This window comes from Triticum urartu, chromosome 6A, assembly GCF_056163025.1.
Source record: "Triticum urartu cultivar PI428250 chromosome 6A, HENAU_Tu73, whole genome shotgun sequence".
Taxonomy (NCBI): domain Eukaryota; kingdom Viridiplantae; phylum Streptophyta; class Magnoliopsida; order Poales; family Poaceae; genus Triticum; species Triticum urartu.
Window position 1 is genome coordinate 573,869,780 of NC_141878.1, and position 72,089 is coordinate 573,941,868.

Consider the following 72,089-nt stretch of genomic DNA (forward strand, 5'->3'; position numbering starts at 1 on the left):
ATCACACAATGTTGTCGCCTTTGAAGTGGCGGGTCTAGGATTTGACATTATGAGGGTGAACATGGACAACATTCCAATGATTAGAATTTTTTTATTGCACTGCACCAAAATTAATATAGTGAACAAAAACATTGCACTAGTATAAGAATTTCTTTTGTAAATTCGGGGAGGGAGGGCATATGACCGCACCCGCTAGATCGGCTATTGCACATCATTATGATCGGAACCACCAACGTTGGATTAAGCCTTCTATTTAATCTTCTTGCTCACACTTCGACGAAAACCTGCTGAAAAAGAATGTTGAAACTCATACCTTGCCACTCCCGATAGTTTTGTCGGTCTCCACTGTCGATTATGTTGTCGTGACCGTTATCATGTCATAGGGAGACCCTATATCCACTCTTGGTAGTAAAACCCCTAACAGATATAGGGTCTCTACTTTTTTATCGGCTCTATTTATCATATCTGCTAGTGTGTAGTAGGCAGACGCTAACTACCCTAATACTTCACTCTTTTGATGACTTAAAAAAATAGGTCATCCTCTCCTAGCTTAGAAAATAACCCGCTATTTCCATTCAGAGTTTCTAAAACTATCAACCATGGGACAACTAGTTTAGATGCCCCAACGAACGGGAGATGACTCGTGGGATATAAGTGAGAGAAAGTGAAACGTGTTGGAGTCTGCCAACATGGCTAGTACTCCAATAATAAACAAATACTCACATAACGTCTTACATTATGAAACGGCGGGAGTACTTTAATATTTGTATGAGTAATAAATAAATCTAAGCGCATCAAATACACTGCAGAGTAAATAAACCTCTGTGGAATTGGAAAAAAGAAACAATACGTTCTCATCATCATCAAAAAGGTGGAAGGAGATTCACTGGGTGGGAGAGTGACGAAATCCGTAACAACTCCGCCCACAGATTCCACCTCCACGGCACGCAAAAGCCTCCGCCGCCGAAACCCCTCCGCCCCGCGCCGCCAAAGCCGCCTCCACAACCCCCCCTCACCCCAACCCCCACCCCCACCCAGGCGCGGCGGCGGCGGCTCCACCTCCACCTCGACCGCGCGAGAGAGCGGAGGAATCGCCCCTCCTCGCCGGCGCCCTCCTCAGCCCTCGGCTGGCCTGGGCCGAGGCGGAGCGAAGATCCCTCCATCTTCGGCTGGTAAGGGAGCCCTAGCTCTGCCCGGGCCGCCGTCGGGTTTCGCTCCGGTGTGCTTACCATCATTGTTGCCGTGGGCAGTCGAGTCGCATCCGGCCAGATCCGATGGAGGCGGGCTCCTCCTCGCCCGCGGGCCCCGCGCCGGGGCCGCCGCCCTCCATACCCCCCTCCGGCGACCAGGGCGTCTGGGCCGACGTCTCGCCGCTCATCGCCGCCGCCTGCGCTGGTAAGCTCGATGCGCCCAGCCCGCCTCCCTGCTGTATTTTCTAAGACGTTGAAAGTTACAGTACAAGTTATTTTGAAGAGCCGGGAGTATTAGCAGGTCTACGGACCGTGGCTCGGTCGATCTCGTGTTGTGTGTGTGTGCGCGCGCGCGCGCGCGTGCGTGTGTGCGGATGGCTGCTTGATCGAGTTCACAGTGTGTTTCCAGCAATGTGGAATGCGCGCTTGCATTGGACTGACTAGACCTGTACTCATTTTCTCGCGTTACAAGCAGAGTACAATTGGCTCCTCCTTTCCTTTGCAAGCAGAGGGACAATGGGTTCCTCTGTTCCTGACAGAATCGATTACGAAGGCCCCTAGGAGTCGGTCCTGTCTGCGTGAGTTTATGCGGTATCTTATATCATGGATGCGTTGCCGCAAGCATGCAGTTTCATGTACTGGAGCAGGTTTGTATCATGCGTATGGTCGGAAGATAAGAGACATGCCGACACTGTGTTGCTTTCTTGTAATCCCTAGGTGATGTGTGAATTTTGGTTTGTGCCAAGTATGCATCTATTTGGTTCTTCGAACCAATTTGGTGCTTGTTTGATGGATTCGGATCAACCTTAATTGAACCGAAATCTGTTCATCCAAAGCGTTTGAGTTTAACCCATGTCTATCCCAACTAGCCCTTAGGTTGCTGCATACAGTGCCTTCAGAATTTTAATGTGTGACCAAATGTTGCCCTATTTGAGAGGTATATGCATAGCCATATGGATAACATGTTTGGGGGTGTCTACTTTACTTTGTGACGTCACATGACCATGATCCAAATGTTGCCCTACTTTACTTCTGCTTTGGTATGCAAGCAGGATGGCACATAATGACATCATATTTTCACGTCTTCCTTCTGTTAAATGCTGAAAACAGATAAATACCATTACTCATGTTCTCATTTAGTGGTTTCACAAGATTGCCTTGTGCATGGTAATGGGGATTGTTAGAATAAAAAACCTTGCTGGTTGCCTGTTCACTAGTTCTTATTCTTTGGTGCCCCATTGTGGAAGTCAACTGTAGCTGGATGCAGTGAGGGATGCACTGAATTTGGAAAGGGGCAAAGCTTGTGGTGTCTGAGCTTTCATCTACCCTCTTGGATCTCCCCCTGGTTTGGCTTACCTGGGGTTGAGCTAGAGGGTTGGAGGGAGCGATCGCCCACATGCCAGGATTACCTAGAAGGATACACATGAATAATTTTGTGAATCATACCTATTGATCACTCCTTTTATTTATATTGGTGGGAAGGAGTTCAAAGTCTGTTCTCAACAACATGATATGAATTGTTGGTCAGGGAAATTTGTTGTCAGGATAATATTATATTACTAGTGCTGACTGGACAAACTGAAAATTTAGTCTGTTAATGCAATCCTTATTGATAATAGACAGGACATTAGTCATTTTTGAGAGAACATTTATTCTGGACAGACAGGAAGTGAGTAACCTCATTGAGAACAGAGAATTTCACTCATGTTAGGATTTAGGATTATAGGCTTGGGCTTAAGTTTAGGGCTTAGGAGTCGCATTGTTTGCTTGCATCTATCTTAGATCTGTGTTATTGTGCCTATTTTGAGTTGACTTGCGCATAGTGTGCCAATGTGGGGGCAGTTATCTGTTAAATTTTTGCTTGAGCTCGTAATGAATGGTGTCTCTTTATAGACCAGTCTCCCGAACTCCTGATAAGAGAGAATTCCAATAATATGGACCTAAAAGATAGATTAAGATATAATATATAGCTTCCCAACTGGATTATAGAAACGAAATATAACTTATTATGGCTAGTGTTGTGGATTTGTGGACTCTTGGGTTTGATTAGCCCTGTGCGTGACGGCACCGTCACTGGTGTGTGTCTCCCCAAAATAACTCCAAAACAATTTTGATGTGAATGTATCTAGGACTGTCATATTTGAGCAGATGCCTGAAAATCGAGTCGACGCTGATATCTGGTAGTTAATTTATTATATCTATCAACTGTTCTCCTTCTAATTTCTTCATGCTTGTAGATCTCCAAGATGGGGAACTTGTTCATGGGGAGAACTTCAGTTTGTTTGCCGCAATGTCTGCATTGGAAGTAAGGACCTCATTATCTCCCCTGCTCTTTTGCTGTGTTTCAACTCCCATTTTTTCTGTTGCGTACTTCAGAGTGTCAAATGATGTTTTTGTGTTTACTAAATTATTTTACGCAACCAGTGGTTACTAATTAGTTGACATGTACTCCCTCTGTAAAGAAATATAAGAGCGTTTAGAGCACTAGAGTGGTGATCTACACGCTCTTATATTTCTTTATGGAGGGAGTAGACATGGTATTTTTTAAGTCACCAGTAGATGCTTTTAAACTTTTCCCTATTAAGCTTGAACTTGAGTTGCTTTGATACTGAGTTCGGGATATGCAAGTTTGTTGCATGAAACTTGCACTTGAGTTGCTTTGATCTGAATTCTGGACGTACACCTTAGGCTTGGAATTACTCTTGAGTGCTGAGCCTCACTATACAACTGATCACGACTCTGTACAAGCTTTCCAGTTCATAGTGAGAAAGGCAAATACCAGAATTCTGATTATATTATTTCAGGATACTTTGGTATTATAGGCCTGCCGAGTGACTCATTTACCATTTGATTTGTGGGATTTCAATTTAATTATTTAGATTCATTGCTTAATTGGGTTCTCTGCATCTATTGCATCTTGATACAGATAATGGACCCTAAAATGGATTCCGGTATCGAGAGAAGTGGATATTATTCCATCGATGAAGCCATAGAAGATGGCATTGCCCCAGTTCCACTTAGTTTGGACAGAACACTTGACATTCAACGAACTCTTGATGTCATCGACCATCTTTTCTCATGTGAGGTACTTCAGTGCAACCATGTCTAATAAGCAGGTGTTTCATTTGGCTAAACTACTTTATCGGACTGCTTTATTTTTCAGGCAACCTGGCACAAGGGTCACACTCTAGCACAAACCGTCTTCACATGTATCTACCTTATGAAAATGGAGAGAATTTCATCGCATGCTGTCCTAAATAGCTTCTGCAGGATTTTGCGTGCTACTTGTAATTCTGTCATTTCTGTCGTTTCAACTGCCCGAACTCATGAGGTACTTTTGCTGGAAATTTTCTATCGCCATTCCCCACTGATTTCATTTATATGTACTCCGAGTCTTGACATAACGAAGCCGTGCATGTTGGTTTATGCTCGTATTTAATTTCATATACGACGAGTAGGCGCATATTGTTATTGTTGAAATGTGGAGATTCCAGTGCAACAAAAACATCATCTCCCATGTCAGACTACCTCTTTATGAGTGGAATATGTAATGCGTCACTTTTCATCTTTTTGTCTGTATAATCAATGTTTCCAGTGAGATGCGTATGTGCTCTGCTCTTTCATCTATTATACCTAAAAGGTGATTCAAAAATATTTATCATCTTGGTGAACTTCATTAGGACTGAATACAGGCACCTTCATTAGGATGTAAGTCCGGTAGTTGGTTGTTTCAGTGAATTTGGTTTCTGACAACCCAAACAACAAAATTCGGCAAACCTGAATTTGTTTTTCATTAACTGCCAAAAGAAATGAAAAACATACCTTGAGTTAACTGGAAATTTGTCTTGTTTGGTTCGGTGTCCTGTTCCGGTTTTGGCTTTCCTGTGCTATGCCCAACCTAGGGGCTTTTGTTGGTTGAGATCTGTTCACATAACCTATAGGATGGCATGAAAATCGAATTTGAATACAGGTTGGTCTTGTTAATATGAGTCAATTTTATCTAGTTTTTAATCTAAGTACCATACTTCCACTTATTACATAAGATATGATCTTTATCGTATGCTTTTGTAGGAAGAAGACCTCTTTACGATGTCTTTTGGACTGCCTTTGAATGGTGAAGGTGATGATAAGTGCTTGTCAGTTCTGAACTCGGTTGAAGAGACAATATCTCGTCAATTGCGTGCATGTAAATCCCAAGCATTATCCAAGAAAAAAACACTAGAAGGTACTTGTATTGCCGTTGCAGATATCCTTTGATTCAATTAAATGTTCATTATTTTGCGTTGTGTAAAACCTTGTTCCTTGTTTTATCAATTTGCTTATGTCATGGTCCGAAGTCCAAAATTGCAGCCTTTTACAAAACATACAACTAAATATATGTTCCTGCTTTTTAAAATAAAATTACAACTAGCTTTCCTTCGGCTTGGAAATTTGCGGACTGCTGATTAGTTTGCGTCAAGTTGTTTTGTATATGGAGTTTCTAAGTAAGTTGGTGCATCATCTTAAAATATATACCACTTAGTCTTTAGATTACGACACCAAATTATAAAAGAATTTGGACGCTGGACATTTGAAATAAAAGCGAAGTTATTGAATTGCTTATTTGATTTGAACATGCGCTGTAGGCTTTGTGTTATTAACTAAAAAGTTTATTACTGCAGAGTTTGAATCACTGCAGGATAATCCTGAGCTGGAAGAGGGTTACTGCAGAGCCTTGTTGTGCAGATTACGTTTTCGTAAGGTCTTAACCCATGTTTCCTTTCCAATTCTTCACTTCAGTTGTTCAGTCTAATTTCGTCAATGCTGATACTTGATGTGTGTATCATGTTGGTTATCTAAGCTTATGCTCTGTTATTGTGGTAACATGGTGGTTTCAAATTAAGCAATGGGAAGTCAAGTTATAAACTGGTGCTATCTAAATTGGGAAGTTTTTAAGAATTTGCCAGTGCATTCATTGGCACCTCGATTTACCACTCGATGGATTCTGAACGACTGTCATTGAGACAATTGAGTGAGACTGAAATGGCATTGAATTGAGTGGCAATTCTCACTTTTCTCTTAAAATTGTCAGCGAGAGGGGAGGGACATAGAGTTTGTTTCGGCGTTACAGCACTTTACCCACTATATGCATTGATTGTGATTATGATCAACAACAACAACAACAACAAAGCCTTTTTTTATTGCGATTATGATATTGTTGCTAAAACTAAATGTTATGTTGTATATATCACAGGGAAACAAGTGTTTTTTAAGCTCTACGCGCTGAGCGAGCGTTTTGCCTCCGCCTTGACCGTTTCCGACCAAAACGCATGCTTAAGCACAATTAGGCGCTAGGCGTTTTGCCTCCAGCCCAGTGCCTAGGCGCATGTTAAGCATGCGCCTAGGAGCACCTGATTTTTCAGTATATGGAAATGTGCAAATAAGGACCACCATAGCTGATTGCATAAATAAATGCCAAGTTTAGTCCTGGGTGATCATCTTAATGATGCTTAAGAGGGGTTTTCATCAATTTCTAAATGTCATCACATGTCTGTATGGCCGTGTAGCACTTTACCATGTCATCATGTGCATTCATGTGCATGAGCAAACCTCATGCAAGAAGATGATACATAAGAGGTTTTTAATTGGTTTCTGAGTGTCTTCACATTTTTGTTGTTATGTAGCATTTTCACCATGTGGTTATGTGCATGAGGAAACCTCAAGGAAGAGGATTGGATTTGGCTCGCAAGCATGTTACGTCATGCTTGGCTGAGCTTAGTTTGATGCTGAAGTCCCAAGAGTTCCTTAAGTCTCGGTCTGACATTACATCGCAAAAAGGTGATGAAAGCTGCACCACTGCATCAGGTTGCTGCCCTATTGGCTTTGATGTCAGTCTGAATAGCAGACTTCTGAGTCCAGCACCACCGCGTGCTGTTCAAATACTCGCCTGGAGTGATGTAAGTTCACATCGGTGCCATAAATTATGCTTCCATACTAGTGAATAGTTTCTGTATACTCCTTTTCAACTTGATAAGCATTGCGTCAACTTCATTGTTACAGGCAATTAGGTACTTTGAGAAGCTTCTGCATGATCTAGATATCATTTGTGCTCTGTCGCTTGATCCCGTGCTTGAGAATGTTCTTCACTTCATTGCACAGTTCCAAAAATCTGTACCTGATTTGGTTCCTAGAGCATTTCTTCAGGTGGGTCACACTGACATGCTTCAAGGGCCATCTTTATCACTGTTATGCTGTAGATGTTTTGACTCATCTGACATTAGTGTTTTATTTCCCCTGGATTGCAAAAAATGACTAATATCTGTCTGCTATGTTAGATATAGAAAAGGTTTTGTAGATTCTATCATTTATGTATGAGATCTGTTTTTCAATTGTATTTGTATATGTGTATGAACTATTCTTTAACTGATTGCTGTACAAATTTGGTTATGAACCATTGCTTTCTGTGGATGTGGAGTATGTCATACGTTGTAGTTATGCAGTAAGTGCTACTCTTGGATTTTGTTTTCATTTGGTATGATTTGTGAACTTCAACTTTATGATTGTCACGAATCTAAACACTTCCGGTAGTTGAAGTCTGGATATCAGAATCGAACTACTTTTCCTTATTGTTAACAATGTGGTTAGCTTATTTCTGCAAATACCCATCCTTCTTTGTTTCGTTCCTATATCCATAACTGATTTTTAGGAGACTGCTGTTTCATTACTATTTTTCTTTATAAATTGATCCCTCGCGGAAATCCCTTTTGGAGCTCGGCCTCCAAATACAAATTTGAAATTTCATCAAAATTCATGTTTTTATATTTCAAAAAATTCTGAAAAAAAATACAGATATACATGAAGACATAACATACATATGTGTAAATTTTCAGTTCAAAATACATTGAAATGAGGGCTGTGCAAAAAAGACAAATCTGAGGCTATTTAACACATGATACTATTCATCCTCCCAGGTCATGATTTTATCTTTTTTGTACAGGCCACAACTCAAGGTATTTCGTCATGAATTTTTACACACATGTGGGTTACATCCTTACATACATGCTTTTTTTTTCAAAATTTTTTGAACCATAAAAGATTGAATTTGAATTTTTCAAAAATAAAGGCCTCCATGGAGCTCGGCCTCCAAAACGCCTCTCTCGATCCCTCGGTGGTATATAAATAGCTTTGAGGTTTTCTTAGTAGTCCAGTAAAGGATTCATTTATGTTGTAACAGTAAAGGATTCATTTACTGGCTCATTTTCTGTTCCATTAGGCCTTCTCTTGTAGAAATATGATTTGTTTCCCAATCCTAAGTCTTATCCTGGCAAATATGTATTCAGTGAATTATGTTATAGTTTGTTGTTTCCCACTTACATTAACATGCAAAAATCCATTGAAACAGACTTTATTGGTTCAAGATGGCAAACTTTATGGGCGAGACTTGTTTTGCGATGTAATTTCAAGGGCTTTGTCATTACCGGATATTATAGGAGATAAGGAATTCCAGTCGAATGAGTTTGTAGTGCAGCTAGGTCAGGTCAGCCACCAGGATTATTCCTTTTTCAACCTTTACGTCATATATATTACTCATGCAGTCATAAAAATATACTTCCTCTGTCCCATAATATAAGAGCGTTTTTGACACTAGTGTAGTGTCAAAAACGCTCTTATATTATGGGACGGAGGGAGTATATCTGGAGTTCTGTGCATATCATTGATCAAGTGCATTAATGACCTTGTAGTTGGTTATCAACTTGCTTAAAATTCTCTGTACAAACACTGCATGGCAACGGCGCAAGCTTGGGAAGAGCTTGCAGGATTGGAGTACCATTTCCATACAGGTTTGTTACACATACAATTTTCTACTTGCTCCCTTTTGCTGTTTCCCATAAGTTGCACATCATTAATACCTGTCTTCTTGCTTTGTTTTCTAACATGACCCTGGATCAAACACGCTTAGCTAGTGAAACTGACCTTGGATCAAACACACTTAGCTAGTCAAATTGTGAATGCAGTTTCATGCTAACCTGCGGTTCTGTCTCTAAAATTGGTTATTGCTATGTCAGCTATGAATGCCATTATATCTTTCATAATCATGCAGAAAAAAAACTGGATTTCTGAATTAACCTTTCCCTACTGGGTTGAGTGAGTATTCACTTCATCGTGGTACTGAGCACTTGCATGTTTCTGTCACTGTTGGTAACTTGATTCTTGAGTAATGATAGAGGAAATGCCCTACTAGGACTATCATTTTATGACAAGGTGAAAGAAAGGGATCAATCACAAATGGGAAAGCAGTAATTTTGGTAGTGTCAAATGTGCCCTGTTTTTACTTCTACTATTACGCAGCCAACTGTTAAGGGCTTATGATGATTACACATCTATAATAGTTTGAGACCGAGCATTCTATGGTTGTGACAGTTTGACCATTGGTCATCTCTAGATCTTACACTTATATTGTTTTGTACCTATACATATTGCAGTTGGAGCTTGCATTGAAAAGAGAGTTCGGTGAAACTAGGAATGTCTTGGCCGATGAGGTATCTCTGGTTTCAAGTGCTTGCTGTAGTAGTTAGTTGTCATATATTTTGACATTGTTTTGTTGGTGGTGCAGAACATGTGCATGAGAGTATCAAAGCAACTACTTGTTTGGTCTCAAGAACATACATACTGGATTGCTTCTCGGTTTCTCATATTGGGTTTTGAGCTTGACCTCTATTCTCCGAGTGAATACTGTATGGTGTACTGGTATATGCATGTGGTGTTTATAAAGCTGATAGAGAAGATGCAGTTACGAATCCTTGCTAGCAACGAAAACTGTAAGTTATCATGCCTGTTCAGAATTTTTTGTTAGATTATTGTCATTAAATTACAGGTAGATGATGTGCTTCTAGATTTCCAATTTAGCAGGGTTGTCAATATTATAAAAATGACCATGTAGCATTCCGGATGTCTATCAGATATTCAGATATGTCAGCACCTTGATGGTTTGAGTTGCATGTTGTGCATCTTACTGCTTCATGTATCTGCCTCTTAGAATCCATTTGGAAAACAATAGAATTAAGAGAACAAGAAGACTACAGGAAAATAAATTGCAGAATTCAAACGGGAGACTGTTTAAATAAATAAGCACACATTGCCATCCAGAAGCTGAAAAGGAAATTAGACAGAATGAAATATGTAATTACGTCAAATCAAAACTTCCTGTTTTGGGGGTATATTTGGTTATAATATTCATATATTGTTACTGGTAAGTGGTAACACCACTATGGAGAAAATTCATTTGATGCTGTTTCCTACTAAGTTTCTATAAAACACCATGCCATCTTTATCAATATTCTCTTAGTAGATTGGTTTCTAATTTGTCCTTATTGTTATCGGTTCAGCGCGAAGAAAAGGGAAAAAGAAGAAGGATCATTCAAAGGACTCTGTACGAGACACACCATTTCCTCCTTCATGTTTATTGCTTCAGTGCTATGTTCTATTATCAGAAGGACTTTCAATGGTACATATGGCACTAATGCCCCTCCCTCCCCGGCAACGTAGAACAGTCACAGAGCGTAAATTATATATATACCACCGTTCCCTGTTGCAACTAAACAACATTTATCTGTTTGCTAATGCAGTTGCTGGCTGCCCTGAGGAAGGAAAGCAAGTCATTCCAATCACCAAGTATCTTCAATACTGAACAAGAGGTGGTTCAGATAGTTTTGTGAATTCTGATATCCTTATAGACATGGCTTTAGACGAGTCTGACGAATCTTGAACCACTCTTCGCAGAGATTCATGCAGCATTTCGATCTTCTCCAGAAAGCACAAATACCCGAGTGCATTACCTACTACAGTTTCAAGGAAGCGGCTGCCCAGGCATACATGGCAGTCAGTACTCAGCCTTGAAACCCCCCATTCACTAGTCTTTCCCTCTGCTTATTTGAACCTAACCGTTATTTTTTACAGGACGTAATGAAATACAACTTCTTCAAGGAAATCCAGAAGATAATCCCCTCCTTGAAAGGTAGTTTTGCGAGCGAACCAGAAAAGCTTGCAGAGCTCCGCCAGATTGAACAGGTTGCCGAGCACAATAGGATAGCCCTAAACATCATCAACCACGTTGGTGCTAGCGATCCGAAACTGAGGGTTTCGTTTGAGTTTACGCACCACCCCCACTTTGCGGTCGCAGTTGTAAAGAGATCATAGGTTCTTCTCAAGACAGGGTAAAAGATTTTCCAACTCTGTTTTAGTGATGGCACAGCTCGGGTCTGTCATTCTTGATTGTTCATTTGGTTCGGGCAAATCTCTCTTTAGGCTGCACGAACGTGACAATTTTGTAGACAACAGGAAGAATATAGCAAATGCCAGGAAAGGCTCACGCCCCTGGCTTTATTCTGTCTAGCAATTTTTGATATCATTTATTCTGCAAAACACACTGTACAAATGTTCTATAATTCCAGCGAGAAGTTGTTGGCAGATTGAGTTTAGTGGAATTGTTGTGTTATCTAGGAGGGAAGCAGCTTCTCTTATGTTTGTGGTATTTTGGTAACACAACACAAGGCACTTTCGAAAAGGATATATTGAGCAGTGCATCAATGTATCACAAAGATGATATAGATGAAGTGAAGTAAACATATTCTTTTCATTATGCATAGCAATGCATTGGTCGGTTTCCACAAATTCATTTATCTATAAAATCTACACTGCATCGGCTTGTATATATTATCATTTCATCACATTTAAATTGGGATACATGGCATATGGAATTTGGGATATCATGTTGAAATGTCCCCAACAAGTCTAGCGATGTTGTCCATATCACTAGATTTGCTAGTTGCAACAAGTTACGAGCATATCTTGTGGTTGAAACTTTTTTCTTTTTTGGAATAATTAACTGCACTGAATAAAAGTGCATGTAGAATGAAGTTATGTCTTGTTCTTATGAGGAAAGTTATGAGCATAAGTTCAACAGTAGCACCCTCTCCAAACATCAAGGGTGCATACATTTAAGCATAGGCATGTGAATGATGAATTGCAAATATTTCCTTATGATGATAAACCATACATGGCATGATAACACCAATGCAATATATCCATGTTTCTATAGACTGCTACATGCATATATAGTTAGTACTCCACTCTCCAACCGAGATACCTTTGCACCATGGGTATTAAGTAATAAAACAAAATATTGCTTTAATTGACAATATATTCTCTTTTACTTCCAATTCATCACAGAGGCAACTGGTCAACTATAATAATCACTCACAAAGATCAACCTCAACTAATGCACACAAGTCCATCTTGCAGATCTTTAATCCAAACAGTCCAGTGATTGAAATACTACATTGGAGAGCATATATACATCTATATATATCATGCATATCATTAGTAGGCCAAGGTACTTGCAAGGGAACTGCATTATCGGCATAGGAAACTGATTGAGCAGAGCTTCAAAATCCAGCCTGTAGCAACAAATAGGATACACAAGGCTCTTGGCTAGGTTTGCACAGAGACCCGGAGCAATACCGAAGCTATATAGGATCTGCTTGGTTACCTCAATGTCAACATGAGACGGCGATATGAATAGAGCCGCATCATCTGTGTAGAGAGTGACCCGCATAAGTGAAGTTGGCAGCTGAACTGGGGTAAGTGCGCCAACCGAGCAAGCTTTGTTGAACAACTAGTGGAGGGAGCATTGCGATCTTAAAAAGCATCGGGGAGAGAGGGTCGCCTTGCCTGATGCCTCGCCGATGAAAGAATCTCGGGCCCAGTTCCCCATTAGCCATTGTTGGAAATATGCCCTAGAGGCAATAATAAAATGGTTATTATTATATTTCCTTGTTCATGATAATTGTCTATTGTTCATGCTATAATTGTGTTATCCGGAAATCATAATGCATGTGTGAATACATAGACCACAACATGTCCCTAGTGAGCCTCTAGTTGACTAGCTCGTTGATCAACAGATAGTCATGGTTTCCTGACTATGGACATTAGATGTCATTGATAACGGGATCACATCATTAGGAGAATGATGTGATGGACAAGACCCAATCCTAAGCATAGCACAAGATCGTGTAGTTCGTTTGCTAGAGCTTTTCCAATGTCAAGTATCATTTCCTTAGACCATGAGATTGTGCAACTCCCGGATACCGTAGGAGTGCTTTGGGTGTGCCAAACGTCACAACGTAACTGGGTGGCTATAAAGGTGCACTACGGGTATCTCTAAAAGTGTCTGTTGGGTTGGCACGAATCGAGACTGGGATTTGTCACTCCGTATGACGGAGAGGTATCTCTGGGCCCACTCAGTAATGCATCATCATAATGAGCTCAATGTGACCAAGTGTTCGGTCACGGGATCATGCATTACGGTACGAGTAAAGTGACTTGCCAGTAACGAGATTGAACGAGGTATTGGGATACCGACGATCGAATCTCGGGCAAGTAACGTACCGATTGACAAAGGGAATTGTATATGGGATTGATTGAATCCTCGACATCGTGGTTCATCCGATGAGATCATCGAGGAGCATGTGGAAGCCAACATGGGTATCCAGATCCCGCTTGGTTATTGACCGGAGAGTCGTCTCGGTCATGTCTGCGTGTCTCCCAAACCCGTAGGGTCTACACACTTAAGGTTCGGTGACGCTAGGGTTGTAGAGATATTAGTATGCGGTAATCCGAAAGTTGTTCGGAGTCCCAGATAAGATCCCGGACGTCACGAGGAGTTCCGGAATGGTCCGGAGGTAAAGATTTATATATAGGAAGTCCAGTTTCGGCCATCGGGAAAGTTTCGGGGGTAATCGGTATTGTACCGGGACCACCGGAAGGGTCCCGGGGGTCCACCGGGTGGGGCCACCTATCCCGAAGGGCCCCATGGGCTGAAGTGGGAAGGGGAACCAGCCCCTGGTGGGCTGGTGCGCCCCCCTTGGGCCTCCCCTGCGCCTAGGGTTGGAAACCCTAGGGGTGGGGGGAGGGGCGCCCCACTTGGCTTGGGGGGGAAGCCACCCCTTGGCCGCCGCCCCCTTGGAGATTGGATCTCCTAGGGCCGGCGCCCCCCCAGGGCCCCTATATAAAGAGGGGGGAGAGAGGGCAGCCGCACCCTTGCTCCTGGCGCCTCCCTCTCCCTCCATAACACCTCTCCTCCCCGCTTGCGCTTGGCGAAGCCCTGCCGGGATCCCGCTACTTCCACCACCACGCCGTCGTGCTGCTAGATCTCCATCAACCTCTCCTTTCCCCTTGCTGGATCAAGAAGGAGGATACGTCTTCCCCAACCGTACGTGTGTTGAACACGGAGGTGCCGTCCGTTCGGCGCTTGGTCATCGGTGATTTGGATCACGACGAGTACGACTCCATCAACCCCGTTCACTTGAACGCTTCCGCTTGCGATCTACAAGGGTATGTAGATGCACTTCTCTCTCTCGTTGCTAGATGACTCCATATATTGATCTTGGTGAAGCATAGAAATTTTTTATTTTCTGCAACGTTCCCCAACAGTGGCATCATGAGCTAGGTCTATGCGTAGTTTCTATGCACGAGTAGATCACAAGATGTTGTGGGTGTCGATTTTGTCAATTTTCTTGCCGTTACTAGTCTTATCTTGATTCGGCGGCATTGTGGAATGAAGCGGCCCGGACCGACCTTACACGTACGCTTACGTGAGATAGGTTCCACTGACTGACATGCACTAGTTGCATAAGGTGGCTAGCGGGTGCCTGTCTCTCCCACTTTAGTCGGATCGGATTCGATGAAAAGGGTCCTTATGAAGGGTAAATAGAAATTGGCATATCACGTTGTGGTTTTGGCGTAGGTAAGAAACTTTCTTGCTAAGAAACCTATAGCAGCCACGTAAAAATTTGCAACAACAATTAGAGGACGTCTAACTTGTTTTTGCAGCATATGCTGTGTGATGTGATATGGCCAAAAGGATGTGATGAATGATATATGTGATGTACGAGATTGATCATGTTCTTGTAATAGGAATCACGACTTGCATGTAGATGAGTATGACAACCGGCAGGAGCCATAGGAGTTGTCTTAATTTATCTATTACCTGCGTGTCAACATAAACATCATGTAGTTACTTTATTTTATTGCTAAACCGTTAGCCATAGTAGTAGAAATAATAGATGATGAGACAACTTCATGAAGACACGATGATGGAGATCATGGTGTCATGCCGGTGACGAAGATGATCATGGCGCCCCGAAGATGGAGATCAAAGGAGCAATATGATATTGGTCATATCATGTCACTATTTGATTGCATGTGATGTTTATCATGTTTTGCTTCTTATTTGCTTAGTACGACGGTGGTAAATAAGATGATCCCTCACAATAATTTCAAGAAAGTGTTTCCCCTAACTGTGCGCCGTTGTGAAAGTTCATTGTCTCGAAGCACCACGTGATGATCGGGTGTGATAGATTCTAACGTTCACATACAACGGGTGTAAGCTAGATTTACACATGCAAAACACTTAGGTTGACTTGACGAGCCTAGCATGTACATACATGGCCTCGGAACACAAGAGACCGAAAGGTCGAACATGAGTCGTATGGAAGATACGATCAACATGGAGATGTTCACCGATGATGACTAGTCCGTCTCACGTGATGATCGGACACGGTCTAGTTGAGTCGAATCATGTATCACTTAGATGACTAGAGGGATGTCTAATCTGAGTGGGAGTTCATTAAATAATTTGATTAGATGAACTTAAATATCATGAACTTAGTCTAAAATCTTTACAATATATCTTATAGATCAAATGGCCCACGCTAATGTCAACCTCAACTTCAACGCGTTCCTAGAGAAAACCAAGCTGAAAGATGATGGCAGCAACTATACGGACTGGGTCCGGAACCTGAGGATCATCCTCATAGCTGCCAGGAAACAATATGTCCTAGAAGCACCGCTAGGTGAAGCACCCATCCTAGAGAACCAAGACGTTATGAACGCTTGGCAGCAGCGTGCTGATGATTACTCCCTCATTCAGTGCCACATGCTTTACAGTTTAGAACCGGGGCTCCAAAAGCGTTTTGAGCAACACGGAGCATATGAGATGTTCGAAGAGCTGAAAATGGTTTTTCAAGCTCATGCCCGGGTCGAGAGATATGAAGTCTCCGACAAGTTCTACAGTTGTAAGATGGAGGAAAATAGTTTTGTCAGTGAGCACATACTCAAAATGTCTGGGTTGCACAACCGCTTGACTCAGCTGGGAGTTAATCTCCCGGATGACACGGTCTTTGACAGAATCCTTCAGTCGCTCCCACCGAGCTACAAGAGCTTTGTGATGAACTTCAATATGTAGGGGATGGAAAAGACCATCCCTGAGGTATATTCAATGCTGAAATCAGCGGAGGTGGAGATCAAAAAGGAACATCAAGTGTTGATGGTGAATAAAACCACTAAGTTCAAAAAGGGCAAGGGTAAGAAGAAGGACGGCAAGGGAGTTGCCGCGCCCGGTAAGCCAGTTGCCGGGAAGAAGCCAAAGAATGGACCCAAGCCTGAGACTGAGTGCTTTTATTGCAAGGGAAAGGGACACTAGAAGCGGAACTGCCCCAAATACTTAGTGGATAAGAAGGCCGACAACACTAAAGGTATATATGATATACATGTAATTGATGTGTACATTACCAGTACTCGTAGTAGCTCCTGGGTATTTGATACCGGTGCGGTTGCTCATATTTATAACTCAAAACAGGAGCTGCGGAATAAATGAAGACTCGCGAAGGACGAGGTGATGATGCGCGTCGGGAATGGTTCCAAGGTCGATGTGATCGCCATCGGCACGCTACCTCTACATTTACCTACGGGATTAGTTTTAAACCTCAATAATTGTTATTTAGTGCCAGCTTTGAGCATGAACATTGTATCTGGATCTCGTTTAATGCGAGATGGCTAATCATTTAAATTCGAGAATAATGGTTGTTCTATTTATATGAGAGATATGTTTTATGGTCATGCCCCGCTGGTGAATGGTTTATTCTTAATGAATCTCAAACGTGATGTTACACATATTCATAGTGTGAATACCAAAAGATGTAAGGTTGATAATGATAGTCCCACATACTTGTGGCACTGCCGCCTTGGTCACATAGGTGTCAAACGCATGAAGAAGCTCCATACAGATGGACTTTTGGAGTCTCTTGATTTCGAATCATTTGACACGTGCGAACCATGCCTCATGGGTAAAATGACCAAGACTCCATTCTCCGAAACAATGGAGCGAGCAACCAACTTATTGGAAATTATACATACTGATGTGTGCGGTCCAATGAGCGTTGAGGCTCGCGGTGGCTATCGTTATGTTCTCACTCTCACTGATGACTTAAGTAGATATGGGTATGTCTATTTGATGAAACACAAGTCTGAGACCTTTGAAAAGTTCAAGGAATTTCAGAATGAGGTAGAGAATCAACGTGACCGAAAGATAAAATTCTTACGATCAGATCGTGGGGGAGAATATTTAAGTCACGAATTTGGTACGCACTTAAGGAAATGTGGAATCATTTCACAACTCACGCCGCCTGGAACACCTCAGCGTAACGGTGTGTCCGAACGTCGTAATCGCACTCTATTGGATATGGTGCGATCTATGATGTCACTCATTGATTTACCGCTATCATTTTGGGGATACGCTCTAGAGACAGCTACATTCACTTTAAATAGGGCACCGTCTAAATCCGTTGAGACGACACCGTATGAATTATGGTTTGGGAAGAAACCTAAGCTGTCGTTTCTAAAATTTTGGGGATGCGATGCTTATGTCAAGAAACTTTAACCTGAAAAGCTCGAACCCAAGTCGGAAAAATGCGTCTTCATAGGATACCCTAAGGAAACCATTGGGTATACCTTCTACCTCAGATCCGAAGGCAAGATCTTTGTTGCCAAGATGGATCCTTTCTAGAGAAAGAGTTTCTCTCGAAAGAAGTAAGTGGGAGAAAAGTAGAGCTTGATGAAGTACTGCCTCTTGAAGCGGAGAGTAGCGCAGCTCAGGAAAATGTTCCTGTGGTGCCTGCACCGATTAGAGAGGAGGTTAATGATGATGATCAAGACACTTCGGATCAAGCTCCTACTGAACTTCTTAGGTCCACAAGGACACGTTCCGCACCAGAGTGGTACGGCAACCCTGTCCTGGAAATCATGTTGTTAGACAACGGTGAACCTTCGAACTATGAGGAAGCAATGGCGGGCCCAGATTCCAACAAATGGCTTGAAGCCATGCAATCCGAGATAGGATCCATGTATGAAAACAAAGTATGGACTTTGACAGACTTGCCCGATGATCGGCGAGCGATAGAGAATAAATGGATCTTTAAGAAGAAGACGAACGCGGATGGTAATGTTACCATCTATAAGGCTCGACTTGTCGCTAAGGGTTATCGACAAGTTCAAGGGGTTGACTACGATGAGACCTTCTCACCCGTAGCGAAGCTGAAGTCCGTCCGAATCATGTTAGCAATTGCCGCATACTATGATTATGAGATATGGCAAATGGACGTCAAAACAGCATTCCTCAACGGCTTTCTTAAGGAAGAATTGTATATGATGCAGCCGGAAGGTTTTGTTGATCCTAAGAATGCTAACAAGGTATGCAAGCTCCAGCGCTCCATCTATGGGCTGATGCAAGCATCTCGGAGTTGGAACATTTGCTTTAATGAAATGATCAAAGCGTTTGGGTTTATGCAGAATAATGGAGAAGCCTGCGTTTACAAGAAAGTGAGTGGGAGCTCTGTAGCATTTCTCATATTATATGTGGATGGCATACTTTTGATGGGAAATGATATAGAACTTTTGGACAACATTAAGGCCTATTTGAATGAGTGTTTTTCAATGAAGGACCTTGGAGAAGCTGCTTACATATTAGGCATCAAGATCTATAGAGATAGATCGAGACGCCTCATAGGTCTTTCACAAAGCACATACCTTGGTAAGATATTGAAGAAGTTCAATATGGATCAGTCCAAGAAGGGGTTCTTGCCTGTGTTGCAAGGTGTGAAATTGAGCTCAACTCAATGTCCGACCACGACAGAAGATAGAGAAAAGATGAGTGTCGTCCCCTATGCCTCAGCCATAGGGTCTATCATGTATGCCATGCTGTGTACCAGACCTGATGTAAACCTCGCCGTAAGTTTGATAGGAAGGTACCAAAGTAATCCCGGCATGGAACACTGGACAGCGGTCAAGAATATCCTGAAGTACCTGAGAAGGACTAAGGACATGTTTCTCGTATATGGAGGTGACGAAGAGCTCGTCGTAAAGGGTTACGTCGACGCTAGCTTCGACACAGATCTGGATGACTCCAAGTCACAAACCGGATACGTGTTTATTTTGAATGGTGGGGCAGTAAGCTGGTGCAGTTGCAAGCAAAGCGTCGTGGCGGGATCTGTTGGAAATATGCCCTAGAGGCAATAATAAATTAGTTATTATTATTATATTTCCTTGTTCATGATAATAGTTTATTATCCATGCTAGAATTGTATTGATAGGAAACTCAAATACATGTGTGGATACATAGACAACACCATGTCCCTAGTAAGCCTCTAGTTGACTAGCTCGTTGATCAATAGATGGTTACGGTTTCCTGACCATGGACATTGGATGTCGTTGATAACGGGATCACATCATTAGGAGAATGATGTGATGGACAAGACCCAATCCTAAGCATAGCACAAGATCGTGTAGTTCGTATGCTAAAGCTTTTCTAATGTCAAGTTTCATTTCCTTAGACCATGAGATTGTGCAACTCCCGGATACCGTAGGAGTGCTTTGGGTGTGCCAAACGTCACAACGTAACTGGGTGGCTATAAAGGTACACCACAGGTATCTCTGAAAGTGTCTGTTGGGTTGGCGTGAATCGAGACTGGGATTTGTCACTCTGTGTGACGGAGAGGTATCTCTGGGCCCACTCGGTAGGACATCATCATAATGTGCACAATGTGATCAAGGAGTTGATCACAGGATGATGTGTTATGAAACGAGTAAAGAGACTTGCCGGTAACGAGATTGAACAAGGTATCGGGATACCGACGATCGAATCTCGGGCAAGTATCGTACCGCTAGACAAAGGGAATTGTATACGGGATTGATTAAGTCCTTGACATCGTGGTTCATCTGATGAGATCATCGTGGAACATGTGGGAGCCAACATGGGTATCCAGATCTCGCTGTTGGTTATTGACCGGAGAGTCATCTCGGTCATGTCTGCATGTCTCCCGAACCCGTAGGGTCTACACACTTAAGGTTCGGTGACGCTAGGGTTATAGAGATATTAGTATGCGGTAACCCGAAAGTTGTTCGGAGTCCCGGATGAGATCCCGGACGTCACGAGGAGTTCCGAAATGGTCCGGAGGTAAAGAATTATATATAGGAAGTGCTATTTCGGCCATCGGGACAAGTTTCGGGGTCACCGGTATTGTACCGGGACCACCGAAAGGGTCCCGGGGGTCCACCGGGTGGGGCCACCTGCCCCGGGGGGCCACATGGGCTGTAGGGGGTGTGCCTTGGCCTATATGGGCCAAGGGCACCAGCCCCAAGAGGCCCATGCGCCAAGAGAAGAGGAAAAGGGAGAGTCCTAAAGGGGGAAGGCACCTCCGAGGTGCCTTGGGGAGGATGGACTCCTCCCCCCCTTGGCTGCACCCTTCCTTGGAGGAAGGGCAAGGCTGCGCCCTCCCCCTCTCCCTTGGCCCTATATATAGTGGGGGGGAAGGGAGGGCAACCATACATAAGCCCTGGCGCCTCCCTCTCCCTCCCATGACACATCTCCCTCCTCCCGCAGTGCTTGGCGAAGCCCTGTTGGAATCCCGCTACTTCCACCACCACGCCGTCGTGCTGCTAGATCTCCATCAACCTCTCCTCCCCCCTTGCTGGATCAAGAAGGAGGAGACGTCGCTGCTCCGTATGTGTGTTGAACGCGGAGGTGCCGTCCGTTCGGCGCTAGGATCATCGGTGATTTGGATCACGACGAGTACGACTCCGTCAACCCCGTTCTCTTGAACGCTTCCGCGCGCGATCTACAAGGGTATGTAGATCCACTCCTCCCTCGTTGCTAGATGACTCCATAGATAGATCTTGGTGACACGTAGGAAAATTTTGAATTTATGCTACGTTCCTCAACAGTGGCATCATGAGCTAGGTCTATGCGTAGTTTCTATGCACGAGTAGAACACAAAGTAGTTGTGGGCGTTGATTTTGTTCAATATGCTTGCCGTTACTAGTCTTATCTTGATTCGGCGGCATCGTGGGATGAAGCGGCCCGGACCGACCTTACACGTACTCTTACGTGAGACTGGTTCCACCGACTGACATGCACTAGTTGCATAAGGTGGCTAGCGGGTGTCTGTCTCTCCTACTTTAGTCGGATCGGATTCGATGAAAAGGGTCCTTATGAAGGGTAAATAGCAATTGGCATATCACGTTGTGGTTTTTGCGTAGGTAAGAAACGTTCTTGCTAGAAACCCATAGCAGCCACGTAAAACATGCAAACAACAATTAGAGGACGTCTAACTTGTTTTTGCAGGGTATGCTATGTGATGTGATATGGCCAAAGGATGTGATGAATGATATATGTGATGTATGAGATTGATCATGTTCTTGTAATAGGAATCACGACTTGCATGTCGATGAGTATGACAACCGGCGGGAGCCATAGGAGTTGTCTTAATTTATTTATGACCTGCGTGTCAACATAAATGTCATGTAGTTACTTTACTTTATTGCTAACCGTTAGCTGTAGTAGTAGAAGTAATAGATGACGTGACAACTTCATGGAGACACGATGATGGAGATCATGATGATGGAGATCATGGTGTCATGCCGGTGACAAGATGATCATGGAGCCCCAAGATGGAGATCAAAGGAGCTATATGATATTGGCCATATCATGTCACTATTATTTGATTGCATGTGATGTTTATCATGTTTATACATCTTGTTTACTTAGAACGACGGTAGTAAATAAGATGATCCCTCATTACAATTTCAAGAATGTGTTCTCCCCTAACTGTGCACCGTTGCTAAAGTTTGTCGTTTCGAAGCACCACGTGATGATCGGGTGTGATAGATCCTTACGTTCACATACAACGGGTGTAAGACAGTTTTACACATGCAAAACACTTAGGGTTAACTTGACGAGCCTAGCATGTGTACAGACATGGCCTCGGAACACAAGAGACCGAAAGGTCGAGCATGAGTCGTATGGTAGATACGATCAACATGAAGATGTTCACCGATGATGACTAGTCCGTCTCACGTGATGATCGGACACGGCCTAGTTGACTCGGATCATGTAATCACTTAGATGACTAGAGGGATGTCTATTTGAGTGGGAGTTCATAAGATGAACTTAATTATCCTGAACATAGTCAAAAGGTCTTCGCAAATTATGTCGTAGCTCGCGCTTCAGTTCTACTGTTTAGATATGTTCCTAGAGAAAATTTAGTTGAAAGTTGATAGTAGTAATTATGCGGACTAGGTCCGTAAACTGAGGATTGTCCTCATTGCTTCATAGAAGGCTTATGTCCTTAATGCACCGCTCAGTGTGCTGAACCTCGAACGTTGTCTGTGGATGTTGCGAACATCTGACATACACATTTTGATAACTACGTGATAGTTCAGTTAAACGGTTTAGAGTTGAGGCAACGAAGACGTTTTGAAACGTCGCGAAACATATGAGATGTTTCGAGGGCTGAAATTGGGATTTCAGGCTCGTGCCCACGTCAAGAGGTATAAGACCTCCGACGATTTTCTTAGCCTGCAAACTAAGGAGAAAAGCTCAATTGTTGTGCTTGTGCTCAGATTGTCTGAGTACAACAATCATTTGAATCGAGTGGGAGTTGATCTTCCAGATGAGACAGTGATGTTTCTCTGAAGTCATTACCACCAAGCTGCTAGAGCTTCGTGATGAACTATAATATATCGGGGACATATATGATGATCCTTGAGATATTCGCGATGTTTGACACCACAAAAGTAGAAATCAAGAAGGAGCATCAATTGTTGATGGTTGGTGAAACCACTAGTTTCAAGAAGGGCAAGGGCAAAAAGGGATGCTTCATGAAATGGCAATTCAGCTGCTGCTCTAGTGGAGAAACCCAAGGTTGAACCCAAACCCGAGACTAAGTGCTTCTGTAATAAAGGGGAACAGCCACCGGAGCAGAATTACCCTAGATACTTGGTAGATTAGAAGGCTGGCAGGGTCGGTAGAAGTATATTGGATATACATTGTGTTGATGTGTACTTTACTAGTACTCCTAGTAGCACCAGGGTATTAGATACCGGTTCGGTTGCTAAGTGTTAGTAACTTGAAATAAAAGCTACGGAATAAACGGAGACTAGCTAAAGGTGAGCTGACGATATGTGTTGGAAGTGTTTCCAGGGTTGATATGATCAAGCATCGCACGCTCCCTCTACCATCGAGATTGGTATTAAAACCTAAATAATTGTTATTTGGTGTTTGCGTTGAGCATAGACATGATTGGATTATGTCTATCGCAATACGGTTATTCATTTAAAGAGAATAATGGTTACTCTGTTTATTTGAATAATACCTTCAAATGGTCTTACACCTGAAATGAATGGTTTATTGAATCTCGATCATAGTGATACACATGTTCATGCCAAAAGATAGTAATGATAGTACCACCTACTTGTGGCACTGCCACTTAAGTCATAAAACGCATGAAGAAGCTCCATGTTGATGGATCTTTGGACTCACTCATTTTTGAAAAGTTTGAGACATGCGAACCATGTCTATTGGTGTATATGCATAAAGAAACTCCATGCAAATGGACCATTTGGACTCACTTGATTTTGAATCACTTGAGACATGCAAATCATACCACATGGGCAAGATGACCGAAAGCCTCGTTTTCAGTAAAATGGAACTAGAAAGCAACTTGTTGGAAGTAATACATTTTGATGTGTGCAGTCCAATGAGTGCTGAGGCGTGTAGTGGATATCGTTATGTTCTTACTTCACAGGTGATTTGAGTAGATGTTGAGTACATTTACTTGAGGAATCACGAGTCTGAATTATTGAAAGGTTCAAGTAATTTCAGGGTGAAGTTGAAAGATCGTCGTGACAAGAGGATAAAGTATCTATGATATGATCATATAGATGAATATCTGAATTACGAGTTTGGCATAGAATTAAGACATTGTGGAAATTGTTTCACAACTAATACAGCCTGGAACACCATAGTGTGATGGTGTGTCCGAACATCATAACTACACCCTATTGGATATGATGCATACCATGATGTCTCTTATCGAATTACCACAATAGTTTATGGGTTAGGCATTAGAGACAACCACATTCACTTTAAATAGGGCACCACGTAATTCCGATGAGATGACACCGTATGAACTATGGTTTAGAGAAACCTAAGCTGTCATTTCTTAGTAGTTTGGGGCTGCGACGCTTATGTGAAAAAGTTTCAGGCTGATAAGCTCGAACCCAAAGCGGATAAATGCATCTTCATAGGACACCCAAAACAGTTGGGTATACCTCCTGTCTCAGATTTGAAAGCAATAAGGGATTGTTTCTAGAATCGGGTCCTTTCTCGAGGAAAAGTTTCTCTCGAAAGAATTGAGTGGGAGGATGGTGGAGACTTGATGAGGTTATTGAACCGTCTCTTCAACTAGTGTGTGGCAGGGCACAGGAAGTTGTTCCTGTGGCACCTACACCAATTGAAGTGGAAGCTTATGATAGTGATCACAAAACTTCAGATCATGTCACTACCAAACCTCATGGGATGACAAGGATGCGTACTACTTCAGAGTGGTACGTAATCCTGTCTTGGAAGTCATGTTGCTAGACAACAATGAACCTACGAGCCATGGAGAAGCGATGGTGGGCCCGGATTCCGATAAATGGCTCGAGGCCATAAAATCCGAGAGAGGATCCATGTATGGAAACAAAGTGTAGACTTTGACAGAACAGCTCGATGGTCGTGAGGCTGTTGAGTACAGATGGATTTTAAAAGGAAGACGGACAATGATGGTAAATGTCACCATTAAGAAAGCTCGACTTGTCGTTAAGATGTTTTCGGACAAGTTCAAGGAGTTGAATACGGTGAGATTTTCTCACTAGTAGCGATGCTAAGAGTCTGTTGGAATTATATTAGCAATTACTACATTATTTATGAAATCTTGCAGATAGAATGTCAAAGCATTGTTTCCTCGACGATTTTCTTGAGGAAAGGTTGTATGTGACACAACCGGAAGGTTTTGTCAATCCTGAAAGATGCTAATAAGTATGCAAAGCTCCGGAAATCCTTCTAAGGACTGGAGTAAGCATCTCGGAGTTGGAATGTATGCTTTGATGAGATGATCAAAGATTTTGGGTGTATACAAAGTTTATGAGAAACTTGTATTTCCAAAGAAGTGAGTGGGAGCACTATAGAATTTCTGATAAGTATATGTTGACATATTGTTGATCAGAAATGATGTAGAATTTCTGGAAAGCATATAGGGTTATTTGGAAAGTGTTTTCAATGGAAGGCCTGGATTAAGCTACTTGAACATTGAGCATCAAGATCTATAAGGATAGATCAAAACGCTTAATGGTACTTTCAAATGAGCACATACCTTGACATGATCTTGAAGGTGTTCAAGATGGATCAGTCAAAGAAGGAGTTCTTGCCTGAGTTGTAAGGTATGAAGTTAAGACTTAAAGCTCGACCACGGCAGAATAGAGAGAAAGGACGAAGGTCGTCCCCTATGCTTAAGACATAGGCTCTACAGTATGCTATGCTGTGTACCGCACCTGAAATGTGCCTTGCCATGAGCCAGTCAAGGGGTACAAGAGTGATCTAAGAATGGATCACAGGACAGCGGTCAAAGTTATCCTTAGTAACTTGTGGACTAAGGAATTTTCTCGATTATGGAGGTGGTAAAAGAGTTCGTCGTAAAGGGTTACGCCGATGCAAACTTTGACACTAATCCAGATTATTCTGAGTAGTAAACTGGATTCGTATAGTGGAACAGTTATTTGGAATAGCTCCAAATAGAACGTGGTAGCTGCATCTAGGAGATGACATAGAGATTTGTAAAGCACACACGGATCTAAAAGATTCAGACCCGTTGACTATAACATCTCTCACAAGCATAACATGATCAAACCCAGAACTCATTGAGTCTTAATCACATGATGATGTGAACTAGTTTAGTGACACTAGTAAACTCTTTGGATGTTGGTCACATGGCGATGTGACCTGTGAGTGTTAATCACATGACGATGTGAACTAGATTATTGACTCTAGTGCAAGTGGGAGACTGTTGGAAATATGCCCTAGAGGCATTAATAAATTAGTTATTATTATTATATTTCCTTGTTCATGATAATAGTTTATTATCCATGCTAGAATTGTATTGATAGGAAACTCAAATACATGTGTGGATACATAGACAACACCATGTCCCTAGTAAGCCTCTAGTTGACTAGCTCGTTGATCAATAGATGGTTACGGTTTCCTGACCATGGACATTGGATGTCGTTGATAACGGGATCACATCATTAGGAGAATGATGTGATGGACAAGACCCAATCCTAAGCATAGCACAAGATCGTGTAGTTCGTATGCTAAAGCTTTTCTAATGTCAAGTATCATTTCCTTAGACCATGAGATTGTGCAACTCCCGGATACCGTAGGAGTGCTTTGGGTGTGCCAAACGTCACAACGTAACTGGGTGGCTATAAAGGTACACTACAGGTATCTCTGAAAGTGTCTGTTGGGTTGGCGCGAATCGAGACTGGGATTTGTCACTCCGTGTGACGGAGAGGTATCTCTGGGCCCACTCGGTAGGACATCATCATAATGTGCACAATGTGATCAAGGAGTTGATCACGGGATGATGTGTTACGAAACGAGTAAAGAGACTTGCCGGTAACGAGATTGAACAAGGTATCGGGATACCGACGATCGAATCTCGGGCAAGTATCGTACCGCTAGACAAAGGGAATTGTATACGGGATTGATTAAGTCCTTGACATCGTGGTTCATCCGATGAGATCATCTTGGAACATGTGGGAGCCAACATGGGTATCCAGACCCCGCTGTTGGTTATTGACCGGAGAGTCATCTCGGTCATGTCTGCATGTCTCCCGAACCCGTAGGGTCTACACACTTAAGGTTCGGTGACGCTAGGGTTATAGAGATATTAGTATGCGGTAACCCAAAAGTTGTTCGGAGTCCCGGATGAGATCCCGGACGTCACGAGGAGTTCCGGAATGGTCTGGAGGTAAAGAATTATATATAGGAAGTGCTATTTCGGCCATCGGGACAAGTTTCGGGGTCACCGGTATTGTACCGGGACCACCGGAAGGGTCCCGGGGGTCCACCGGGTGGGGCCACCTGCCCCGGGGGGCCACATGGGCTGTAGGGGGTGTGCCTTGGCCTATATGAGCCAAGGGCACCAGCCCCAAGAGGCCCATGCGCCAACAGAAGAGGAAAAGGGAGAGTCCTAAAAGGGGAAGGCACCTCCGAGGTGCCTTGGGGAGGATGGACTCCTCCCCCCTTGGCCGCACCCTTCCTTGGAGGAAGGGGCAAGGCTGCGCCCTCCCCCTCTCCCTTGGCCCTATATATAGTGGGGGGGAAGGGAGGGCAACCATACATAAGCCCTGGCGCCTCCCTCTCCCTCCCATGACACATCTCCCTCCTCCCGCAGTGCTTGGCGAAGCCCTGTTGGAATCCCGCTACTTCCACCACCACGCCGTCGTGCTGCTGGATCTCCATCAACCTCTCCTCCCCCCTTGCTGGATCAAGAAGGAGGAGACGTTGCTGCTCCGTACGTGTGTTGAACGCGGAGGTGCCGTCCGTTTGGCGCTAGGATCATCGATGATTTGGATCACGACGAGTACGACTCCATCAACCCCGTTCTCTTGAACGCTTCCGCGCGCGATCTACAAGGGTATGTAGATCCACTCCTCCCTCGTTTCTAGATGACTCCATAGATAGATCTTGGTGACACGTAGGAAAATTTTAAATTTATGCTACGTTCCCTAACAGGATCTACATGTGAAGCGGAGTACATGGCAGCCTCGGAGGCAACGCATGAAGCAATCTGGATGAAGGAGTTCATCATTGATCTAGGAGTCATACCCAATGCGTCGGGGCCGATGACTCTCTTCTGTGACAACACTGGAGCCATTGCCCTTGCCAAGGAGCCCAGGTTTCACAAGAAGACCAGGCACATCAAGCGTTGCTTCAACTCCATTCGTGAAAATGTTCAAGATGGAGACATAGATATTTGTAAAGTACATTCAGATCTGAATGTCGCAGATCCGTTGATTAAACCTCTTCCGCGAGCAAAACATGATCAACACCAGAACTCTATGGGTGTTCGATTCATCACAATGTAACTAGAGGCAATAATAAAATGGTTATTATTATATTTCTTTGTTCATGATAATTGTCTATTATTCATGCTATAATTGTGTTATCCGTAAATCGTAATACATGTGTGAATACATAGACCACAACATGTCCCTAGTGAGCCTCTAGTTGACTAGCTCGTTGATCAACAGATAGTCGTGGTTTCCTGACTATGGACATTGGATGTCATTGATAACGGGATCACATCATTAGGAGAATGATGCGATGGACAAGACCCAAACCTAATCATAGCACAATGATCGTGTAGTTCGTTTGCTAGAGCTTTTCCAATGTCAAGTATCATTTCCTTAGACCATGAGATTGTGCAACTCCCGGATACCGTAGGAGTGCTTTGGGTGTGCCAAACGTCACAACGTAACTGGGTGACTATAAAGGTGCACTATGGGTATCTCCGAAAGTGTCTGTTGGGTTGGCACGAATCGAGACTGGGATTTGTCACTCCGTATGACGGAGAGGTATCTCTGGGCCCACTCGATAATGCATCATCATAATGAGCTCAATGTGACCAAGTGTTTGGTCACGGGATCATGAATTACGGTACGAGTAAAGTGACTTGCCGGTAACGAGATTGAACGAGGTATTGGGATACCGACAATCGAATCTCGGGCAAGTAACGTACCGATTGACAAAGGGAATTGTATACGGGATTGATTGGATCCTCGACATCGTGGTTCATCCGATGAGATCATTGAGGAGCATGTGGGAGCCAACATGGGTATCCAGATCCCGCTGTTGGTTATTGACCGGAGAGTCGTCTCGGTCATGTCTGCGTGTCTCCCGAACCCGTAGGGTCTACACACTTAAGGTTCGGTGACGCTAGGGTTGTAGAGATATTAGTATGCGGTAACCCGAAAGTTGTTCGAAGTCCCGGATGAGATCCCGGACGTCACGAGGAGTTCCAGAATGGTCCGGAGGTAAAGATTTATATATAGGAAGTCTTGTTTCGGCCATCAGGAAAGTTTCGGGGGTAATCGGTATTGTACCGGGATTACCGGAAGGGTCCCGGGGGTCCACCGGGTGGGGCCACCTATCCCGGAGGGCCCCTTGGGCTGAAGTGGGAAGGAGAACCAGCCCCTGGTGGGCTGGTGCGCCCCCCTTGGGCCTCCCCTGCGCCTAGGGTTGGAAACCCTAGGGGTGGGGGGGGGCGCCCCACTTGGCTTGGGGGGAAGCCACCCCTTGGCCGCCGCCCCCCTTGGAGATTGGATCTCCTAGGGTCGGCGCCCCCCAGGGCCCCTATATAAAGAGGGGGGTGGGAGGGCAGCCGCACCCTTGCTCCTGGCGCCTCCCTCTCCCTCCGTAACACCTCTCCTCCCCGCTTGCGCTTGGCGAAGCCCTGCCGGGATCCCGCTACTTCCACCACCACGCCGTCGTGCTGCTGGATCTCCATCAACCTCTCCTTTCCCCTTGCTGGATCAAGAAGGAGGAGACGTCTTCCCCAACCGTACGTGTGTTGAACACGAAGGTGTCGTCCGTTCGGCGCTTGGTCATCGGAGATTTGGATCACGACGAGTACGACTCCATGAACCCCGTTCACTTGAACGCTTCCGCTCGTGATCTACAAGGGTATGTAGATGCACTTCTCTCTCTCGTTGCTAGATGACTCCATAGATTGATCTTGGTGAAGCATAGAAATTTTTTTATTTTCTGCAACGTTCCCCAACAGCCATGCCCCAGGAGGAAGTAGTAGCCTAGAGCAGACAAATGATATCACACCACCAGCTGCCAAAATCCACATATCTCCCAACTTCCAGTCAATAAATCCAAGACACCGAGTTAAAGGCGCCCGTGATGTATAGCTGCATGAATAGACCAGGCTCCTTATGTTTATGCAGGTTACTGACGACATTCTTAACCAAAAAAAAGTCAATCCCTCCATTTTTACATACAAAGCCACAAACTTAGATTACAGGTATCAATGTAAAATTTAATGCTTGTTTTGTAAGTTGGCTTTTCTTTTTGTTTACCGGGATCATTAATACGCCGCATGCATGCATAGTGGTAGAGACAGGGGGACCAGCAGGGGCCCTGGCCCCCCTAACATCCCTCATTTTAGCCTAATGTGCATGTGAGCAAGTGATTATCTGTTGCTAAAATGGTGTATTTTCATGTGTTGGCCCTCCCCAACACAGTTTAACAGCCCTCGGGCCCCCTCATTTGATTTTCCTGGCTCCGCCACTATGCATGCAAGGAAACTGAGTGGAGAAAATAGCTGACTGTCATTATGACTACATGCATACAAGTATTAAACATGTTACTAGTACGAGGAAATATCGTTAATTTTGCCTCGATTATTGCTGATGGCCTTGTATAGATGTAAAATGTATATTCTATAATGGCCTTGTATGCTTTTGAATTGGATGAAAGCACTCTCAGAGAAAGGCACCAGTTGGCGTAAGTAAGGTGAGAGTCTAAGGATGCGTTTGGTTGCCCACAAAATCGCAATCAGGCCCAGATGGACCACGAAATGTGCGTTTGGTTGCGAACGCAGTGGGCTAGCTGGCATTCGCACAAAGCTTAAAGCAGCCCTCAACCTTGGTCACATTCGCACGAAGCTTAAAGCAGCCCTCAGCCTGACAGGAGCACTGATAGCTGTGATTCAGGCACATGTCATGTTCATGTACAAGAGAGTTGTTCGTCGTGCTGAGAGAACTGTCAACAGATATGCTCGAATGCTTATGCGGGAGCAGGAGAGGATCGCCAATCTGAACTACATATACAACCACAACGACACAGAGGCTCTATGGATGCTTAGAATGAAAAGAGCACCATTTGCCAGACTTGTTCAGGCCTTCAGGACCAGGGGCTGCTAGAAGATAGCATCCACACCAGTGTGGGAGAGCAAGTCGCCATGCTCCTTCATATTGTTGGCTATAACCAGAGGTTCAGGGTTATCCACTGTTGGGGAGCTCAGAGGAGAGTGATACGTCTCCAACGTATCTATAATTTTTTATTATTCCATGCTATTATATTATCCATCTAGGATGTTTTATATGCATTTATATGCTATTTTATATGATTTTTGGGACCAACCTATTAACCTAGAGCCCAGTGCCAGTTTCTGTTTTTTTTCCTTGTTTTTGAGTTTTACAGAAAAGGAATACCAAACGGAGTCCAATTGACATGCCAATTTTTGATGATTTTTTATGGACCAAAAGAAGCCCCCGGAGTGAAAGAGTTGGGCCAGAAGAGTCCTGGGCTGTCCATGAGGGCGGGGGCGCGCCCTACCCCCTGGGCGCGCCACTCTATCTCGTGGACGACACGGAGACCCCGTGACGTGAGACCTACGCCAAAAATTCCTATAAATACAGAAACCTCGAGAAAATAACCTAGATCGGGAGTTCCGCCGCCGCAAGCCTCTATAGCCATCAAAAACCAATCAGGACCCTGTTCCGGCACCCTACCGGAGGGGGGATCCCTCACCGGTGGCCATCTTCATCATCTCGGTGCTCTCCATGACGAGGAGGGAGTAGTTCACCCTCGGGGCTGAGGGTATGTACCAGTAGCTTTGTGTTTGATCTCTCTCTCTCTCTCTCTCGGGTTCTTGATTTGGCACGATCTTGATGTATCGCGAGCTTTGCTATTATAGTTGGATCTTATGATGTTTCTCCTCCTCTACTCTCTTGTAATGGATTGAGTTTTCACTTCGAAGTTATCTTATCGGATTGAGTCTTTAAGGATTTGAGAACACTTGATGTACGTCTTGCGTGGGATACCCGTGATGACAATGGGGTATTCTATTGATTCACTTCATGTACTAGCAAATGGCACATGCTTCGCATGTAGTACCAAATTGAAAAGATTGCATTAAGAAAACATATTAGTGAATATTTTTCATAATTTCAGTTTTTTGGTGGGGATAATTTATAACGTAAAATGATCCTAAAAAATCAGGTCAAACTATGCTATCAAAAAATAGATGTGATATCTTAGGGTAGTAACAAAATAGGGATATCAGGTATATCAATTATGTGCAAAATTGGGTAGATGTATACATTTTTTGGGCATCATTGTGTGTAACTTGGCTCATTAAGAAATAAATTTTTTACTTCAGAAATGAAAAGTTCATTTTTTTAACTTAAGAAATGAAAAGTTCTCGAATTATAGAGAATAGAAATTTGTTCAAAATTTAATTTCTTCTTTATTTTCTTTTTCGAAAGGTTCTTATTCACTTCCTGCATGCACCATATTTCGGTATCTTGTATTTTAGGCTTGCAACGAATTATGCATCCAGACTTTTTTTATTAGGGCCTCCATCTGGACTTGTTAAATTGGTGGTACACCTTTTGTTTTTTGAGACAAGGTACATGTACGTGCATTAAAGTAATCTTTTTAACTCAAGGAATCAGGGCAAACTTTTATCCGGGCCCTGCCCTGTACGCACTGCCATGGCCCAAGGCGCCTAGAAGGCTCCCGATTCTCTGAGTTGTTTCTTACATTTTTTTTCAAAGTCTGCCGTCTGACACAGCGGAATAGTGCAACACTAACTCCCACACCAGGTGGAAGGCTGGCAGGGCAGCGATGCACCCCCACCGCGAATCACAGCTATGTGGGCCGTCAGATTGTCCTATCCAATGGTGCATATTTGGCCACGTAGTCCTCTAGTTACATCTATTGAATGTGAGCCATCGGATCATAAAGATCCAACGGTCTATATCCCTTCATATTCGTACACTATATAGGAGTATAGCTGTTTTAGTGATCAACTTGCGGGTTCCATGACCTTTGGAATCTATGCACAGGGGTCGGTACACGCTTTCGTCTTGACTCTCCGATAGAAACTTTGGGGCACTCTTTGAAGTTTTTTGTGTTGGTTGAATAGATGAATCTGAGATTGTGTGATGCATATCGTATAATCATACCCACGGATACTTGGGGTGACATTGGAGTATCTAGGTGACATTAGGGTTTTGGTTGATTTGTGTCTTAAGGTGTTATTCTAGTACGAACTTTACGATAGATCGAACGGAAAGAATAGCTTCGTGTTATTTTACTACGGACTCTTGAATAGATCGATCAGAAAGGATAACTTTGAGGTGGTTTCGTACCCTACAATAATCTCTTCGTTTGTTCTCCGTTATTAGTGATTTTGGAGTGACTCTTTGTTGCATGTTGAGGGATTGTTATATGATCCAATTATGTTATTATTGTTGAAACAACTTGCACTAGTGAAAGTATGAACCCTAGGCCTTGTTTCCTAGCATTGCAATACCGTTTGTGCTCACTTTTATCATTAGTTACCTTACTGTTTTTATATTTTCAGATTATAAAAACCTATATCTACCATCCATATTGCACTTGTATCACATCTCTTCACCGAACTAGTGCACCTATACAATTTACCATTATATTGGGTGTGTAGAGGACACAAGAGACTCTTTGTTATTTGGTTGCAGGATTGTTTGAGAGTGACTATCTTCATCCTACGCCTCCCACAGATTGATAAACCTTAGGTCATCCACTTGAGGAAAATTTGCTACTGTCCTACAAATCTCTGCACTTGGAGGCCCAATAACGTCTACAAGAAGAAGGTTGTGTAGTAGACATCAGAGAGATGATCAAGTCACCAACTGGTCGGACTCCTACCAAGATTTGCACAAGCCTAAGATGGTATCCATACTTCAAGGTGAGCACTAAAGTACGTAGTTCATTGCTTGATATGCTTGGATAGTTCAAGGTGAGCACTAACACAATATTGTATTGCCATTTCAGGATTGCATTGGGACAATAGATGGTACTCATGTCACTGCCAGAGTGTCGAGGTCACAAGCTGTGACATTCAGGGGGAGGAAGCACTACACAAGCCAGAATGTGCTTGTTGTTGTTGACTTTGATCTGAAGTTCACCTATGTGCTGGCTGGCTGGGAAGGGTCATCACATGATGCTAACATACTCAGTGACAACATCAGTCGTCCTGATGGCATCAACATCCCTGATGGCAAGTTCTACCTAGGAGATGTTGGCTATGCATGTCGGCCAGGTGTTCTTCCACCCTTCAGGAAAACTAGATACCATCTGAACGAGTTCTTTGATAGAAACTATCTTAGGACTCCCCAGGAACTGTTCAATCTCAGACACTCCAGCCTTAGAGTAACAATTGAGAGGGCATTTGGATCTCTGAAGAACAGGTTTAAGATTCTGGATCAGAAGCCATTCCACCCTTACCCTACCTAGGCCAGGTTTGTTCTTGCATGTTGCATTCTGCATACTTGGATCCTCCAATGGGGCATTGATGAACTTGTGTCCGAGGAGGAAGAGGTGCCGCCTAAGGATCTTGATCTCGATGGCCATGGTGTTGAGGCATTTGACAACGAAGCCTGAAAGAACAAAAGGCTGAAGTGGGCACATACAGTGTGGAATAACAGAAGTCAGACAAGGATCTGAAGAAGAAGAAGAGCAAGAGCACTAGCAGAAGAGGATGCAACAACCAAAGAAGAGGAAGACGAACAGGAATAAAAGGAACAACGGAAGAGGTAAGAGAAAGAAGAGGGATGATGAACTTTTTCCATTCGGCCATTTGGCTCTTAATAATGTGTACCGCCATTTGATAATAGCTAGAATGAACCGTAATTTGTTCGTAGCTAGGAGCGAAACTGTTAAAATCGTGTGTGGTAAGGTCATCACTAATGAGAAGTTGTGACACCATCTAATGCAGGTTGCAACCAAATAGCGTATACTATGTGCGCCTAATGCTATGCGGCCAACCAAACAACGGTCAACATTTATTCTCTCATAAAGCCAATTTATATACGGGTAACCAAACAATGTGCAGTCGATGGTTTATAGGCTGTTTTTTCTCGGTCAAACCCATCTGAAGAAGTCTATGCAAACACGGCCAAATCGGTACGGGCAACCAAACACATTAGACAAAATAGGATTATGCATCCGTCACCACAGCGCCAACGCCGCGGCCATTTTCACTTTCCAGTATCCACCCGCGGCGGCGCTCCTCCTCCTCACTGTTGAATCCCGCCCCACCTGCTCCGCCCTCGAACTGCTCGTCTGCTTGCCCCACCCCCCTCTCGCTCACGGGCGCGGCGGCTCCGGAAGAAATCGGGGCAGGGCCTGGCCGCGGGAGCTCCTCGACGAGCTTGGAGACTTCGGCGCTGACTTGGGCCGGACAAATCGGTGCCCGCCTGCTCTTGGATTCACGGGTCGAGCTCAGGTGATGCTGCCTGCTGGATTCCCCGATCTGGTGATGCTGCATTCCCCCCTTTTTATTCTGCTGATTCCTTCTTCCTTCCGTTCCCGCAGGGCGCGTCACCTGTTCGACGGAATGCTCAACAAGACCGCAGCGAGCGGCAAGGGTCACTTCGGCGACCTCACCGACGACCTCCTCCGGCACGTCTTGTCCTTTCTGCCTGCTGCTGATGCCCTGCAGACTTGCGTGCTCGACACTGGGTGGCGTGACCATTGGAGGCGCACCACCAGCCTGCCCCTCATCTTTGACCAGTCGAGTTTCCCGAGCTCTGAACGTTTCAAACAGCTGGTGAAGCTCTTCATCCACATCCGTGGGAACTCACCTCTCGACAAGTGCAAGATTGTTGCCTGTCTCGATGACGTGGAGGAGCGCACATACACAAATACCATTCTGTTGATCGAGTATGCTCTGAAGTGCCAAGTTAAGGAGCTCCTACTCAGTGTTGCTGTTGACGAAGACTTTGAGTTTGAGCCACTAATACTTGATGCGCCTCTCATCTCTCAGCACTTGAAGATCCTACACCTTGAGCGGTTTGAATTAAAACGCTCCACTCTGAATTTCTCGTGCTGCTCGGTATTGGAGGAACTAGAGATGCAAGATTGCAACATTGATGCACGCAGGATATCTTCCAAATCGCTAAAGCGTCTCTGCATTACCGACTTTTGTTCCTTCCCTACGAAGTTTCACATTCGGATGCTCCGGGTCTTATCTCACTGCAACTTGATAATTTTGATGGCTTGACCCCTTCACTTGAATACATGCCATCTCTAGAAACAGCTTATGTTTGGCTTCACAATAGTTGCTATGATTCTTGTCATAGTAACCGGCAGAACTGTGAGTATGAGGACTGTAGCTGTCATGCTTATCCAGTTGATGAGGGTGTGCTTCTCCATGGTTTGTCCAATGCTGTGAATTTGGAGTTGGTAGGCGATACTTATTTCGAACTGGTACATTTACACTTACTTCCTTTTTTACTCTTGTTGTTATGTGCCACCCATGGATTCTCTGTAACATCTCTGTCCACTGTTAGACCTGCATATACATGTTCTCATTACCACAGGTTGCTACTTTTATCTCCACCAATGGGTTTTAAATTAATAATTTTAATAACATTGTAGCTTGATTGGATAAAATGTATTTCCAGGGCTTGAGCTGTAGTTCTGTCTTTCTTTATGCCTGAAATTAAAGTATCTACCCAAAGTCCCAAACTTCCTGCTTACTTAAATTGTTTCGCCTTCTTGAGTCTCACTGTTCTTTTTTGTTCCTTTGCTATTTGGTAGTTTGAAATTAAAGTATCTACCCAATGTTCCTACTACCGGAAATTATTTCTTCTAGAGTCTTAAAGTTCCATTTTGTTTGCTTGCTATTTGTGCAGTTTATCTATAGATGGGATTTAGAATGCTGCCCCATATTTGACAAACTAAAGACTCTATCACTCAATGAGTGGTTTACGACTATTGACCTACTGTGCATTCTCCAACACTCTCCAGTTCTTGAGGTGCTCACTCTTCAGCTTGGTAGCACTGAGGTATAACCTATATATATATGAAGACATTGTTGTACTGTTAAAGGAACTATTATGTATATTCCGTTGATCTAACTAAATTGTATCACAGAAATTCGTTAGAGCAACAGGAGCAGAAGAAAAGATAGAGCAATCATTTGTATGCTCGCACCTTAAGGTTGTCAACATTGAATGTAGAAAGGTCGATGAGGGAGTTCACAAAATTCTGAAGTTCTTGAGTAAATGTGGCATACTTCGTGATCAAATTAGCATCACTCACCGTAAGTAACCTTTGTCATTTTTTTATTTTTTCCTATGATATTCCTACTTGTTTTATCATCTCTGTTGGAATTAAATAACACTCAGGAGTTTATGAGACCCTTTTGAAATCTATTTATATTCAGTGTCCATTATTGGATTGTGTGCTGGCGTAGTTCAGAACGACTGTTAGGTTTCACCGAAATTAATTGCTTTGTTATTACTGGTGATAATACAATAGTTACCGTTGCCGTTGTGCCTATAAATCTGTTGTGTCTGTAAATCTGTTCCATCCATGCAAAAATCATTTGGGTTTGATCCTGTGTTTTTTTACTGTTTAATTACTGATGGAAATAGTAGTCATTTTCGTCTTGAAATTGAGTTTTATCTTTGCTCTTGTTCTAGTTGACACATTAAATTTTCTAAAAATCTTCAACTGAGGGGTGATAGTGTACTGCCTCATTTGTTTCACTGTTGTTACTAGCCTGTTGTCAGTTTCATGATTAGTGTTTGATGGCCAAATTGCATGCCTGTCTCACTAGTGTCTGAAGTCTGAAACCCTCTTGAGTGCTGATGTATCTGAGTGATCATATATGTAATATGTTGCTGTCACAATGCTAAACTTTTGTGTAAAAAAATAAAATTTGGTCGATGCCACATTGAGAAAAAAAACACTTGTTCAAGTTGCATGATAGTTCTTCTACATCAAACTGCTCGCCAAGCTATTATCCGTCTATGTTAGTGGAGATCTTGGAATTTGAAACCAAACTTATTGCATCGTCATGTTTTGTATAGGTTTCAGTTTCCAGAAGCCTATGCGTCCCTTGCCTCGGTCTACCACGGAACCAGGCGGACTCTCCAGTTTCCACCCGTGACAGCGCTTGAGATCTGACACATGCTCGCTTGTGATGGTGGTCTGAAGCCTCATGTCTCTCTGAATATGTCTGTAACGACAGTCCTATTAGTTGTTACCACCATATTCAGTTTCCAGCTTTCTATCCTTTGGTACTGTACTGGAAGCCTGCGTGTTTGTTGTTTGGCGAAACTCATGAAAATGGATTTTAACTGCTGGGCATTCTTTTGGATGACTAGTTGGACCTGAGCTTGGTTTAAAACCAGGGGATAACACCTTTTGTTGCATCTTCTCTTACCCTGTTGCAGTGTCTGTGTTTCAAATCTTCGAGTTTGCCTGTCTGATCGCACCACCCAGGAAGTTTGCTGGAGAAAAGAACCACCCTGACAGAAACAAAGGCCAGGCAAAACAATTTTTTTGTCTAAATGGTCTGCTCAGCTTGATGCAAAATTCTTGATATATTGATACTGAATCACAAGATGAGAAGCATCTATTTATACCTCATCTTGACTGCCTTGTACTCCCTCTGTTCCTAAATATAATTTTATTTAGAGATTTCAATACAGACTACCTATGTATGTATATAGACGTATTTTAGAGTGTAGATCCACTCATTTTGCTCCGTATGCAACCCATATTGAAATCTCTAAAAAGGCTTATACTCTCTCCGTCCGAAAATACTTGTCATCAAAATGGATAAAAAGGGATGTGTCTAGAACTAATATACGTCTAGATACATCCCCTTTTATTCATTTTGATGACAAGTATTTCCGGACGGAGGGAGTATTTAGAAAGGGAGGGAGTAGTAGTCTTTATGGCAGTTGCATTCTGGACATGCGTGGCTTGAAAATTGCAACTCATAATGCTGCTTCATTTCCGACTTAGGTTCATCAAACATTTCTTATCTGTTATAAGGACTAGGGCGATCTGTACTTATCGATCATAAATAAAATGATTAGAGTTTAGATGTTACACTTACAACAGACATGCAAATTTCCCCACAAAGAAAAACAAAAGCAATACAAGTGCTGTGTTTGGCTCAAACAGCTTTATTATGTGAGGCAAAATCATCCGTGGCTCGCCACAACACCGTCGGCAGAAAACTGCATAAAAAGGAGCTGAGGAAGAACAAAACAAATGAAACACTAGAATTTTCATGTTGACTTGACCTTGTGAAAAATAATGTGTTTGCTACATGTAAGTTACCTCAAATAATTTAAGAGCTAGTTAATTCCGTGCAGCACTGAGGCAAAGACGGGGCACAATGGCATACCTGGAACACGCCGGAGATGGATACAACATGGTTGTCTACAGTGTTACTGATGAACGAGAGTTTGAGGGTTGACAGTTGTGTGTATGAGGGGGGGGGGGGGGGTGACCCCAATGAAGATAGGAGTTTAGGATCTTTGGTACACATACAAGCAACTTTTTACAGGTGAGTTGGCAACGTATGATTGAGAAACGATAGGGAGGGGCCCCGAGCCTGAAAAGGCGGGGTGGTGTGCTGATGATGCCAGCCGCAGGTGATGTGGAACGGCGGTTGGGTCGATAGTGGAAGGCAGATCAACAATGGTGGAGGGCTGTCGGGAGACGAGAGAGGGGGAATCCACTAAGAGCAACTCCAATACCCCCCCCCCTCCTCCCCCCTAAGAAACTTCCCGTAAAACCACTTTTACGAAATGAGCGTGGCCCTGAGCCAGTTAATTCCGTTGACAACTTTTCATGAAACAAAGCCAGTTAATTTTTCATGAAACTAGCCTAGAAATGTTGGTGATCTAGCGTGGCGGTGCCCGGCAATGGCATGGTGGTGGCAGCCCGACATGGCGGCGCCTGACGGCATGGTGTCGGCGACCCGACGCGACGCAAGAGTCTCCTGTTGTGAAGTTTCAGACGGTTGTCCGCCCGCCAAAATTATACGGGCGGGCTTTCTTCTCGTAAACTTGCAAGACGGAAGAGGTGATCATATGGTATTTTGTAAAAAGAAAATCGAGTTTACAGGAGCTGTTGAAGGGTTGTTTTTTATCTCAACTTTGTCCCGTCAGAGCTATTGGAGTTGCTCTAATGCCAATTTATTTTCCGGGTAACTTACAAATAACCGGGAAATAAACCTGTTTTGTTTTTAGGAGAAAACAAAATATTAATTAAGTATAAAAAAGAGAAGAAAATATTAACCTCTTGTGTGTCCGTCGTTACACTTTCCAAATTAATAGTATCAACCTTCCTACTAACTTAAGTTAGCTTTGACTTCTCCTTTTTCTCACTTGTAATTTTTCTAGTTTATCTACCGATGGGATTTAGAATGGTGCCCCCTCTTTGCCTTTGGCACATTAAAGACTCTGCTCCTCAATGAGTGGTTCACGACTATTGATCTAGTATGCATTCTTCTACACTGTCCACTTCTTGAGAGGCTCACTCTTCAGCTTTATGACACTAAGGTATATCATGTATATATAAAGATGTCGATGTGTTATTAAAGGAAATATCATGTGTGTTCAATTGATCTTACTAAATGTTCTCAGTATCTCACACAGAACCTCGTAGGAGCAACAACAACCCCAGAAAAAGTTGAACAATCATTTGTTTGCTCCCACCTGGAGGTTGTGAACATTGAATGTAGAAAGATTGGTGTGGTAATTTGCAAAATCTTGAATATCTTGAGTACATTTGGTGTAGATTATAAGAAAAAACAGCATCGATGAAAAATGTTCTCGCTCACATCGCAAGTTACCTTTGTCATGCATCATTGTCCATATGTTTCTCCAATTTTTCTACTCTACGAACATGTTTGATGAACTTGCACATTAACTAGAGAACATTTAGTACCCATTTGTATCCATATCATTCATTATGAAACCCTTTACAACCTGTGTATGTTGTATTTACTGCATGCTGGTGAAGTTGAGAATTGCTGCTAAGTTCTAGTGGTAGCAAATACAATGGTAACCACATGTTGCCGTTCATGCGTGTAAATAATCGGTATCATCCATGCAGAGTTATTTGGGATTGGTTCCCTACTTTTTTACTGTTCATTATTAATGAAGATATCAAAAGCTCTTGTTTTGGAATTAACTTTATCTGTGCTCCTAGTTGGTAGATTACACTTGGCATATATTCAGCAAGGGCAAGGAGGACTGCCTTTGCCTCTTTGTTTTCAGTTTTACTGTTGTTTCCAGCCTGTTGTCAGTCTGAAATCCCTCTTCAGTTTATGAGGTATCTGAATGGTCATATATATCTTGCACTCACAAGGGTAAACTCTATGTTTACAAAAACAATTGGTCAAGGATACTTTTTGGTTAAAATAAAAGAAATTTGATCAAGCGGCATGATATTCTCCTATCTATCTATACAAATTGAGGTCATCCTCATGCCAAACTTATTGTTTATTGTCATGTTGTTTTTTAGGTTTCAGTTTCTAGAACCAAAAGCATGGGTAGCTTACATCACTGGTGACGCCTAAGATGTGTCCTCTGGCATGATGTTTGTCTAAAATCCTTTTGTGTTTCTCCGTTGAGTCTATAATGGTGGCCCTTTGTTGGCTTTTATCGCTACACTTAGTTTCTCAATTTTGATATTTCGGTGATGTGCTGGAACTTGGCTTTGTTGGTTGTTTGGTGCGACTCGGTAATACAGTTTGTAGCTCGTTGAACTTAGAACATTGCTATGTTTCGTTATATCGGTAACGCACATCAGGCTGGTGTGCCCTGTTTGAGTCCATTAATTCTTTCTGATGGAGCTTTACTTCAACTATTATTTCGGCATAAACTGTTTACCTGTTGAGCTTATGGATGAGATGTTGGACCTGAACATGGTTTATGGAGCCAAGTGTCAATGCCTAGTTTTTTTTGCTTTGCACTAGTAAGATACCCGGCCTAGAATTTCTAGAACTACCAGGCGTAGGGCTGGAAAAAAAGCTCGAAACTCGTGAGCTAAACGAGTAGCTCGTGATTCGGCTCGAATCGACTCGAACTCGAAGAATAACGAGTCGAATCGAGCTTTAGTTTAAGATCGTTTATAGACCAAGTTAAACGAGCCAATCTCACGAGTACTCGTGTAACTCGTTAGGCTCGGTACAAAAGATCAGCCACTCCCAATATAAAAAAAATCAGCCACTCAGCACCCTATGTCCCAGGCGCACAACACAAGGCCTAGCCGTTGAAGGCCCAACCGCCTAGGAGACTCATGCGTTACAAGAAAATTACTATTGTTTAGTGATATATATGTTTAATATATACATATAATTTTTATAATGTTTGAGGGTTTTATGTTCGTATCTTTAACGAGCTTAACAAGCTAAACGAGTCAGCTCGCGAGTTATACGAGTCGATCCAATCTTGGATTTGAGCTCGTTAATAATAACGAGTCGAGTTGAGCTAGCTCGTTAACGAAACGAGCTCTAGCGAGTCGAGCCGAGCTGGCTCGACTCGACTCGAATTCCAGCCCTAACCAGGCGACTGGATTTGCGCATACTAGGTCGGCACCCTTGTCCTTTTGATTTTTCGCCACAGATCAATCTTTAGATCATACTACTAGGAAAGAAACAGATAATTAAACGACATATTTAAAGGGGGGGGGGGGGAACGGTTGGGCCGAGAAAATAGGATCTCGCTCTCGTGTCGCTCCTGGGCGGCACCGGGGCGTCCCCATCCTCGCCGCCGGTCTACCCACGTCTTCCACTCCTTGCCACCACCGTTGCCGGTGAGCGTGGTGGCGGCGGGGCCTGCTCCTTCTAGGTCGCAGACGCGTGAGGATTGAGTCTGCACATCAAAGCTATGGATTGCTGCGCCGGCTTACCCACACCGAGCGGCCCTGGCAGCGGCCGCCGCGCAAGCTCGTACTGGCGTGCAGGTTGTCTGCGGCAACTGGGCCGGGCTGGACGGGGTAATCCCTTGGTTTGACTGCCATGGGGGGCGTGGATGTGGAGCCTCTGATCTAGCCTGGCGAAGCCATATCCAGTCATCTCCTCCTCCGGTTGGGTGACAATCCTGCTCCTCCAAATTGTGGCGTGGCATCAGGGATAAGGATGGCAATAGGTAGGGTATGGGCAGGGTAGAGCTGAGATAATTAATGACTAATTGATGATAAATTAACATTAGTTCACAAACGGGTAGGGTATGGGTATACCCGCGGGTACAAGGCTATACTCGTACCCTGCCCATGACTTAATGGGTAGGGTATGGGTACTACCCATGGGTATAAAAGTGTGCCCATACCCTGCCCATGCGAGTACGATACCCACGGGTACCCATACCCGTGGGTAAAATTGCCATCCTTAATCAGGGTCATTGGTAGCACATTTGACAAATTTTTTTTATCTCAGCTCAACAACAGGTAGATGAGTAAATGACCAATATTAAAATTTAGAAACCACAACATACTTTTAAGTCAATAGGAGTAGACGAGTCACATAACAAATTAATGACTAATTGATGACAAATCAACATTAGTTCACAAACGGGTAGGGTATGGGTATACCTGCGGCTACAAGGCTATACCCGTACCCTGCCCATGACTTAACGGGCAGGGTATGAGTACTGTCCATGGGTATAAAAGTGTGCCCATACCCTGCCCATGCGAGTACGATACCCACGGGTACCCATACCCGTGGGTAAAATTGCCATCCTTATCAATGAGCGTAAAAGGGAATCCCAATGAGGTGTTCTGCATGGCGGCCCTGCTGGTCCTTGTGGTGGACTCCGTCCTTCAAGATCTATCGGTCAGGAGGCATGGTGCTGATTTGGCGGCTAGTTGTGTGCTCTTGATCTTGCGGTGGCTACGTGACGGGTATGGGTTGAGCTCTCCCCGGCGAAGTGATAATCAGCAATGGGTGCTCCATTCTAGGTGGTTGGTCCTTGTGGTGACAACTCCGGCTTGCGATGGTAGCCTCGCCGCAGATTGTGGTGACTACCGAAAGGTCTTCATGAGAGTTCCTCTCTTCAGACCCGGTACTTGACTTCAGTTGTGAGATGCAAACTATCGACAACGACTTGACGCAGAGGGATTGTTGTACAGCGGCGGCGAACGCGCATGTAGCTGGGGTCGCGAGAAAGTGGTGGTGACAACACATAAGGGACGTTGATGGGGGTGCCACTCGAGCACCCAGGCTCGAGCTCCGGTGTGAAAACTTAGGTCTGACCCGAGTTGGTTAAACCTGGCAATGGCGATATTTTTATGTCGTTACCTTGTTGAAGGCATTGCTCGGATATGCTTGGACTGTTTCTTCAGGGTGAAAACTTAGATCTGACCTTGGATGTTTGGATCCGGTGATGGCGATGATGAGCATCGCTCCCTTCTTAAAGGCGTTGCTGTTGAAGAATCTCGTTGTTCGTTTGGTGTCATGAGATGGTTGGTGCGAATATGGTCATTGTTGTAGTTTGCCGATCATGGATCTGATAGCTTTGTCATTTTTCCTCGCCTACACATAGCTTTGGTCTCATATACTTTGCTATTTTGCTGGCATTTTATTTGTGTGCGTGTGTTTTTATTGGCTGTGTGCATCCTAGCTATGCAGAGGCCGGGTGTGGGTTCATTGTATTTGTATCCTCTTGATGCTTCATTTTAAGCTAATAAAATACATCCTTTATCGAAAAAAAATTAAACGACATATTACGTGACCGTCATACCAGGTCTCCATTGCGCCAGACATGAGCATGTTGACGATCCTTTTACATGTGAGATTGCAAAATTCTAGTCCAGATTCTTTTGGGATGGCGAGGGAGATAAACAAAAATATCACATGGTCCGATGTACTGACATTTGTTGACCTAAAGACCAGGGTGATCTGGGGATGATGCCGTCCAAGTGTATGAATATCGCGCTGCTAAAGAAATGGTTGTGGCGCATTGCAAATAACGATGGCGGGCTATGGTTAGATATTATCAAGGCCAAATATCTAAGGGGCCGGCCTCTTGCGTTCTGCCAACGCGCCGGAGGGTCCCAGTTCTGGCAATCTATCATCCAGCTACTCCGCATCCTCCGTATTGGGTCCTCGATCTCGGTGGGGTCTGGGTCATCAACCCTCTTTTGGCTCGATCGGTGGGCGGGTGAGCAACCCTTTGCCTCCCGATTTTTGGAGTCATTCTCCATATGTGTAGCCCCTCGAATCTCTTTCGAGGCTGCCCTTATTGATCTAGGGACCATCATTTTCTGGCATGCCTTCGGCCCTCCCGAGCAGGCGATCTGGGAAGATATGTTGGATTGTGTTGCTCTACACACTCCCAGCTTAGAACCGGACCACGTCTCCTGGCGCCTTGAGTGGAGCAGCTAATTTTCTACTAGGTCGCTCTACCAACCATTGTGGCTGCCCCTAGCCCGGAGCCTCTTGCCCTGCTTTGGTAGGTTAGGCTGTCGTTAAAGATTAGGATATTCCTATGGTAGTGGATTCGCGGCCAAGTCCCTTCAAAGGTGGAGGCACTAAAACACAATGGCCCCGGGGATGGAATTTTCCCTTTGTGCGAAACGGACGAGGAATCCAACCATATTTTCTTCTCTTGTGTTATGGCTCAATTCCTTTGGAGTTGCTTCAGGGAAGTTGTGGGTGGTGGGTGGTTCCACACAAACTTCCCCAATCTCTATGAGGAATTACAAGCTTTCTCGGTGGGCTCCCACCACATTAGGTGGCTTGGGATTGGGGTTCTCGCGTGGACGTTGTGGATGATACATAACAAACTTGTCATCAAGTGATCTCCCTTGCGGCGGACTACTGATGCTATTAACAAACTATGTGGTTTCTTGCAGCTATGGAAGTCACTTAGCCGGGGACAGGAGCGTGGCGCTATCGATTCTCTCACTGCAGGTCTCAGATCCTTGGCTCTCTGTTTGGCGCCTCCTTTCCCTCCGCCATTACCGGCCCGGACTAGCTCTCTAGAGACCCCTCGTGGCCTATACCTTCTTTGTTATTTTGTGCTTGTTCAGCTGGTGCCATCAGCAGAACCCTTTTTTTGTGCTACCTCTTATTTGTGTACTTGGGTGTGATGTGTGTAGCGTTTGTTACCTTGCTGGAACTTTTTTTTAGAAATGGATGAGGACCCCCGGCTTCTGCATATGGACGATGCATGCAACCACTTTATTAATTATTCACACAAGACTTTACAAAGTCATACAAAAGTAAGAATAAAGCCACCGTCTAGGCAATATTTGTCGCTACTCCTATCCAGTTGATGAAGGGATGCTGATAGTCTGGGCCTAATACCAAACAGACCTCGCAGCCAAACCTAACATCTAAGACCTGTGGTCCCAACCAGGACGCCTGCCGGGTATGGGGCACCCACCAGTCCGGCGCACTCCTCAACCCGGACGCTTGCCGGGTATGAGGCCGCCGCAGCCACCTGCCACCAATCCATCTTTAGTGTTGTACTACTACATGTACCTTGCCCGGTCTAGCTGCCGTCGACGCCACCACGACGCCAGACAACGCCACCATCCTGCGCTTGTCCATCATCATACGCCCCCCGGCAAGACCCCACTGCTCCATGTCGCCGAGGCCCGCCGTTGTCGACGTGTCAGATACCACGCTGCTCCTCCTCTTGTCCCCTCCAGCCAACACTTGCTCCAAAACGATACCCTCAGGAGGGAAAACGACATCGAAATGTCGCCATCATCCAATCCAGTAGATCTAGATCTAGGGTTTCCCCCAGAACCTTCCAATCAGGTTGACGTGACCTGCAACGACGATCAGGTTGACGTGACCTTGCTGGAACTTGGTTGTGCTTATGGTGGTTTGTTTTATATATAAAATGAGGCGAAAGCCTTTTTTGATTTTATGAGTGAACTTCTTGGATGCCTTGAAGGTCTAAAGGCTGCAAGAAGAAAGGGTACAGAGGATTATTCGAATGGACGGTGTCCATTTTTTTATTTGAGAATGAGGGAGTATTATTTTTGAGAACAAAAGAGTATACACACACTACTCTTTTGGAGTACTACATTCCGCAGTCGTCGGGACACGAAGGCTCGCAGGGACGTCGGCAATCACTTGGGGCGTGTTTGGTTCCAGTTTGGAACAGTAGTCACATTGCATACCCTTCTCAACCCAGCCTGGTTGAGGAAAAACAGGCCCTAATATGCCATATGCAACTTGTTTGGTTGCCTGCATCCACTACAAAAAAAAATACACTTCCGTGATGGTACGTGTTTGTCACAGTAGGTCGCGTTTTTTGTCATGCATGTACATCCATGAAAAATTTATGACAGAATTAAGATAGTCATACCTGTGCTGTCGTAGAAGTATTCCATGACATTACCAAAATTATCATCACGGAAGTGTCCACTTCCATGACGATAAATCGCGCGTCACAGAAGTGCTTTCGTCAAGGGTGACCGACACGTGGCATCCACCGTAACGGGACGCCGTTAAGCTATCGGGTCGGGTTTTGGATCCGATAACCCGTTAACAGCCCAGACCAATGGGAAATTTCCACGTGTAAAATTCTTATTGGCCGGACGAAACACGTGTCAGCTCGTCAGTGGGTCAGGTAGGTGCCTATGATACGTCGACACGTGGCACGGCCCAACAGAGGCCCATTCCTGTGAAAAGGCCGACCCGTTTGACTTGGTCAAAAGCTGGCGGGCCGGCCCATGGAAAGCCTGTTAACGGCCTGTTCAAATATAGCCCATTTACAGCCCGCTAACCCAAGGCCCGTTACGCCCTATCCGAATTAGGCCCAGTAGCGTCATCTGGGCCATCCAATATGATTCCAGCCCGTTTTCACTTCTGGCCCATGTATGGCCCATGACATCTTTCGGCCCATATGAGGCCCTATGTAACTCTTGGCCTACTAACGGCCCGTGGTGAAACTGGCCCGTAATGAACAGTGTATCACTTTGCACCCATTAACGGCTCGTGGTGAAACTGACCCGTAATGAACAGTGTATCACTTTATACCCATTAACGGCCCATTATTCCGTTGGGCCGTTTCCAGCCCATGTTATCTTTCGGCCTTCTCAGAGCCCATTTATTCTTGGGCTCATTTCCAGCATTCGTTTACTTACGGTCCGTTACTGTCATTTTCTTCTTGTGGGCCAAATTCAGCCCATGGTTACAGTCGGCCCGTTTGTGGTCCGTTAATACATTGGGCCGATTTCATAGCGTCATCAAATACGGCCTATTAACGATGGCCCGTTATGGTCGTCCCATGAACGGACGATTCCAACTCTAGCCTGTTTATGGCCATAATGCGGTCTGTTTGGCCCATGTTTGGCCAATCGATTATACGGCCCGTATAAGGCCCATTGATAATACGGCCCGCAGAAGGCCCATTGTTTCTACGGCCCGTATAAGGCCCATTGTTTCTACGGCCTGTAGAAGGACCACTGTTTCTACGGCCAGTAGGAGGCCCAGTGTCACTACATTAAATATTAGCCCATGGTTGTGGCCTAGTTTTAAAAAATAGGTTATTGTAGCCACTAGCTAACCGCGGAAAAAGAACTGCAATGACTACAAGCAAACAAATAAACAAGACAACAAGTAAATAAATAAGCAAGCAACTAACGCTAGGCTATCACGACTATTACACATATTACATCCACTGGGCATCAAAGTTCGCCACCAGTGCAAATATAGGGAACAAAGCAGCATATCATATACACTGGTTGTCAAAGTTGGCGACTGTAACACCCTCAATGCGGCTATATCTCCCACGTGTCGAAGCACGACTTAGAGGCATAACCGCATTGAAAGCAATGTCGCAAGTGAGGTAATCTTCACACAACCCATGTAATACATAAGGGAAAGAGATACATAGTTGGCTTACAATCGCCACTTCACACAATACATGAATAAAGCATTACATCAGCCAGATACACACAAGGTCCGGCTACGGAACCAAAATAAAAAAGAAGACTACCCCAAATGCTACACAGATCCCCGATCGTCCCATCTGGGCTCCACTACTGATCGACTGAAACGAAACAACACAATGGACAAGATCTTCATCGAGCTCCTCCTGAGCTTGGTTGCGTCACCTGCACGGTAACATCGGCACCTGCAAACTGGTTTTGGAAGTAACTGTGAGTCACGGGGACTCAGCAATCTCGCATCCTCGCGATCAAGACTATTTAAGCTTATGGGAAAGGTAAAGGTATGATGTGGAGCTGCAGCAAGCGACTAGCATATATGGTGGCTAAACATACGCAAATGAGAGCGAGAAGAGAAGGCAAAGCACGATCGATAAACTATGATCAAGAAGTGATCCTAGAACAACCTACGTCAACCATAACTCCAACACCGTGTTCACTTCCCGGACTCCGCCGGAAAGAGACCATCACGGTTACACACGCGGTTGATGCATTTTAATTAAGGTCAACTTCAGGTTTTCTACAACCGGACGTTAACAAATTCCCATCTGCCCATAACCACGGGCACGACTTTCGAAAGTTCAAATCCCTGCAGGGGTGTCCCAACTTAGCCCATGACAAGCTCTCACGGTCAACGAAGGATATTCCTTCTAGCGGGAAGACCCCATCAGACTCGGAATCCCGGTTACAAGACATTTCGACAATGGTAAAACAAGACCAGCAAAGCCACCCAGATGTGCCGACAAATCCCGATAGGAGCTGCACATATCTCGTTCTCAGGGCACACCGGATGAGCCGGATGTCGGGTGGGCCAGCCCAGAGTTGCCCCTGGTAGCTCCGGACATCGCTCGGTTGGACCAACACTTAGACAAGCACTGGCCTGGGGGGGGGGGTTAAAAATAAAGATGACCCTTGGGCTGGCCTAACCCAAGGGAAAAAGAGGCTAGGTGGCAAATGGTAAAACCAATGTTGGGCCTTGCTGGAGGAGTTTTATTCAAGGCGAACTGTCAAGGGGTCCCCATTATTACCCAACCGCGTAAGGAACGCAAAATCCGGGAACATAACACCGATATGACGGAAACTAGGGCGGCAAGAGTGGAACAAAACACCAGGCATAAGGCCGAGCCTTCCACCCTTTACCAAGTATATAGATGCATTAATTAAATAAGAGATAAGGTGATATCCCAACAAGTAAACATGTTCCAACATGGAACAACATCTCCATGTTCCAACAAGGAGCAAACTTCAATCTTCACCTGCAACTAACAACGCTATAAGAGGGGCTGAGCGAAGCGGTAACATAGCCAATCAACAGTTTGCTAGGACAAGGTGGGTTAGAGACTTGGTTTAACAATATGGGAGGCATGAAAAGCAAGTGGTAGGTATCGCAGCATAGGCATAGCAAAAGAGCGAGCATCTAGCAAGCAAAGATAGAAGTGATTTCGAGGGTATGGTTATCTTGCCTGAGATCCCGCAAGGAAGAAGAACGAGTCCAAGAAGAAGATGAACGGACGTAGTCGAACGGATCCTCACAACGCGACGTTACCAGAACCAACCTGAAGAATCAAACACCGGAAAGAAGCACACAATATAGTAAACAACCAACACATGAACATGGTATGATATGCGGGATGCGGTATGCGATGCATATGCATGATTTGACAAGGAATGAATGAACCTGGCCTCAACTTGGAAATCCAAGGGTGTCACTGCAAAGGTGAGATGAAATCGCTTGAAAACGATATAAAGATCACCGAAATCGGAGTTACGGTTTGGAAATGGCAAGCAATACAAATATGACCACGGTCTGCGATTTTATTTATTCATTTGATTTTATTTATTTTATCATCAATTATTTCTATTACAAAAATATGAGAGAGGGAATAAAATGACTTTCTCAAAATAAAGAAATATTGAGGATTTAATAATAAAATCAAATAAGATTTTATTTTGGAGTTTTTCGATGTTTTATTTGAATTTAGGAAAAATGTGCGTTTTTCAAAATTGCATTTAGGGCCCAAATAAATGTTCACTTTGTCGGGCTTGATTTTAGAAGCCTCGGAAAATTTATTTCGGGATTTTTGGAGTCCGTTTAGTATTTCTTTTTATTTTTCTTCCAAGCGGAATATTTAAAAAAAAGGGGGAACCGACCTAACCGGGCCGTGTCCGGATAGGACTCTGGCCCAGCAGGCTTTAAAAGCCGGCCCAGCCCCGGGGAGGAACCCTAGCCCCAGCCCTGAGCCGCCCCAGCCGCCCGCGCCCGCCGCCGCCGCCGTCGCTCGAGCCGCCGCCGCCCGCCGGAGCCGCCGCGTCGCCGAGGTTCGCCGTCGTCTCGTAATCCGCGCCGCCCGTTTTTATTAGAAAACCGATTGGTTTTCCGTCATTTTTTTTAGTTTTTGTTTTTTTATTAGATCATTTTTTTTCGGTTTAGGTTAAATAGCGAGCGCTCGCTCGTTTGTTCGTTTAAATGAACACGTTCATCGTTTAGATCTGGATAACGAACGTTCGTTCGTTAATCCGTTCGTCATTTTCTTTTTCTCAAATTAAATCCGTGATTTTTCTGATCGCGATTCCTGATCCGATTTTCGTTTTAGTATAACTTTTCGCTCGTTTATCGGAATCAGCCGATTCAAGCGCCTAGAGTTTCATCTCGAAACCCTCTATCCGTTTGACCAACTTAAACAAGATTTTGCTACTGTAAAACTTGCCCTAGATCCAGATTACTAGAACGAAGTTATTTTCTTTCGCCGTTTGACTTTCGTTGCTTCGTTCGATTTGATTCTTTTTGCCAACCAGAGTTCTTAAGTTGAACCTTCTGGTTAGATCTCTTATTTGAGTTTTACCTGTGCATTAGATGAGTACTTATTGTATGCTTGTTTGTTTGTCTGCGATAGAGTACCCGGAGTGCGCCGCGTGTTACTTCGAATCGTTAGGTTTCGCGGATCATCAGCAAGGCAAGTAACACTTTGATCATACCTTTTCTACTACCCAGTTTTATTGCATTAGATCAAATCCTCACACATTGCATGTTTAGGATCTAATTAAATTGTGGGATGGGAAGTAGATGAGGTAGTACCTATTACCTGTGTATTGTCAAACCTTTGGGAGTTACTCCTACGTTTGCTTATTATGCCATTCTATGCTAGTAGACGTGGATTGGGTGAGTGATATCCATGACAGATGTGAGTTTTTTTAATTAATGGTTTATCTAAGGTGGCAACTTAAACACACATCTGGGTGGATTGAGGCACCTGGGTATTCCAGGACTTGCCTGTTTTCTTTTGGACCGCCACCCAGGCTCAAAGGGATCATGAGACTATTCATACTAGAAACTTCCATGTGCAGCCACAAGCTATTATGGGCTCTAGCATAGTTGAATAAGTTGTGCAAACTCTTACAGTGGTAGACTAGCAGATGTAGGGGATGTAGGTGGTACGGTCTACCCGATCGTAAGGTGCTAGCGCTTCTGAAAGACTATGTCTCGGTCATCCGTCTTCTCAAACATCATGTAGTGCGAGAAATCAAACGGAGGCGATCGAGTCTTGTGGGGAAAAGTGCGCAAACCTCTGCAGAGTGTAACAAACTAATCATGATTAGCCGTGTCCCCGGTTATGGACATCTTGAGTATCTAGTACTTGGATTATCATGTGAATCTCAACATGTTACTCTAAATTAATTTTGTTGGGTTATGTTTAATGATGATGCTTAATTGGGATTGAGAATGCTATCAACCATTCTCAATGTTTAACAACCACCATGATAGTAATTAAATTTTATTCCTTTGAAGTAGGGAAAAATTGGCTTTACGCAAAACTGTAACCATAGAGCTTTCCACCAGCCAAATATGCATGTAGTATAGCTGTTGCATTCCATTACTCTCTATGTGTTACCTTGCCAGCATATTCCATGTGCTGACCCGTTTTCGGGCTGCAACATTAATATTGCAGACTTTTCAGACGACGATTAAGGAGTTTTAGGTCGTGGTCCTATACTCAGTGATGCCGTTGGAGTTGATGGACTCACTTATATTCCAAGCCTTCTGCTGTTATCATTATTAGATGGCCTTAAGCCTTATTTATTGTAATAAGTTCTCTTTTGAGACACTCGATGTAATAAGTGTGTGATTGCTACTCTGCTATAAATCCTCCGAGTACTGTGTGGTGTCAGCATTACTGATCCAGGGATGACACCGGAGCACAGATATCAGACCGTTTGAGGTCTGGTCGCTACAAAGATGGTATCAGAGCACACGCTGACTGTAGGACACGACCACTAAACTACAGACCTAGATCACTCTCTTCTCTTCTGACTTCTCATCTTTTCTACTCTTTAGGATGGCGGATGCAAGGAACAAGTTCACACAACCGGATGAAGATACACCCTTGGGACGTCACTTGAAGGAAGTCACTAGATACCTGAACATAGGAGTACCAAGCTTCACGGGAACCTACAACGCCACTTTACCTGAAGAAGAGCGCTGGATGATTCAAGTTCAAGTTCCAGGAAGGACGTTCATGCCAGTCACTGAACCCATAGAGTTTTCATTTGATGCACCAACTTGGAGTCTAGGAAAGAGCATGGCAGCTCACGTCACCATGGGACGCATTGGAGAAGTCTACCGCAAGGATCTTAAGGATACTATCTACCAGATTTGTGGGCGCCGAGATGAACACTGGGAGATGATTAGCACCAGGAAGGATAGATCAATTGCAGCTTTTATCCAGGAGCTAAACCAGCACATTCGACGACAGGAGAACCAGATGTGCGCCGACATGATAGATTTGAAGAAGGCTAAGACTAGAATCAAGGAACTGGAGGAAGAACTCAAGGCTACACGTGAAGATTATGAAGAGGAAATTGAAGTATTGGTGGAGAAGAATGATGACTTGATCAAGAAGATTGGAATATTTATGGGAGGCCCGACACCCGTAGATGAAGACGAAGAACCTAAGGAAATTAGCCCGGAAGACTACATCATCATCGACGGCACCGACTCGGAATCAGATAGTAGCGATGATGACTACGTTGATGAAGCTGGAGCAGATATTATGGAGTCAACGACCGTAGAATATTTCTAGTAGACCACCTCCTCAGTAGTAGTAGTCCACCATGTAAATATAGTAGCTCGAGCACTTTTGCGATAGATAGATCGATTGTATGCCTTTGTTTGATTGAATGAAGTGAATTGTTTGCTTTTGCCTCATGTGCATATGGGTAGTGTTTTCTCTTTAGACCCTCTCTATTCTTATATCTCATCTTTTCTAAACCCTTAGATGCCTCCGAGACGTGACCCCGGTTTTGCTTTCCCACCGGAGCTCACTCAGTTGATCCAGCAGCAGAACACATTGATGCAGTTGCTAGTCTAGAATCAGAATCAGGGGAACAATAACAACAACCCACCACCACCACCACCTGTTGACCACTTAGCCCATTTTCTTAGGCTGAATCCGCCGGTGTTTTCCAGTAGTACCGAGTCGATAGTAGCAGATGATTGGCTCCGCAAGACAGCTAGGGAGTTGACCACCGCAGGATGCACATATGCGGAGAAGGTGAAGTTTGCCGCACATCAGTTAGAAGGACCCGCAACATCATGGTGGGAGAATTTCATAGCCACTTTCCCAGTCGACACTGTCACATGGGACCAGTTTCAGCAGGCTTTCCGTACTGCCCATGTTTCAGCAGGAGCTATGGCCATGAAGAAGCGTGAGTTTCGCAACTTGCGCCAAGGAGGAAGGACAGCTGGCCAGTATGTGGAGGAATTTAGTAAGCTAGCACGTTATGCCCCAGATGACGTCGCTACGGATGCAGCTAAGCAGGAGAAGTTTCTGGAAGGACTGAATGATGAGTTGAGCATGCAGTTGATGGTAGCAACCTTCAACAACTACCATGAGTTGGTAGATCATGCTCTTATGATTGAAGGGAAGCAGCAACAAATTGAGAACCGCAAGAGGAAGTATGGACAAGGAAAGTACAATTCAGGATCTCAACATAAGCCACGTTTTACCCCTAGACCAGGAGGACATTTTCAGCATACCCATGGAGGAGGTAGCTCGCACAATCACAATGGCACCAAGAATGGTAATGGCAATGGAGGAAGCAACGGCCAGAACCGCACCAACCCCTCAACCCCAGCCAAGAAGGACCTAAGCCAAGTCACTTGCTATAAGTGTTCGAAGACCGGACATTATGCCAATGAATGTCCTGAAGGCCAAAATGGCAATGGAAGTTCTGGGAAGAAGCCGAACCCTTTCAACAGGGGACAGGTGAACCACGTTAGCGTGGAGGAGGTTGAAGCTCAGCCTGATGCAGTAATAGGTAAGTTTTTGGTTAAGTCATTTACTGCACTCGTTCTTTTTGATACTGGCGCATCGCATTCATACATCTCAAGGGGATTTGTGGATAAGTATAACCTATCAACCCAAGCCCTTAGGTCACCCATGTTAGTAACCTCGCCCGGAGCAGAGTATGTGGCTAGTCTATGGTGTGATCGGTTACCATTAAGGATTGGTAACTATGTTTTTCCCTCAGACCTAATAGTATTGGAATATCAAGGATTGGATGTGATATTAGGCATGGATTGGTTATCAAAGTATGAAGGGAATATTGAGTATGCTAGTAAGTTAATTTTGCTTACCACCCCAGAAGGGAGAAGGATCAAGTATGTATCCCGGCATGTGCCAAAGAGGACTCAAGTAAATTGCCTAACATGAGTTGTGCAGGAGGAAGTACCAGTGGTAAGAGATTTCTCTGATGTATTTCCAGAAGAGTTGCCAAGCATGCCACCGGATAGAGATATTGAGTTTTTGATTGAGCTATTGCCAGGCACAGGGCCAATATCAAAGAGACCATATAGGATGCCAGCAAAGGATTTGGTGGAAATTAAGAAGCAGATTAAGGAGTTACTGGATAAAGGATATATTCGCCCAAGTTCTTCACCTTGGGGATCGCCAGTACTTCTAGTGGAGAAGAAGGATGGATCGTTAAGGATGGTTGTTGATTATTGAGGATTGAATGAAGTAACGATCAAGAACAAGTACCCACTACCAATGATCAACGATCTGTTTGATCGATTGCAAGGAGGTAAGGTATTTTCCAAGATCGATCTGCGATCAAGATACCACCAGTTGAAGATTCGAGAACAGGATATTCCGAAGACAGCTTTTACTACCAGGTATGGACTGTATGAGTATACCGTTATGTCATTTTGTCTGACTAACGCACCTGCCTACTTTATGAACATGATGAACAAAGTGTTTATGGAGTTTTTGGATAAGTTCATCGTAGTGTTCATTGATGATATCCTGGTTTATTCGAAGAATGAAGAGGAACATACGGAGCATTTGCGTTTGGTACTTGGAAAGCTCAGAGCACATCAATTATATGCCAAGTTCAGCAAATGTGAGTTTTGGTTGAAGGAAGTAGGATTCCTTGGACATGTTATATCTGGAGAAGGTATAACAGTAGATCCCGCTAAAGTTGAAACCGTGACCAAGTGGGAAGCCCCAACAACAGTTGGAGAGATCCGGAGTTTTCTTGGACTCGCAGGATACTACCGGAGATTTATTGAGAATTTCTCAAAAATTGCGAAGCCTATGACTGAGTTGTTGAAGAAAGATACCAAGTTCATATGGACGGAGGAATGTGAGGCTAGTTTCCAGGAGTTGAAGAAACGTTTGGTTACCTCACCAGTGTTGATTTTGCCAGACCAGACCAAAGATTATGAGGTGTACTGCGACGCTTCACGTCGAGGACTTGGAGCAGTACTTATGCAGGAAGGGAGAGTTGTTTCATATGCCTCAAGACAACTGAAGCCTCATGAGTTGAATTATGCCACGCATGATTTGGAGTTAGCAGCCGTAGTGCATGCGTTGAAAACATGGAGACATTTTCTCATTGGAAACCATTGTGAGGTGTACACGGATCATAAGAGTTTGAAGTACATCTTCACACAGAAGGAGTTGAATCTCAGACAAAGGAGATGGTTGGAGCTTATCAAGGATTATGATATGAAATTGCATTATCACCCCGGAAAGGCTAATGTAGTAGCTGACGCATTAAGCCGCAAGAGCCATGTCAATACATTAATGACGGGAGAAATACCCAAGGAGTTAGCAGAAAATCTTCGTGAACTATGTTTGGAAATAGTTCCGAGAGGCTATGTAGCAGCATTGGAGATTCAATCAACCTTGATGGATAGAATCAGATAAGCTCAGAAAGCTGACAAAGAGATTGCCGCTATAAAAGAGAAACTGAGCAAAGGAAAAGCTAAAGGATTTCGTGAGGATGAGCACGACACCCTATGGTTTGAAGACCGTGTTTATGTGCCCAATGACCCGGAGATCAGGAAGTTGATTTTGCAAGAGGCACACAATTCACCATATTTAATTCACCCAGGAAATACCAAGATGTATTTGGATTTGAAGGACATTTTCTGGTGGACCGGAATGAAGAAGGATATTGCGGAGTATGTAGCAGTTTGTGATGTATGTCAGAGAGTAAAGGCAGAGCATCAGAAGCCAGCAGGATTGTTACAACCCTTGCCGATACCCGAATGGAAGTGGGATAAGCTAGGCATGGATTTTATCATGGGATTACCCAGGACTCGTTCAGGCTATGACTCGATTTGGGTTGTAGTTGATCGATTGACGAAAGTAGCTCATTTCATCCCAGTAAAGACCACTTACACCAGTGCTAAGTTGGCAAAGATATACATGACCAGAATAGTATGTCTGCATGGAGTTCCAAGGAGTATCGTATCAGATAGAGAAACCCAGTTTACCTCAAAGATCTGGAAGCAGTTGCACGAAACTTTGGGTACCAGGCTAGAATTCAGTACAACTTTTCATCCACAGACAGATGGACAGACCGAGAGAGTCAATCAGATTTTGGAGGATATGCTGAGAGCTTGTGCGCTAGATTACGGATCTAGTTGGGACGATAATTTGCCATATGCAGAGTTCTCTTACAACAACAGTTATCAAACCAGTTTAAAAATGGCCCCTTTCCAAGCTTTGTACGAAAGGAGGTGCAGGACACCGCTGTCGTGGGACGAAGTTGGAGACCGCCAGTTGTTTGGTCCTGACTTGATTAAAGAGTCTGAATAGAAGGTGAAATTGATTCACGATAGGCTCACGGTAGCCCAGTCCAGACAGAAGAGTTATGCGGATTCTAAACGCAAGGAGACAGTTTACGAAGTTGGAGATAGAGCTTATCTTCGAGTATCTCCACTTCGGGGAACAAAATGTTTTGGAGTTAAAGGGAAGTTAGCGCCACGATTTGTAGGACCATATCGAGTTTTGGAACGCATGGGGGAAGTGGCCTACAAGTTGGAATTGCCCGAAGGATTGTCAGGAGTTCATGATGTGTTCCACGTTTCTCAGTTAAAGAAATGTCACGCGGAGATGGCTGACATACCATTGAGAGACACAATACCTTTGGAAAATATTTAGTTGGATAACGATTTGACCTACGAGGAGAAACCAGTCAAGATTCTCGAGTTTGCCAGTCGAGTCACTCGCAGCAAGGTTATCAAATTTTGCAAAGTTCAGTGGAGCAACCACACGGAGGATGAAGCCACCTGGGAGCGAGAGGAAGATTTGTTCAAAGACCACCCTCACCTATTTTCTAGCCAACCCGAATCTCGAGGGCGAGATTCATCTTAAGGGGGGTAGGTTTGTAACATCCCAAATTTTCAATTTGGAATGTTATACATTAGATCATCATTGCATATCATATTTTATTTTGCATTTTGGTTGATCCTAGAAAATTCTACGCAACTCAATGACCCACGGAGAGAGTTGGGGATTTCGTTATTTTCATATTTGAGTTTTCTCAAATTTTGAGAATAGGATCATTTGATTTTATTTATTTTATCATCAATTATTTCTATTACAAAAATATGAGAGAGGGAATAAAATGACTTTCCCAAAATAAAGAAATATTGAGGATTTAATAATAAAATCAAATAAGATTTTATTTTGGAGTTTTTCGATGTTTTATTTGAATTTAGGAAAAATATGCGTTTTCCAAAATTGCATTTAGGGCCCAAATAAATGTTCACTTTGTCGGGCTTGATTTTAGAAGCCCGGGAAAATTTATTTCGGTATTTTTGGAGTCCCTTTAGTATTTCTTTTTATTTTTCTTCCGAGCGGAATATTTTAAAAAAAGGGGAACCGACCTAACCGGGCCGTGTCCGGATAGGACTCTGGCCCGGCAGGCTTTAAAAGCCGGCCCAGCCCCGGGGAGGAACCCTAGCCCCAGCCCTGAGCCGCCCCAGCCGCCCGCGCCCGCCGCCGCCAGCGCCGCCGCCGCCCGCGCCGCCGCCACCCCGCCGCGCCGCCGCCGCCCCGCCGCCGAGGTTCGCCACCGTCTCGTAATCCGCGCCGCCCGTTTTTTTAGAAAACCGATTGGTTTTCCGTCGGTTTTTTTTAGTTTTCGTTTTTTTATTAGATCGGTTTTTTCGGTTTAGGTTAAATAGCAAGCGTTCGCTCGTTTGTTCGTTTAAACGAACACGTTCATCATTTAGATCTGGATAACGAACGTTCGTTCGTTAATCCGTTTGTCGTTTTCTTTTTCTCGGATTAAATCCGCGATTTTTCTGATCGCGATTCCTGATCCGATTTTCGTTTTAGTATAACTTTTCGCTCGTTTATCGGAATCAGGCGATTCAAGCGCCTAGAGTTTCGTCTCGAAACCCTCTATCCGTTTAACCAACTTAAACAAGATTTTGCTACTGTAAAACTTGCCCTAGATCCAGATTAGTAGAACGAAGTTGTTTTCTTTCGCCGTTTGACTTTCGTTGCTTCGTTCGATTTGATTCTTTTTGCCAACCAGAGTTCTTAAGTTGAACCTTCTGGTTAGATCTATTATTTGAGTTTTACCTGTGCATTAGATGAGTACTTATTGTATGCTTGTTTGTTTGTCTGCGATAGAGTACCCGAAGTGCGCCGTGTGTTACTTCGAATCGTTAGGTTTCGCGGATCATCAGTAAGGCAAGTAACACTTCGATCATACCTTTTCTACTACCTAGTTTTATTGCATTAGATCAAATCCTCACACATTGCATGTTTAGGATCTAATTAAATTGTGGGATGGGAAGTTGATGAGGTAGTACCTATTACCTGTGTACTGTCAAACCTTTGGGAGTTACTTCTACGTTTGCTTATTATGCCATGCTATGCTAGTAGACGTGGATTGGGTGAGTGATATCCATGACAGATGTGAGTTTTGCTAATTAATGGTTTATCTAAGGTGGCAACTTAAACACACATCTGGGTGGATTGAGGCACCTGGGTATTCCAGGACTTGCCTGTTTTCTTTTGGACCGCCACCCAGGCTCAAAGGGATCATGAGACTATTCATACTAGAAACTTCCGTGTGCAGCCACAAGCTATTATGGGCTCTAGCATAGTTGACCAAGTTGTGCGAACTCTTATAGTGGTAGACTAGCAGATGTAGGGGATGTAGGTGGTACGGTCTACCCGATCGTAAGGTGCTAGCGCTTCTGAAAGACTATGTCTCGGTCATCCGTCTTCTCAAACATCATGTAGTGCGAGAAATCAAACGGAGGCGATCGAGTCTTGTGGGGAAAAGTGCGCAAACCTCTGCAGAGTGTAACAAACTAATCATGATTAGCCGTGTCCCCGGTTATGGACATCTTGAGTATCTAGTACTTGGATTATCATGTGAATCTCAACATGTTACTCTAAATTAATTTTGTTGGGTTATGTTTAATGATGATGCTTAATTGGGATTGAGAATGCTGTCAACCATTCTCAATGTTTAACAACCACCATGATAGTAATTAAATTTTATTCCTTTGAAGTAGGGAAAAATTGGCTTTACGCAAAACTATAACCATAGAGCTTTCCACCAGCCAAATATGCATGTAGTATAGCTGTTGCATTCCATTACTCTCTATGTGTTACCTTGCCAGCATATTCTATGTGCTGACCCGTTTTCGGGCTGCAACATTAATGTTGCAGACTTTTCAGACGACGATTAAGGAGTTTTAGGTCGTGGTCCTATACTCAGTGATGCCGTTGGAGTTGATGGACTCACTTATCTTCCAAGCCTTCCGCTGTTATCGTTATTAGATGGCCTTAAGCCTTATTTATTGTAATAAGTTCTCTTTTGAGACACTCGATGTAATAAGTGTGTGATTGCTACTCTGCTATAAATCCTCCGATTACTGTGTGGTGTCAGCATTACTGATCCAGGGATGACACCGGAGCACAGATATCAGACCGTTTGAGGTCTGGTTGCTACATAACCACGGGCACGACTTTCGAATGTTCAAACCCTGTAGGGGTGTCCCAACTTAGCCCATCACAAGCTCTCACGGTCAACGAAGGATATTCCTTCTAGCGGGAAGACCCGATCAGACTCGGAATCCAGATTACAAGACATTTCGACAATGGTAAAACAAGACCAGCAAAGCCACCCAGATGTGCCGACAAATCCCGATAGGAGCTGCACATATCTCGTTCTCAGGGCACAGCGGATGAGCCAGACGTCGGGCGAGCCAGCCCAGACTTGCTCCTGGTAGCCTCGGACATCGCTCAGTTTGGACCAACACTTAGAGAAGCACTGGCCCGGGGAGGGGGGAGGTTAAAATAAGATGACCCTTGAGCCGGCCGACCCAAGGGAAAGAAAAAGGCTAGGTGGCAAATGGTAAAACCAATGTTGGGCCTTGCTGGAGGAGTTTTATTCAAGGCAAACTGTCAAGGGGTTCCCATTATAACCCAACCGTGTAAGGAACGCAAAATCCGGGAACATAATACCGATATGACGGAAACTAGGGCGGCAAGAGTGGAACAAAACACCAGGCATAAGGCCGAGCCTTCCACCCTTTACCAAGTATATAGATGCATTAATTAAATAAGAGATATTGTGATATCCCAACAAAAATATCCATGTTCCAAACATGGAACAAGCTCCAATCTTCACCTGCAACTAACAACGCTATAAGAGGGGCTGAGCAGAGCGGTAACATAGCCAAACAACGGTTTGCTAGGACAAGGTGGGTTAGAGGCTTGGCTTAACAATATGGGAGACATGATAAGCAAGTGGTAGGTATCGTAGCATAGGCATAGCAAAAGAGCGAGCAACTAGCAAGCAAAGATAGAAGTGATTTCAAGGGTATGGTCATCTTGCCTGAAATCCCACAAGGAAGAAGAACGAGTCCACGAAGAAGACAAACAGACATAGTCAATGGATCCTCACAAATGCAACGTTACCGGAACCAACCCGAAGAAGCAACACCGGAAAGGAGCAAACAACATAGTAAACAACCATCACATAATCATGGCACGATGCGCAAACAAGTATGATGCATGTCCGGTTTAACGAGGCATGGCATGGCAAAGTGCACAAACAACCCTACAAATTAAGTGGAGCTCAATATGCAAAGAGTTGCATATTGACGAAACACCACGACAAGTTATTTAGTCCGATCTCGTTTATGTACCCAACAATATTAAATGTTGTTAAACATGGCAAGAGGGTGAAGCAAAGTAAAACTACCTATCTAGTCAAGGTTAAATGAGGCCGGAAGCAACGAACAACAATTCGGGTAAATCCCCATATGCATATATTAGGTTTGGTACTATTCTGCTCTAAACACAATTTTAGAGTTGTTAAACATGCAAAGTGATGCCACCATCTTAAACTAGGCATTTTTCTACCCCATTTACATATAAAGATTATTTAAAATGGAGCTACGGTTAATTAGTTATGAATTAAAGCATTTTAACAAGTTATTTAAGCAAATTTAAACAACTAGCATATTAAACATTTTAAACATGGATGAAAGTGGCATATTAAGAAACTAGATGAAATTTTAGTCAAGTTGCACATATAAAACATTTTAAACCAATGCATGGTTAATTTGTTATTAACAATGCAAAACAGTGGCAAAATGATGTAATTATGCATGCACTCGATATTAGGAAATTCGTCAGCACGGAAAAAAATAGCCGGGCCGAATGCAACGCACTGTGCAAGCCCAACAGCAGATCTAGCCCGAAGCAAACGTGGATGTGCAAAATAACAGGAAAACAAAGCAAAATAAGCAAAATGGGGGCTGCTGGGATTCGAACCCCATACCCCTCGAATGGATAGAGGCTTCGCTAGCCACTGAGCTAGCTCTCCGTTTGTGATGCAAAGGGAGATGGACAAAACAATAAAGCATGTGGGCACCGCGGCCAGGACACAACCTGAAGCGGGCGCACGGGGACTCGCCGGCGACGGGAGCGAACAGCAACTGCTGCTGTGGTTGCAGAGGACCGACGGGGATGCGGAAACCTGCTAGGGAGGCCGCGGTGGGGCAAGAACCTGGAGGTGCGCTGGCTGGAACTCCGGCAAGCCGGCCTCGGCGGGGACCCAGCCAGAATCAGACGGGGACATGCGGAGGCGCGGCTCGACGGCAAGGCCGAAGCAGGGGAGGCCGCGACAGGGGGTGGCGAGGCAGGGGACGGCGACATCGATGAAGTGGTTCGGCGAGGTCCGGCACGAGACGCCGTGGACGGAAGGCTGCAAGGAGCTCCCTGGGAGGCGTCGGGCATGGCGGCTACAGAGCTTCAAGCTTCGGTGGGGCGCATCCATGGCGTGGGGATTCTGCGAGGAAAACACAGAGAGGGGCGAGACGTGAGAGGAGAAGGAAGGAACCATAGGAAAGGAAGGGAGAGGTGGCGCTGTTCTTGGTGGTGGTCGACGCAGCAGCACTGGTCGTCGGGCGAAGAGGGCCTCGGACAGCTTCACGATCCACTCGGGATCGAGGGGAGAAGAGGCAGGCCTCGGGCGCCTGGGGAAGAAGCAGCGGAGGCAGGAGTCGCGTCGGACGAGGAGACAAGGTGGTAGGGCGGCGGTGGTCTTGTAGGTGAGGAGGGACTCCGGCGGCGTCGAAGCAGAGGAACGGCAACACGGCGCGGCGGCGGAAGCTTCTGCTGCTGCTGCTCCAAGAGAGGAAGAGAGGTCAGGGAGGCAGAGAGAGCTTCAGCGAAGGAGAGAAAAAAAGGGCAGGGTGGTGAGGACGGCCTGCTGGTTCGTGCGAGGAACGGAGCAACTCCGGTGGAAATCGGACGCCACGGCGGACTCCAACGACTTGGCGGGGTGGCGGGTCGAGGTCGAGGGCGATGGGGAGCTGCGGGAGGAGCTCGGGCAGAGGTGCTCGGGATGGAGGGGATCGAGAGGGGCTGGTGATTGGTGGGTTTGGATCGGGAGGGATCCCGAGAGAGTGGCGGCGGCGCTAGGGAAAGGATGGATGGAACAAGGCCCCTAGAATTTAGGGTTGCAGGTTTATATAATGGGTCTATACTATACGCAGACTAATGGAAGCCCTTCGATTTAAATCAGACGGCTGAGGAAAAAAATAGGTTAGGAAGTCCAATAAACAAAACAGAGATGTTTTGTAGACGTTTGGGGATGATCCGGACACAACGGTGGCGACAGTCCGGGTCGGGTCCGGGACAGCTTTTCGGACGCACGCGCGAGGAGAGCCACGGGCTGACGAGAGAGGTTAGGTAGGGTCTGACGTTGAGTAGTGGACTGTGCAGAAGTCCTCAGGCTAAGAGAAGAGAAGAGAGAGAGAGAGACCCGGCGACTGTTTCCGGAGACCGAAAACGTCCGACGTTTGACCGACTATAATGTCGCTATAGTTAACCGTTGGGCTATCAAACGAATTCCGAATGCGATGAAACTTGGCAGGCGGCCTACCTACAACATAAAAACATCACATGCCAACTTTCAACCCATTCCGAGAACATTTTCCGGCCACTAATAAAAAAAATTCGGAGGTGCCGCGGGCGCGTGCAAGTGAGGTTGGGCTCAGAACGGACAACGGACGGAACTGGGGGAACCCGGACAGATGAAGGTTTGAAAACATGATGATGTAATGCATATGATGACATGATACAATGCACATGATGCAAAGATGAATGCAATAAGCCAACAACTCACATGACGAAAACCCGGAAACCCTGGAAGGCATCTGAAGCTCCGGTCTTGGGGTGTCACAGCGACCAGCGCAAATAAACGCCGCAGCAAAACAAATCCAGAACTGAAACCACTTCAGAAGATCTCAAGAAACAATATCCTGGGTAACCATAATGCTGGCAAAATGCTTAGCAAGCTTATTAACTTTTTCTTGTTTGGCGCTTAAATCCTCCAGCGCTTGCTGTTGCACCAGAAAATATGCATCTGAATTCTGCAGGGACTTCCTCAGTCCTTCAGCTTCCTGTCGCAGCACATCTGATCGATGTCTTTCAACTTGAAGTTGAGACTCAAGAAGATGAATTGATTCAGGCAGCGAGTTCGAAGAGCTTGTGCCAGCAGTAGTGGCCAGTAACTCGAACACTACATCAAGATAGGACTTTTGGGTTCCCTCACTGTCGTCAAGATAGTTTTTATCAGCTTTCTTGGAGACCAACAGGGATGTCTCACTATCTTAAACCTTATCTGCATTACTTCCTTTACCATTGGATAACGCGGTACTGTTCTCCAATATTTTGTCCGCATTCTAAAAGAGAAACAAGCAGACACATCACATGTTTACCATGTTGTATATGAAACTCATTTTGGTAAATGAGTTCAGTAGTAAAGTGGACAGGATAACAGCATGAAACAAACATATATCTATGTACCATGGTCACTTTATGGTCTATATCATTCTAGTTTTTGTTGCCAAATCAAGATAGAGACACAGTTCAAATAATATTTGTTCAAGACAAAGTAGAATAGACAGAATATAAGTGTGGGTAACTATAGAGCAATAACAACACTTGTAATGTGCATGACATGAGAACATAACTGTTTATTCAATTGAAACTGAAATCAACATAGAGCAGGTTACAACAGTAAACCAGTTAAAGAAACAGGTTTAGAACATACCTGTTGCGCCATTGGAGTTTCAGTTCCATCCTTCAAATTTGAAAATAGTTGGTATGAGTAAATACAGTCATGCAAGAGCAAAGGAGTATGAACCATAGCTACAGAACCTGACCTGAGAACAAATCTTCTTCTCCTTTAAGCGTTGAGTTGGGATTCGGAGTGGTGGTCCTCGTGCTTTGGGCACTGCAGTTCCCTTACTAACTGCTCGTGTTTGGGTGCTCTGTGGTGGAGACGGTGCTGTGTCAACTGGAACTGGGTTACTATCTGCCGGGGTTGGGGTTAGAAGGGGTGTAGCTGGTTCTCTGTCCAACTGGGTAGGGGTACAATCTGCGAGAGTCTGGGTTATGTGCGGTGGATCTGGTCCTTGGGCAAGCACAACCGTGGTTCTATCTGCATCAACTGGTAGCACTATCTTTTCTGAAGACCGTGCTGTTACTCCCTTAGATACTGCCATCACGCTCTCCAATTCAAATGGCTGATAAACAAGAAAAGTAATTGAAAGTATAGACATTGTATGATAGACAGGTGCAATGGATAGTGGGGAATAAAAGAGGGCATGAAATAATTCATATTTATGTTGTCTAACCAAACAGGATAGCATGACACAATTTCACATATATGATGGCTAACTAAACATGATAGCATGACACAATTTCACATTATGATGGCTAACTAAAAAAGATGGAAAGACATAGTTCAAAATATGAGACTATGTAAACAGGATGACATGACATAACTATATAATGTGTTTATTAAATAGGTTGGCATGCCATAATTCACATACATTCACGGATAGAATGCCATAATTCAAAATATGATGACTGCAAACACTAAACAGGATGAGATGATATAACTATATGATGTCTTTATTAAATGGGTTGCCATGCCATAATTTAGATAGATGATGTGTATGTACTATGTAAACATGATGGCATGATATAATTCAAATATATGATTTATATAGTAAGCAAGTAAGCAGATGGCAATCCATCACTAGTAGAAAACAGGGCTTTGGTCCAGGCCGGGTCAGCCCATTAGTCCCGGTTCAGTCCAGAACTGGGACCAATGTGGGCATTGGTCCCGGTTCGTGAGCCCAGGGGGCCGGCCGGGCCACGTGGGCCATTGGTCCCGGTTCATCTGGACCTTTTGGTCCCGGTTGGTGGGATGAACTGGAACCAATGGGCCTCGCTCCTGGCCCACCACCATTGGTCCCGGTTGGTGGCTTGAACCGGGACCAAAGGCTCCCCTTTAGTCCCGGCTCAAGTCACCAACCGGGACCAATGAGGTGCCTGTATATACCCCTCGCTCGCGAGCAGAGCACCCCAGTGCTCTGTTTTTCTCTGGCCGAGGGGGAGAGGGCTTGGTGGTGCTCTAGCTCACCTCCTATGCACACAAGGTGTTCGATGGAATGCCCGAGCCACACTACTTAAGCTTTCTCCTCTCCAAGCTCGACCTCCAAGCTCCATTTTCCATAATATTTGTCTAGGTTTAGCGGTCCGTCACGCCCCGTCCCCGTCTTCACCGCCGTCGATCACCCGCGCCGAGCTCATCGCCGGCACCACTGTGGTGAGCCTCTTGTTCTTATCTTCTTTCTGAAAGGAAAAATATTCTTACTTGTATGTTTACATAGATACTTGTATTATTTTCTTACTTTTATTATTGCATATTATATAGTGCGATGGTTTTGGTATCCGCCCTCGTCGGCCCTCGTCCTGTCTATGATTCGGATGTGGTATATATATTATCTTTATAACTATTGGTTCATTTATTGTTTATGAAAATTATGCTGACCAACGTGACATAGATTTTATTTATGTCGGATGTATGTGAATCGGAAATGCCAACCGACCCTATTGTCAAGAGGTTAAATTTAGTTAAAGAAGAAAACAATTTGTTGAAGGAAAAAATAAAAAAAATTGAGGAGGAGAAGATGATATTGGAGTTGCATGTTGCGGATGTCGTCGATGATCACAAGATCAAGATGGATGCAATGCGCTTGAATATTAGAAAGATTAGAAAATATGCCATTCATACCGAGGCTTGGTATCATTATGCCATTGGATCAATTGTTAACTTGGTTGCGATTATGATCGCATTTGTTTTCGCATTGAAATGTTTTACATAGTTTCAATGTATGGTTTAATTAATTAGATGCTCTGGAGAGCTATATGTTGTTAGATGAGAACTATATATGCACTTTGGTTTTAATGTGATGATGAACTTCTATTAATTTGGACACTTAATTATATATAATGCATGCAGATAAACCGGCAACGGATGTATGGTGACAGACACACCCGCGAGTACATTAAGGGCGTGCATGAGTTTCTCGATGCGGCTGAGGCAAACACGCAGAATGGTTTTATGTGTTGTCCATGCACTGAATGTGGGAATACGAGGTCTTACTCTAACCGAAAAATCCTTCACTCCCACCTGCTTTACAAGGGTTTCATGCCACACTATAATGTTTGGACGAGGCACGGAGAAATAGGGGTTATGATGGAAGACGACGAAGAAGAAGAGTACGATGACAACTATGTGCCCCCTGAATATGGTGATGCTGCAATGGGGGGAGCTGGTGAAGATCAAGAGGAACCAGACGATGTGCCCAATGATGCTGCAACGGGTGAAGCTGCTGAAGATTAAGAGGAACTAGACGATGTGCCCGATGATGATGATCTCCGCCGGGTCATTGTCAATGCAAGGACGCAATGCGAAAGTCAAAAGGAGAAGCTGAAGTTTGATCGCATGTTAGAGGATCACAAAAAAGGGTTATACCCCAATTGCGAAGATGGCAACACAAAGCTTGGTACCGTACTGGAATTGCTGCAGTGGAAGGCAGAGAATGCTGTGGCTGACAAAGGATTTGAGAAGCTACTGAAAATATTGAAGAAGAAGCTTCCAAAGGATAACGAATTTCCCAACAGTACATACGCAGCAAAGAAGGTCGTATGCCCTCTAGTATTGGAGGTGGAGAAGATACATGCATGCCCTAATGACTGCATCCTCTACCGCGGTGCATACAAGGATCTAAACGCATGCCCGGTATGCGGTGCATTGCGGTATAAGATCAGACGAGATGACCCTGGTGATGTTGACGGCGAGCCCCCCAGGAAGAGGGTTCCTGCGAAGGTGATGTGGTATGCTCCTATAATACCACGGTTGGAACATCTGTTCAGAAACGAAGAGCATGCCAAGTTGATGCGATGGCACAGTGAGAACCGAAAGAAAGATGGGAAGTTGAGAGCACCCGTTGATGGGTCGCAGTGGAGAAAAATCGAGAGAAAGTACTGGGATGAGTTTGCAAAGGACCCAAGGAATGTATGGTTTGCTTTAAGCGCGGATGGCATTAATCCTTTCGGGGAGCAGAGCAGCAATCACATCACCTGGCCCGTGACTCTATGTATGTATAACCTTCCTCCTTGGATGTGCATGAAGCGGAAGTTCATTATGATGCCAGTTCTCATCCAAGGCCCTAAGAAACCCGGTAACGAAATTGATGTGTACCTAAGGCCATTAGTTGAAGAACTTTTACAGCTGTGGAATGGAAATGGTGTGCGTACGTGGGATGAGCACAGACAAGAGGAATTTAACCTTAAGGCGTTGCTGTTCGTGACCATCAATGATTAGCCCGCTCTCAGTAACCTTTCAGGACAGATAAACAAAGGATACCACACATGCACGCACTGTTTAGATGACACTGAAAGTATATACCTGGACAAATGCAGGAAGAATGTGTACCTGGGCCATCGTCGATTTCTTCCGACCAACCATCAATGTCGAAAGAAAGGCAAGCATTTCAAAGGCGAGGCAGATCACCGGAAGAAGCCCGCCATGCGCACCGGTGATCACGTGCTTGCTATGGTCAATGATTTACACTACGTAATCTTTGGAAAGGGTCCCGGTGGACTAGCTGTTCCGAATGACGCTGAGGGACACGCACCCATGTGGAAGAAGAAATCTATATTTTAGGACCTACCCTACTGGAAAGACCTAGAGGTCCGCTCCTCAATCGACGTGATGCATGTGACGAAGAACCTTTGCGTGAACCTGCTAGGCTTCTTGGGCGTGTATGGGAAGACAAAAGATACACCTGAGGCACGGGAGGACCAGCAATGTTTGCACGAAAAAGACGGCATGCCTCCGAAGCAGTATAAAGGTCCTGCCAGCTACGCTCTTACGAAAGAAGAGAAAGAAATCTTCTTTGAATGCCTGCTCAGTATGAAGGTCACGACTGGCTTCTCGTTGAATATAAAGGGAATAATAAATATGCCAGAGAAAAAGTTTCAGAACCTAAAGTCTCATGACTACCACGTGATTATGACGCAACTGCTTCCGGTTGCATTGAGGGGGCTTCTACCGGAAAACGTCCGATTAGCCATTGTGAAGCTATGTGCATTCCTCAATGCAATCTCTCAGAAGGTGATCGATCCAGAAATCGTACCAAGGCTAAGGAGTGATGTGGCGCAATGTCTTGTCAGTTTCGAGCTGGTGTTCCCACCATCCTTCTTCAATATCATGACGCATGTCCTAGTTCATCTAGTCGACGAGATTGTCATCCTGGGGCCCGTATTTCTACACAATATGTTCCCCTTTGAGAGGTTCATGGGAGTCCTAAAGAAATATGTCCGTAACCGTGCTAGGCCAGAAGGAAGCATCTCCATGGGCCATCAAACAGAGGATGTTATCGGGTTTTGTGTTGACTTCATTCCTGGCCTTAAGAAGATAGGTCTCCCTAAATCGCGGTATGAGGGGAGACTGACTGGAAAAGGCACTCTTGGAAGAGACTCAATAATATGCAGGGACGGATATTCTTGGTCTCAAGCAAACTACACAGTTCTACAGAACTCTACCTTGGTGACCCCGTATGTCGATGAACACAAGAACAGTCTGCGCTCCAAACACCCGGAGTAGTGCAACGACTGGATTACATGTGAACACATCAGGACTTTCAGCAGTTGGTTGGAAACACGTCTCAGAGGTGACAACACTGTTTGTGATGAGTTGTACTTGTTGTCCAGGGGACCATCTTTGACTGTATTGACTTACAAAGGATACGAGATAAATGGGAATACATTTTACACGATCGCCCAAGATCAAAAGAGCACCAACCAAAACAGCGGTGTCCGCTTTGATGCAGCAACCGAGAGCGGAAAGGACACATATTATGTTTACATAGTGGACATATGGGAACTTGACTACGGACCTGATTTTAAGGTCCCTTTGTTTAAGTGCAAATGGGTCAATCTGTTAGGCGGCGGGGTACAGGTAGACCCACAGTACGGAATGACAACAGTGGATCTGAAAAATCTTGGGTACACCGACGAACCGTTCGTCCTAGCCAATGATGTGGCACAGGTTATCTTTGTGAAGGACATGTCTACCAAACCGAGAAAAAGAAAAGATAAGGAAGCGAATACATCATACGAAGAGCCAAAGCGCCACATAGTTCTTTCAGGAAAAAGGGACATCCTGGGAGTGGACGGCAAGACAGACATGTCTGAAGATTATGAAAAGTTTCATGAAATTCCTCCCTTCAATGTCAAGGCTGACCAAGCATCCTGATAAACAATGAAGATTATCCATGGTTACGACGCAATAAGAAAATGACACAAGCGAAGAAAAAGTGAAGACTTTCTCCCGCAACTATTATGATGATACCATGCCAACTTTGTAACACACGAACATGCTACCATTGTCCGTTTTGTACATGCACATGCTATGTGGGTGAAATTATGATACCATGCCAACTTTCAACTTTTTTAGAGTTCATTTGAAATGCTTTCATGTCTTATGGTTCAGCCCTCGTAATACCATGACCATTAGTCCCTGGCCCATGCCAACTTTCAACTTTCAACTTTCTAAAACTAATGGCACTAACAGAAAGTTTATAATTTTTCTCCTCGCCCTTGGCCCATGACCATTAGTCCCGGTTTGTGCCACAAACCTGGACTAAAGGGTTGGTCCTCGTTGCGGGCAGAGTTTAGTCCCACCTCGCCAACCGAAGGGGGCTCACACCGGTTTATAAGCCCTTCCCTCTC

At 44.4% G+C, this 72,089-nt stretch overlaps 1 protein-coding gene and 1 non-coding gene across 3 annotated transcripts; both read left to right on the forward strand.

Moving 5' to 3' along the window:
• The first annotated feature begins 892 nt into the window (after nt 1-892).
• MAK10 (MAK10 homolog) lies at nt 893-11,647 on the forward strand. 2 transcript variants are annotated; one of them, XM_087528919.1, is made up of 17 exons: nt 893-1,172; nt 1,251-1,395; nt 3,428-3,495; nt 4,117-4,275; nt 4,354-4,521; nt 5,262-5,415; nt 5,852-5,931; nt 6,854-7,126; nt 7,230-7,373; nt 8,572-8,706; nt 8,912-9,010; nt 9,653-9,709; nt 9,784-9,988; nt 10,556-10,674; nt 10,796-10,864; nt 10,950-11,048; nt 11,127-11,647. In XM_087528919.1, exons 2-17 carry the CDS (start codon nt 1,275-1,277, stop codon nt 11,364-11,366), a joined length of 2,190 nt encoding a protein of 729 aa, XP_087385045.1. In that variant the 5' UTR covers nt 893-1,172; nt 1,251-1,274; the 3' UTR covers nt 11,367-11,647. The 2 variants fall into 2 exon arrangements, with proteins under 2 accessions (XP_087385045.1, XP_048551113.1); XM_048695156.1 differs by lacking the exons at nt 893-1,172; nt 1,251-1,395 and having other exon boundaries at nt 4,117-4,270.
• Nucleotides 11,648-35,417: 23,770 nt separating this feature from the next.
• On the forward strand, nt 35,418-38,660 carry LOC125530118 (F-box/LRR-repeat protein At4g14103). The gene is made up of 5 exons (XR_015608949.1): nt 35,418-35,722; nt 35,812-36,681; nt 37,134-37,286; nt 37,375-37,543; nt 38,316-38,660. It is a non-coding gene; the product is annotated as an F-box/LRR-repeat protein At4g14103 (transcript).
• The last annotated feature ends 33,429 nt before the right edge of the window (nt 38,661-72,089 follow it).

Excerpts from the sequence above, each read along its gene's own strand:
- MAK10 (XM_087528919.1), top strand. The coding sequence starts at position 1,275 with ATGGAGGCGGGCTCCTCCTCGCCCGCGGGCCCCGCGCCGGGGCCGCCG. Across the intron at positions 9,011-9,652 it reads GGAGTACCATTTCCATACAG|TTGGAGCTTGCATTGAAAAG; the intron begins GTTTGTTACACA and ends TACATATTGCAG. Across the intron at positions 11,049-11,126 it reads CTGCCCAGGCATACATGGCA|GACGTAATGAAATACAACTT; the intron begins GTCAGTACTCAG and ends TATTTTTTACAG.